The sequence below is a fragment of the Salvelinus namaycush genome, chromosome 24 (genome assembly GCF_016432855.1).
Source record: "Salvelinus namaycush isolate Seneca chromosome 24, SaNama_1.0, whole genome shotgun sequence".
Classification (NCBI taxonomy): domain Eukaryota; kingdom Metazoa; phylum Chordata; class Actinopteri; order Salmoniformes; family Salmonidae; genus Salvelinus; species Salvelinus namaycush.
In genome coordinates, this window is record NC_052330.1 from 27,408,902 (window position 1) to 27,480,990 (window position 72,089).

Genomic DNA, 72,089 nt, shown 5'->3' on the forward strand with positions numbered 1-72,089 from the left:
GTAATGTAAGTTCCTTAATGTGTTTGCACCCCAGGAAGAGTAGCTGCTCCCTTGGCAACAGCTAATGGGGATCCCTAATAAATACAAAAATACACTGTTCAAAGGCAGATCTTTTGTCTTGCCTATTCATCCTCTGAACGGCATACATACACAATCCATGTCTCAATTGTCTCAAGGCTTACAAATCCTTCTTTAACCTGTCTCCTCCCCTTCATCTACACTGATTTGAAGTGGATTTAGCAAGTGACATCAATAAGGGATCATAACTTTCACCTGGATTCACCTGGTCAGTCTATGTCATGGAAAGAGCAGGTGTTCTTAATGTTTTGTACACCCAGTGTACATGTACACAGGATCATTAGTTCAACATCCCATTGTTTTCAGTCCCTGAATAATTCATGCCAATAAAGTTAACCTCGTAATAATGCATTGTTGTGTCATTTTAGAGTTGGAGATTGACACATCTGCATGTTGCACTTTTCATTTTTCAATACACAATGCTATATTTTTCGAGGAGGTTTTTGGAGGCCTATGCATAATCTCGTCCACCAGCCGGATCTCTCTTGAGCCTGGGGATGAGGTTAGTCTATACATAAAAGTTTTAGATATTTTAAATGTATAACTCTACACACAGGCCTGCTATATAATTATTGAATAGTATCACATAATCAAATAGAAACCTCCAAAGGTGTTTGTTTGGTTAAGAGGGGGGATGTTGGAGATCTTGTTAATTGATCTTGTTAATTGATCTCATGTGGCAGATGTGTTTTGACAAACAACACTTAGTTGCCTGACAAACCAAATGGGACATTGTGTACTAACTCACAAGAGCTATAATCCTGGGTTACAGCTCAGGCTAATGCGGTCTGGATTTCTGAAGAAGACCCGGGTCCCTGCACCAGTCTGCTACATTAGTACCTGAGAGGTGGATAGGTGAAGAGACTTGGTAAACACACAGGCACACTTGCTAGAACCGTTTGAATCCAGAGAAAACAGATGTCAGAAGCGAGTAAGCCTGTGAATATGCTGACAGGGTCAAGTGGCCTAAGGAATAATTCAGTGAATGAAGACAGTGAATGTTCCTGAGTGGTGACATAAATCTACTTGAAAAAATATGGTAAGACTTGAAAATTGCTGTAGCCATGATCCCCAACATCTTGACAGCGTTTGAAGAATTTTGAATAGAATTATGGGCAAATATTGTACAATCCAGGTGTGCAAAGCTCTTATAGACTGACCCACGAAGACTCAGAGCTGTAATATCTGCTTATATACAACGATCAGGATGTGACGGCAGGCTCTGTCCATTATTCTTTATCATTAAGAGGAAGTCAAGGTAAACCAGCTAACTTTCTGTGTGTCTGTGTTCCTGGGTTCTGTGACTGTCACACTCTTCAACTCCTAACACGTCCAGTAGAGCCTCAAGTAGCCTTTCATCACCCCTTAGAGACCTAGTTTCAACACAAAAGAGACGTGTGTAAAGTAAACAACTTAAACTCTTAATCTCTCTCTCACACACACACACACACACACACACACACACACACACACACACACACACACACACACACACACACACACACACACACACACACACACACACACACACACACACACACACACACACACACACACACACACACACACACACACACACACACACACACACACACACACACAAGAATTCAATGGCCACAGTTGCTGTTTCACATTCTCAGAGATTTCTCTGGCTGAATACTAGGGCTTTTTGATATATGTGCCTGGCCTGACTCCTTTTTTTATTTTTTTATGTCTTGTGCCACTTTTTTATTTGCTGCTGTGGCTCGTCAGTGAATGTGTCACTACGAGCAGGGTGCACTTACACTGACCAGATGTACAGTATAGGCCTATAATAATCTATAGCCTATTTTCAATAGTGGGGAATCAGGATGTGTTTCAATTGATCTCCATTTTAACAGCTGTTTTCAATTCTAACCAGATTGAACATATCTTAACATAGGCTAATTTGTTCAACATGCCATTCTTTTCAGCCCCAGAAAATGCATTGTTGTGTCATTTTAGAGTCTAAAATGTATACATCTGCTCGTTGCGCTCTCTCTTCTCCGCTAATAGGAGGGTTTATATTTGTTTAGACTTTTTGGAAGCCTATGCATAGTCTTGTCCACCAGAGATTCTCTCTCTTGAGCCTGGGGATGAGGCTAGCCTATACCTAAAAGTTGTAGATATTTTTTACTTTGTGTACTAACTCACAAGAGTTATAATCCTGGGTTACAGCTAAGACTAAGGCGGTCTGGACTTCTGAAGAAGACCTGGGTCCCTGCACCAGTCTGCTACATTGGTTCCCCTGATCCAGATTATGGATTTGTTCTTAACTGACTTGCCTAGTTAAATAAAGGTTAAATAACAAATCTATTTAAAAAATGGCACAGATGCTAGGTTTACTGCTGAGAGAGGAGAGAGGTGTTTCCTTGAACTCCAGCGCCTTCAGAAAGTATTCATACCCCTTGACTTTCCACGTTTAGTTGTGTCACTGCCTGAATTCAAAATGGATTAAGTCTTTCTTTTTTTACTCATCTACACACAATACCCCATAATGACAAAGTTAAAACTTATGATACCACGTTGTACATACATATACAGTGCCTATGGAAGGTCTACACCCTCATTGGATTTCAACACACACACGCTTCCTAGAACCGTTTGAGTCCATGGAAAGCAGAGGTCAGTAGCAGGTCAGCCTGTGAACATGCCGGCAGGGTCAAATGGCCTAAGGGATGATCCTATAGTCTCTTAAGCTCTGCCAAGTCTACTAAATATTTTACACAGCAATTATAATTACCCACTCACCATGTTTACACCACAGCTTAAATGGCAGCTTAGTTTCAAAGTACATCCTATCTCTCTGGTCAAAGTACATCCTTTCTCTCTGGTCAGCGAACATCCTATCTCTCTGGTCAAAGTACATCCTTTCTCTCTGGTCAGCGAACATCCTATCTCTCTGGTCAAAGTACATCGTATCATTCATTCTGATTTAGTTTATTTATTATGATCAGCCCTGGTATCTAGATGTCAGTCAGGCTGCTTCACTTCACTGAGGGAATGGACGATGTCGCGATTCTGCTTATATACAACGATCAGGATGTGCCGGCAGGCTCTGTCCATTATTCTTTATCATTAAGAGGAAGTCAAGGTAAACCAGACATCTTTCTGTGTCTCTGTGTTCCTGGGTTCTGTGACTGTCACACTCTTCAACTCCTAACACGTCCAGTAGAGCCTCAAGTAGCCTTTCATCACCCTTTAGAGACCTAGTTTCAACACAAAAGAGACGTGTGTAAAGTAAACAACTTCCTTTCTGAAACTCCACCCACCCGCCCACCACAATAATTAAACATTCTCAGAGATCTATCTGGCTGACAACAACTAGGGATTTGTAAAATATGAGTGCCCGGCCTGACTCCTTGATCTTTTTTTTTCTCTTTCTTTTATGCTGCTCTGGCTGGTCAGTGGCCTCAGCTGTGAATGTGTCATTACGCACTTGGTGCGCTTACACTGACCAGACGAAAAGGCTTATAATAATCTATAGCTTTTATTAAATTGTGGGGAATCAGGACTTGTTTCAATTTGGTCTCCATTTCAAAACCTTTTTTCAATTCTAACCAAATTAGGGGTGGAAATATTTTAGGTGCCCCAATATTTCAGTCAGCACAACTAGGGATATTTAAGACTGACCAAAAGTCTTAGCAGAAATGCAGTTAAGATATCACATGCAGCAAAACAGACAGACATTCCCCTTTTTTAAAACTTTTATGGGACATTATTTTTGTCTAGCTTCTGTGAAAAGTTTGGTCATGATAGGTGGTCAGTGACTGTAGGAAGCCTGCTTAGGAACATTACCTTACAAATTTTTGTTCATAATTTTGTAAAAAATAAGGCTTCTTCCATTTTCCTCTATTGGACCTAACTGTCAAAGGCTTGTAGGCTTGTAAGCTTTATGGCTGTTTGTTTGTTTGCCTTTCACATGTGAAAGCCACTGCTGGCCATATCAACGGCGATGGTAGGCTAAAGCTACGGATATACATTTGGTAGCAATACAGTAAGTGGACATTCAGCACGGTTACTCAACATGTACGGCACTAACACAAATAACTGATGATTGGCTGAAAGAAATTGACAACAAGAAGATTGTGGGAGCTGTTTTGTTAGACTTCAGTGCAGCTTTCAACATTATCGATCATAGTCTGCAGCTGAAAAAATGTGCAATACCAGTCAACAGCTGACACACCTACTCATTTCAGGGTTTTTCTTTATTTTTACTATTTTCTACATTGTAGAATAATAGTGAAGACATCAACTATGAAATAACACATATGGAATCATGTAGTAACCAAAAAAGTGTTAAAGAAATCAAAATATATTTTAGGTTCTTCAAAGTAGCCACCCTTTGCCTTGATGTTAGCTTTGCACACTCTTGGCATTCTCTCAACCAGCTTCATGAGGTAGTCACCTGGAATGCATTTCTATTATCAGGTGTGATTGGCAAAAGTTCATTTGTGGAATTTCTTTCCTTCTTAATGCATTTGAGCCAATCAGTTGTGTTGTGACAAGGTAGGGTTAGTATACAGAAGATAGCCCTATTTGGTAAAATACCATATTATGGCAAGAACAGATCAAATAAGCAAAGAGAAACGACAGTCCATCATTACTTTCAGACAAAGTCTTTCAATCCGGAAAATTTCAAGAACTTTGAAAGTTTCTTCAAGTGCAGTCGCAAAAAACATCAAGCGCTTTGATGAAACTGGCTCTCATGAGGACCACCACAGGAATGGAAGACCCAGAGTTACCTCTGATGCAAAGGATAAGTTGATTAGAGTTAACTGCACCTCGGATTGCAGCCCAAATAAATGCTTCACAGAGTTCAAGTAACAGACACATTTCAACATCAACTGTTCAGAGGAGACTGTGTGAATCAGGCCTTCATTGTCAAATTGCTGCAAAGAAACCACAACTAAAGGACACCAATAAGAAGAAGAGACTTGCTTGGGCAAAGAAACATGAGCAATGGACATTAGATCGTTGGAAATCTGTCCTTTGGTCTGAGGAGTCAAAATGTTCGATTTTTGGTTCCAACCGTCGTGTATTTGTGAGGCGCAGAGTAGGTGAACGGATGATCTCCGCATGTGTGGTTCCCACCATGAAGCGTGGAGGAGGAGGTTTGATGGTGTGGGGGTGCTTTGCCGGTGACACTGTCTGTGATTTATTTAGAATTCAAGGGAAACTTAACCAGCATGGCTACCACAGCATTCTGCAGCGATGCGCCATCCCATCTGTTTTGCACTTAATGGGACTATCATTTGTTTTTCAATAGGACAATGATCCAACACACCTCCAGGCTGTGTAAGGGCTGTTTGACCAAGAAGGATAGTGCTGCATCAGATGACCTGGCCCCCACAATCCCCCGACCTCGACCTAAATGAGATGGTTTGGAATGAGTTGGACCGCAGAGTGAAGAAAAAGCAGCCAACAAGTGCACGGCATATGTTGGAACTCATTCAAGACTGTTGAACAAGCGTTCCAAGTGAAACTGATTGAGAGAATGCCAAGAGTGTGCAAAGCTGTCATCAAGGCAAAGGGTGGCTACTTTGAAGAATCTCAAATATAAAATATATTTAGATTTGTTTAAAACTTCTTAAGACTAGGGGGCGATATTTTCGCTTTTGGCTAAAAAGGCGTACCCATTTGAAACTGCCTATTTCTCAGCCCCCGAAACTAGAATATGCATATAATAGTCACATTAGGATAGAAAACACTCTGAAGTTTCCAAAACTGTAAACATTTTGTCTGTGAGTTAAACAGAACTGATATTGCAGGCTAAAACCTGAGGAAAATCCAACCAGGAAGTGCCCCTGTTCTTGAGACCTCTCTGTTCCTATGCATCCCTATTGCCCATATAAAGGGATATCAACCAGACTTCTTTTTCTATGGCTTCCCTAAGGTGTCAACAGCCTTTAGACATATTTTCAGGCTTTTATTTTGAAGAATGAGCGTGAACGACCACATTGCGTAAGTGGATAAGTGGGGGCTCTCAGAGTGACTTGTGCGCAAAAGAGAAAGGCAGCCATTGTTACTCTCGGTCCTAGTGAAAAGCCAACTGTCCCGGTTGATATATTATCGAATAGATATTTGAAAAACACTCTGAGGATGGATTATGAAAAACATTTGACATGTTTCTGTGGACATTATGGATATAATTTGGAATTTTTGTCGGCGTTGTCGCAACCGCTCTTTCCGGTGGATTCCTGGGCATAACGCATCAAACTAACGGAGGTATTTGGATATAAAAAATATCTTTATGGAACAAAAGGAACATTTGCTGTCTAACTTGGAGTCTCGTGAATGAAAACATCCGAAGATCATCAAAGGTAAACGATTAATTTGATTGCTTTTCTGATTTTCGTGACCAAGTTACCTGATGCTAGGTGTACTTATTGTTTTGTCGAGCGATCGATAAACTTACACAAACGCTTGTATTGCTTTCGCTGTAAAGCATAATTTCAAAATCTGAGACGACAGATGGATTAACAAAAGGCTAAGCTGTGTTTTGCAATATTGCACTTGTGATTTCATGAAATTATATTTTATTATATACATGTGGCGCTAGGCTAGGCTATGCTAGTCAGCGTTTCTGATGACAATTATCCCGGATCCGGGATGGGTGGTTCAGAAAGGTTAACACTTTTTTAGTTTACTACATTACTCCATATGTGTTATTTCATAGTTTTGATGTCTTCATTATTATTCTACAATGTAGAAAATAGAAAAAATAAAGAAAAACCCATGAATGGTGTCCAAACTTTTGACTGGTACTGCATATATAAAAAATTGAGGGCTAATATCAATAATATGCATGTCAGTCTCTCCTGGCTCAAAGTAGAGGAGAGATTGACTGCATCGCCGCATCGCTACTTGCAATCTTCTGTAGAGTTCTGTCATATTATCCAGGTCTGTGCCCAAACAATTTGATCTTCTACTTCTAAAAATCCACCTTTTCAGAAACAAGTCTCTCACCGTTGTCGCTTGCTATAGACCACCCTCTGCCCCCAGCTGTGCCCTGGACAACATATGTGAATTGATTGCCCCCCATCTATCTTCAGGGCTCGTGCTGTTAGGTGACCTAAGCTGGGACATGCTTAACACCCCAGACATCCTACAATCTAAGCTTGATGCTCTCAATCTCACACAAATTCTCAATGAACGTACCAGGTACAACCCCAAATCCGTAAACACGGGCACCCTCATAGATATCATCCTAACCAACATGCCCTCCAAATACACCTCTGCTGTCTTCAACCAGGATCTCAGCAATCACTGCCTCATTGCTTGCGTCCGTAATGGGTCTGTGGTCAAACGACCACCCCTCATCACTGTCAAACGCTCCCTAAAACACTTCAGAGAGCAGGCCTTTCTAATTGACCTGGCGCGGGTATCCTGGAAGGATATTGACCTCATTCCGTCAGTAGAAGATGCCTGGTTATTCTTTAAAATTGCTTTCCTCACAATCTTAAAAAATATTGCCCCATTCAAAAAAGGTAGAACCAGGAACAGATATAGCCCGTGGTGCACTCCAGACCTGACTGCCCTTGACCAGAACAAAAACATCCTGTGGTGTACTGCATTAGACTCCAATAGCTCCCGCGATATGCAACTTTTCAGGGAAGTTAGGAACAATATACACAGGAAGTTAGGAAAGCAAAGGCTAGCTTTTTCAAACAGAAATTTGCATCCTGCAGCACAAACTCCAAAAAGTTCTGGGACACTAAAGTCCATGGAGAATAAGAGCACCTCCTCCCAGCTGCCCACTGCACTAAGGCTAGGAAACACTGTCACCACCGATAAATCCACGATAATTGAGAATTTCAATAAGCATTTTTCTACGGCTGGCCATGCTTTCTACCTGACCACCACTACCCCGGTCAACAGCTTTGCACCCCCTACAGCAACTTGCCCAAGCCTCCCCATTTCTCCTTCACCCAAATCCAGATAGCTGATGTTCTGAAATAGCTGCAAAATCTGGACCCCTACAAATCAGCAGGACTAAACAATCTGGACCCTCTCTTTCTAAAATTATCAGCTGAAATTGTTGCAACCCCTATTACTAGCCTGTTCAACCTCTCTTTCATATCATCTGAGATCCCCAACGATTGGAAAGCTGCCGCGGTCATCCCCCTCTTCAAAGGGGGAGACACTCTAGACCCAAACTGCTACAGACCTATATCTATCCTACCCTGCCTTTCTAAGGTCTTCGAAAGCCAAGTTAACAATCAGATCACCAACCATTTCGAATCCCACCGTACCTTCTCCGCTATGCAATCTGGTTTCCGAGCTGGTCATGGGTGCACCTCAGCCACGCTCAAGGTCCTAAACGATATCATAACCTCCATCGATAAGAGACAATACTGTGCAGCCGTCTTCATCGACCTGGCCAAGGCTTTCGACTCTGTCAATCACCACATTCTTATTGGCAGACTCAAAAGCCTTGGTTTCTCATATGACTGCCTCGCCTGGTTCACCAACTACTTCTCAGACAGAGTTCAGTGTGTCAAATCGCAGGGCCTGTTGTCCGGACCTCTGGCAGTCTCTATGGGGGTGCCATAGGGTTCAATTCTCGGGCTGACTTTTTTCTCTGTATACATCAATGATGTTGCTCTTGCTGCTGGTGATTCTCTGATCCACCTCTACGCAGGCGATACCATTCTGTATACCTCTGGCCTTTCTTTGAACCCTGTGTTAACTAACCTCCAGACGAGCTTCAATGCCATACAACTCCCCTTCTGTGGCCTCCAACTGCTCTTAAATGGAAGCAAAACTAAATGCATGCTTTTTAACCGATCCTACCAACACCTGCCCGCCCGTCCAGCATCACTACTCTGGACGGTTCTGACTTAGAATATGTGGACATCTACAAATACCTAGGTGTCTGGTTAGACTGTAAACTCTCCTTCCAGACTCACATTATGCATCTCCAATCCAAAATTAAATCTAGAATCGGCTTCCTATTTCGCAACAAAGCAACCTTCACTCATGCTGCCAAACATACCCTCGTAAAACTGACTATCCTACCAATCCTTGACTTCGGCGATGTCATTTACAAAATAGGCTCCAACTCTCTGCTCAACAAATTGGATGCAGTCTATCACAGTGCCATCCGTTTTGTCACGAAAGCCCCATATACTACCCACCACTGCGACCTGTATGCTCTCGGTGCCTGGCCCTCGCTTCATATTCATCGCCAAACCCACAGGCTCCAGGTCATCTATAAGTCTTTGCTAGGTAAAGCCCCGCCTTATCTCAGCTCACTGGTCACCATAGCAGCACCCACCCGTAGCACGCGCTCTAGCAGGTATATTTCACTGGTCACCCCCAAAGCCCATTCCCCCTTTGGCCGCCTTTCCTTCCAGTTCTCTGCTGCCAATGACTGGAATGAATTGCAAAAATCACTGAAGCTGGAGACTCATATCTCCCTCACTAACTTTAAGCATCAGTTGTCAGAGCAGCTCACAGATCACTGTAGCTGTACATAGCCCATCTGTAAATAGCCCACCCAACTACAGCATCTCCATACTGTTATTTATTAATTTTTTCTCCTTTGCACCCCAGTATCTCTACTTGCACATTCATCTTGTGTACATCTATCACTCCAGTCTCTATCACTCCAGTGTTTAATTGCTAAATTGTAATTATTTCGCCACTATGGGCTATTTATTGCCTTACCTCCCTTATCTTACCTCATTTGCACACACTGTATATAGACTTTTTCTATTGTGTTATTTACTGTATGTTTTGTTTATTCCATGTGTAACTCTGTGTTGTTGTGAGAACTTGTTCTCAGCTAGCCTACCTGGTTAAATAAAGGTGAAATAAAAATAAAATAACAAGTAACTCAAGCGAGCAGTAGAATCAGATAAAATATAAAATAACACCTCACAGCACAAGAAGAGAGACACACGCACTCATTGTAATGTTGTGGTATTGTGGATTTTGGATTGTAAATGTGTAATATTACAGTAATAATGTATTGTATGATGTATTGTTTTATTGATGATGTAGGCTGTTGTTTTTTGTTGTAACAGTTTTAACCCTGTTTGGACCCCAGGGGATCCTAATAAATACTAAATACTAATAATACTCTTATGTTGCCTGTAGCTGTATTTAGACAATGATGTTGCCTGTAGTTGTATTTAGACAATGATGTTGCCTGTAGTTGTATTTAGACAATGATGTTGCCTGTAGCTGTATTTAGACAATGATGTTGCCTGTAGTTGTATTTAGACAATGATGTTGCCTGTAGCTGTATTTAGACAATGATGTTGCCTGTAGTTGTATTTAGACAATGATGTTGCCTGTAGCTGTATTTAGACAATGATGTTGCCTGTAGTTGTATTTAGACAATAATGTTGCCTGTAGTTGTATTTAGACAATGATGTTGTCTGTAGCTGTATTTAGACAATGATGTTGCCTGTAGCTGTATTTAGACAATGATGTTGCCTGTAGTTGTATTTAGACAATGATGTTGCCTGTAGCTGTATTTAGACAATGATGTTGCCTGTTGCTGTATTTAGACAATGATGTTGCCTGTAGCTGTATTTAGACAATGATGTTGCCTGTAGCTGTATTTAGACAATGATGTTGCCTGTAGTTGTATTTAGACAATGATGTTGCCTGTAGTTGTATTTAGACAATGATGTTGCCTGTAGTTGTATTTAGACAATGATGTTGCCTGTAGCTGTATTTAGACAATGATGTTGCCTGTAGCTGTATTTAGACAATGATGTTGCCTGTAGCTGTATTTAGACAATGATGTTGCCTGTAGCTGTATTTAGACAATGATGTTGCCTGTAGCTGTATTTAGACAATGATGTTGCCTGTAGCTGTATTTAGACAATGATGTTGCCTGTAGTTGTATTTAGACAATGATGTTGCCTGTAGTTGTATTTAGACAATGATGTTGCCTGTAGTTGTATTTAGACAATGATGTTGCCTGTAGTTGTATTTAGACAATGATGTTGCCTGTAGTTGTATTTAGACAATGATGTTGCCTGTTGCTGTATTTAGACAATGATGTTGCCTGTAGCTGTATTTAGACAATGATGTTGCCTGTTGCTGTATTTAGACAATGATGTTGCCTGTAGCTGTATTTAGACAATGATGTTGCCTGTAGCTGTATTTAGACAATGATGTTGCCTGTAGTTGTATTTAGACAATGATGTTGCCTGTAGTTGTATTTAGACAATGATGTTGCCTGTAGTTGTATTTAGACAATGATGTTGTCTGTAGCTGTATTTAGACAATGATGTTGCCTGTTGCTGTATTTAGACAATGATGTTGCCTGTAGCTGTATTTAGACAATGATGTTGCCTGTAGCTGTATTTAGACAATGATGTTGCCTGTAGTTGTATTTAGACAATGATGTTGCCTGTAGTTGTATTTAGACAATGATGTTGCCTGTAGTTGTATTTAGACAATGATGTTGCCTGTTGCTGTATTTAGACAATGATGTTGCCTGTAGCTGTATTTAGACAATGATGTTGCCTGTTGCTGTATTTAGACAATGATGTTGCCTGTAGCTGTATTTAGACAATGATGTTGCCTGTAGTTATATTTAGACGAGGATGTTGCCTGTAGTTGTATTTAGACAATGATGTTGCCTGTAGTTGTATTTAGACAATGATGTTGCCTGTTGCTGTATTTATTTGTATTTTAAACCTTCTAGATTTTTTTTAAAATGTTTTGCTTATAATTATTCACTGTCTTTTTAGGTCTTATCATCATCAATTTCTTCTTGCTTATTGGCAATGTTTGGCATGTCAAGACCATGGCTCAGACAAGGGCCTAAAGCATTTTACAGTAGGCATATAGGCTATTGGTGCAAATGCTATGTTTAAGTTACAAAATATTTCCATGTTGAAGCCAATTACTTAGAACAATGTGGACTGCAAGCATGTTCAACATAACAGAATATAGACCAATCCCATATTTGCTATTTTGTTTCTGTAGGCTATTTAAAGGCCCAGTGCTATAAAAACAATGAGAATGTTTTATTTCCACACTGAAGTTGGAAATATATTGTGAAAATGATGATAATGCCATTTTAGTGTAAGAGTTGTTTGAAAAGACCACCTGACATTTCAGCCTGTTTTGGTAGGATGGAGTTTTGGCCTGCCTGGTGACATCACCAGGTGGTAATTTAGAACACCCAAAAAAGAGAATTTCAAACCTCTCTGCCAATAACAGCTAGTTTAGATTTTCCCCCTCTCCACTCAGACCACTCCCAGACAGTCCTAGCAAAATTCTTGCTTGAGAAATTGCTCTTTGCTAAGAAGCTATTTTTGTTTCTTTTTGACCATTTGAATGTAAAACAATCACAGTAAAGTACTTCATTGTTACCCAGAAATGATTTGATATTGAAATAAAAACGGCTACACTGGACCTTTAACAAACTAGGCTACACCAATTTCCATGACAACACAATACGTAAAAAACACAACTTGCAGCAACCACATCTTTAGCCATGGATCACGTTCTGATTAGCCAGTAATGGGTCAAGACTCAATACCTAGAACTTGCTTAATAATCAAAATCCAGCTCCCAGAGCTATCTATAGGTCTGCTTCCTAGAATAGTTTGAATCCAGAGAAAGGTCAGAAGCGGGTAAGCCTGTGAATGAAGACAGTGAATGTTTCTGAGTGGTGAAGTAACCGTTTTGACATAAATCTGCTTGAAAGTCTATGGCAAGACTGGAAAATTGCTGAAGCCATGACCCTCAACACCTTGACAGCGTTTGAAGAATTTAGAAAAGAATAATGGGGAAATATTGCACAATCCAGGTGTCCAAAGCTCTTAGAGACTGACCCAAGAAGACTCAGAGCTGTAAAATCTGCCAAAGGTTTTTCTATCATGTATTGACTGAAGGGGGTGAATACTTATTTAATCAAGGTATATTAGTCTTTCATTTTTCATTACTTTTGTAATAAATGTTAGAATTGTTTTTCCACTTTGACATTATTGTGTATTTTGTGTAGATCATGGACCAAAAAATTACAATTAAATCCATTTCAATCCCACTTTGTAACATAATAAAATATGAAAAAATCCAAGGGGGTTGAATAATTATGATACCCAGTGTACATATACATACTGTATACAGTGCCTATGGAAGGTCTACACCCCCCTTGCGTTTCTTCTCACACACACGCTTCCTAGAACCGTTTGAGTCCTTAGAAAGCAGAGGTCAAACGCGGATAAGCCTGTGTATATGCCGACAGGGTCCAGTGGCCTAAGGAATGCTCACATAGTCTCTTAAGCTTTGTGAAGTCAACAAAATATTTTAAACAGCAATTATAATCACCCACTCACCATTTTTACACCAGACTTTACATGTCAGATTATTTTCAAAGAACATCCTATTTCCCTAGTCAAAGAACATCGTATCATTCATTCTGATTTCGTTTATTTTTTATGATCAGCCCTGGTATCTAGATGTCAGTCAGGCTGCTTCACTTGAACTGAGGGAATGGACGATGTCGCGATTCTGCTTATATACAACGATCAGGATGTGCCGGCAGGCTCTGTCCATTATTCTTTATCATTAAGAGGAAGTCAAGCTAAACCAGCTATCTTTCTGTGTGTCTGTGTTCCTGGGTTCTGTGACTGTCACACTCTTCAACTCCTAACACGTCCAGTAGAGCCTCAAGTAGCCTTTCATCACCCCTTATAGACCTAGTTTCAACACAAAAGAGACGTGTGTAAGTTAACAACTTTCTCGTCTGTCTTTCTCTACCCCCCCCCTCCCTCGCCAGACCATAATAGGCCTAATTCAATGGCCACAGTTGTTGTTGTTAGACATTCTCAAAGATGACAACAACTAGGGCCTTTGAAATATGATTTTTTTTATACCTTGTGTCACTTTTTTTTATTTGCCAGGGAATGTGGTTGCTGAAATACAATGCTGGCTCCTCAGCCAGTTACCTTCATTAGGCCCCGCTTGGCATGGGAACCCAGGTCACACAAGGACAGCCCAGAATAAGATAAACAGCCCTGCCTGCAGCCAAGCTCTAACAGTTGCAGAAATCCAGCATCAGTGAGAACTATCCGAAGGCCATTTAACAAGGAACCACTGGGCAGTGAAATACACACATATATATGATAAGCACCATATACGGTACAGTTATATATTTTTGATGTAGCCTGAAGTATGTGTATATTTTTCCCTATGGGCCAAATGATAAAATGCTTCAATTCCCTCCCCTCAGCCACAGTCAAAATGCTACTCTGTCCCTCTGCTTCCATAAGCAGTTGAGTAGGCTTGTGGTTACTAAGCAACCATCATCAAGTCCCACTCAGGCTAATCCAGCTATCAAGGCCAGGGTCTCGTCGTGACTGGAGCCTCGCAGAAGGCTGATAGGCTACATAACACCTCCCTCACTCCATCCTTCTATCTTTTGTCCATGAGTACAGTGCTGCCGATAGATACTGTCTGACTTCTTCTTCTGAAGGCCGGACAAAACTGAATAAAACATGAGTTTTAAAAACGTGACAGGCTACGGCGGGTGCAGTAATTCACCAAACTGAGCTCCAAGAACCTGATTTTATTTAGGAATGGCATAGGTCGGTTAAAAAACCTCTATAGACCCTTTTCCAGTACACGTCACACTGACGTCACGCAAAGATGCCGCGACTCTTTGCGGATGTAACAAAGCCATCGCCGTCTGCACCCATTCAACATAGCCTAGATTTAAGTTTTTATTACTTCTCAACAAAATCACTTTTTGGCGTTCTCATATGCTCACACTGATGTTTTGATTCTTGCTTGAACAGTCTAAGATTACATTTGGTTGTGATCTTTGCAAAATAACTCTTTTGGATGCAGCAGTTGTTAGGTAGAATGTTAACACTCATTGATATAGGCTGTAGCAAAAACTAACCAAAGAACCATTTTACTGGTTGAAGTTTAACTGTTTTTTAAGTAGAATGCAGTTGATTTGCGATGATGACAAAAAACATTAGATTGATTCAGACATTCATACGAGCCTTAAAATCCAATTAAAATCCCAGTATTGTGAAATGCACTCATAAACAACTTGTTTTGCTGGCGTTCTATTAGAACTCCCCCGTGTTCTGCCACCAACTTGCACGCATCGCCCTCGTGCGGCAATGTTTGTAAACACAGAAAGGGGTGTATTAAGTGATTGAATAACTGCCATCCTTTTTGACGGAGACCAGAGGGTCTTAGTCTACTCACTGGACTAGTTTCCCACTGGGCACATACATCAGTTCAACGTCTAGTTTTGATTTACATTTGATTTACAGTTATCAACTAACATGAATTCAACGTAAAATCAACCAAAAATATAGGCTAAAAGTTTGGTGAATTTTCAAAATTTCAAAATTACCTTTTTGCAAATCCAATCAGTTTTCTACGTTGATTCCATATCACATTGAATTTTTTGGTTGAAATTATGTGGGAAAATCCTTGATTCAAGCGGTTTTGCCCAGTGGGTTCTGACTTCTTGGAAAGGGCATTTGGACCTGACCAGAGTACAACATTGATAACCTCTAACAGTGGTACAGTGAAGGCTATTGAGACATTGGCAATGTAGTGCCCTAGATAGCCATACGTTCTTAGAATTTTTTCTTCCCTAAAAGGTTATTTGGCTGTCCCCCTAGGATAACCCTTTTTGGCTCCAGGTAGAACCCTTTTGGGTTCCATGTAGAACCCTCTGTGGAAAGATTTCTATATGGTAACCGAAAGAGTTCTACCTGGAACCAAAAGAGTTTTACCTGAAACCAAAAAGGATTCTTCAAAGGGTTCTCCTATGGGGACAGTCAAAGCACCCTTTTAGGTTTTAGATAATCTACACTCTTAGAAAACAAAGTGCTGTCTTACATCAGGTATGTGATAGTATTTGCTGAATCTGATCAAATTAGTGTGCAATAAAAAATGAGTGTATAGTAAGGCTAATGAGATATTAGCATTTTAAGGCACTAACGTTAGATAGCAGTAGACTACAGTACAGGTAGGTGACCAGAGTTCTAAATATAACTCATTCTAAGTCGCTTTGGATAAGAGCATCTGCTAAATGACTAGAGTGTAAAAAATTTATATATAACCTCAAACACTAACCTCAATGTACTGTAAAAGCTATTGAGATTGGCTTTTAGAAAGGGCACTAGATAGCAGTACAGTAGACTACAGTAGGGCTATAGGTGATACTATTTAGTCAAGTAATGCCACTGAGTAGGTTATGATAACAGTGCAGTTTCAATAGTTTCAAGTTTTAATATCACATGCAAAAGTACAGTGAAATGCCTTTCTTGCAAACTCAAAACCCAACAATGCAATAATAAAGAACAATGTAATACAAAAAAAACCACATGAGAAATAAGAGTCGCAAATCTGAAATACACAATAAAGTAAGTAAGCATACTATATACAGAATGATGATCCAGATATAGTTCAGGTGATGTCGAGCCCTGCATGGTGTTGGTTCTCTTCAGGACTTTGCTCACAGCCTCTCTCCTCTTGTATCATCTTCACTTTCAAACACTCCTCTGGCCAACTCAAAGTTTTCTATTGATCTCTGCAGAGAGCACCTACTATATACACACACACACACACACACAGTGGCTGGCTGCCATGTTATCTATACACTCATATAGAGACAGTAACATGCCCATTAGTATGCAGGAGATGTGGTTTTGAGTGGAGAGACAGAGAACACCCTCAGAAGCCTGGAGCTTGGAAAGTCAATTTGCTATTACTTTTAAGAGTGGAGTTGAGCAATGTTTTTTTGAATTATTCACAATCCACATCCTGCTTGACCTGCCTTCACCTCACAGCACTCCTGTAGCAATAGTGACTTGGAATGGCATATGGAACAATGTTCACTGTGAACCCATGTAATATGTATCATTGGTGTGAACTTATGAATACCCTCAAAGGTCTGGGATAATATAATTTTAAAGAAGGAAGTTCTCAAAGAACTTTCAAGCCCCTTTACTTCTCATGTTTTATTAAGTCAAAGTCAAGAAGAACTCACAGATAGAAATGTGGACATGAAATGAATTATAAATGGGCCAGGTATATGTTTAGTAGTGGATTTGTGTATACAGTACCTTGTGGTCACACACATGCATCATTTGTTCGGTTACTCACTAGCCTACATCATGCTTTTATCAAAGCCACCTGAAAAATGCTTAAGTATTTTATCTTTACAGTAACAAAGCAAAGCAGAACTTACAGTATGTCCTACAGGTACTTATTTTCAGTTTGGGGGGGGGGGGGGGGTGAAGTACAGATATAGGATCTTCATTTGACCTATATTGTCACAGTAAAATAATACTTCAGCAACAGGATTTGAAGGTTTAGTTCATAATGTTGCTTGATTAGCTATTAGCTTAGGCTGTTAGCTGGCCAAAAGCAGACTACGCGAAAAGTGCTATACCGTTAACATAACCGTGTGTTAGTGCGGGATTTCAGTGAATTTATGTAATTCACAAAGCTCATCTGCATTTCTTGTGGTGCAGGAAAAATCTTTAAAAAGTGATAAAATTAACATCCTACACATATGTATATTCTTAAATTACAATATATGATATGCTAAACCGTGTAATTAACCTTTAATTAATGACCGCAGGCATTTGGATTTAATTTATTTTTAATTGTCTGCTAGATGCCCTCGCTTTGTAACACATTATGTTACGTTACAGCCTTATTGTAAAATGGATTAAATAAAAAATAAAAAAATGCAATTGTATTAGAAATGAAAAACAGAACCCGATAGTCACTCTGACAGAGCTCCAGAGTCCCTCTGTGGAGATGGGAGAACCTTCCAGAAGGACAACCATCTCTGCAGCATTCCACCAATCGGGCCTTTACGGGAGAGTGGCCAGATGGAAGCCACTCCTCAATAAAAGGCACACGACAGCCTACTTGGAGTTTGCCAAAAGGCACCTAAAGGACTCAGACCATGATAAACAAGATTCTCTTGTCTGATGAAACCAAGATTGAACTCTATGGCCTGAATGCCAAGTGCCATGTCTGGAGGAAACCTGGCACCATCCCTACAGTGGAGTTATGGTGGTGGCAGCATCATGCTGTGGGGATGTTTTTCAGTGGCAGGGACTGGGAGATTAGTCAGGATCGAGGGAAAGGTAAACGGAGCAAAGTACAGATAGATCCTTGATGAAAACATGCTCCAGAGCGCTCAGGACCTCAGACTGGGGCGAAGGTTCACCTTCCAACAGAAAAACGACCTAGCACACAGCTAAGACAATGCAGGAGTGGCTTCAGGACAAGTCTCTGAATGCCCGGACTTGAACCCGATCGAAAGTCTCTGGAGAGACCTGAAAATAGCTGTGCAGCGGCACTCCCCATCCAACCTGACGGAGCTTGAGAGGATCTGCAGAGAAGTTATCCCAAAATACAGGTGTGCCAAAGTAGTAGCGACAAACCCAAGAAGACTTGAGGCTGTAATCGCTGCCAAACTTTACATACACTCAATTAGTATTTGGTAGCATTGCCTTTAAATTGTTTAACTTGGGTCAAACGTTTTGGGTAACCTTCCACAAGCTTCTAAAAATAAGTTGGGTCAATTTTGGCCCATTCCCCCTGACAGAGCTGGTGTAACTGAGTCAGGTTTGTAGGCCTCCTCGCTCACACACGCTTTTTCAGTTCTGGCCACAAATTGTCTACAGGATCGAGGTCAGGACTTTGTGATGGCCGCTCCAATACCTTGACTTTGTTGTTCTTAAGCAATTTCGCCACAACTTTGGAAGTATGCTTGGGGTCATTGACCATTTGCAAGACCCATTTGTGACCAAGCATCCTGACTGATGTCTTGAGATGTTGCTTCAATATATCCACATAATTTTCCTACCTCATGATGCCATCTATTTTGTGAAGTGCACCAGTCCCTCCTGCAGCAAAGCACCCACACAACATGGTGCTGCCAACCCGTGCATCACAATTGGGATGTTCTTTGGCTTGCAAGCCTCCCCCTTTTTCCTCCAAACATAACGATGGTCATTATAGCCAAACAGTTCTATTTTTGTTTCATCAGACCAGAGGACATTTCTCCAAAAAGTATGATCTTTGTCCCCATGTGCAGTTGCAAACCGTAGTGGCTTTTTTATGGCAGTTTTGGAGCAGAGGCTTCTTCCTTGCTGAGCGGCCTTTCAGGTTATGTCGATATAGGACTCGTTTTACTGTGGATAAAAATACTTTGTACCTATTTCCTCCAGCATCTTCACAAGGTCCTTTGCTGTTGTTCTGGGATTGATTTGCACTTTTTGCACCAAAGTACGTTAATCTCTAGGAGACAGAATGCGTCTCCTTCCTGAGCGGTATGACGGCTGCGTGGTCCCATTCTGTTTATACTTGCGTATTATTGTTTGTACAGATGAACGTGGTACGTTCAGGCGTTTGGAAATTGCTTCCAAGGATGAACCAGACTTGTGGAGGTCTACAATGTTCTTGGCTGATTTCTTTTGATTTTCCCATGATGTCAATCAAAGAGGCACTGAGTTTGAAGGTAGGCCTTGAAATACATCCACAGGTACACCTCCATTTGACTCAAATGATGTCAATTAGCATATCAGACGCTTCTAAAGCCATCACGTAATTTTCTGGAATTTTCCAAGCTGTTTAAAGGCACAGTCAATTTAGTGTATGTAAACTTCTGACCCACTGGAATTGTGATACAGTGAATTATAAGTGAAATAATCTGTCTGTAAACAATTGTTGGAAAACTTACTTGTGTCATGCACAAAGTAGATGTCCTAACCGACTTGCCAAAACTATAGTTTGTTAACAAGACATTTGTGGAGTGTATGTAAACTTCCGACTTCAACTGTATGTCCGTAATAAAGCCCTTTTATGGGGGTAAAACTCAGTCTGGTTGGCTGGGCCTGGCTCTGCAGTGGGTGGGCCTGTCTCCCAAGTGGGTGGACCTATGCCCACCCATGGCTGCTCCCCTGCCCAGTCATGTGAAATCCATAGATTAGGGCCTAATGCAGTTATTTCAATTGACTGATTCCCTTATATGAACTGTAACTCAGTAAAACCGTTGAAATTGTTGCTTATTTTTTTGTTCATCATAGATCTGTGTCTATGATCAATTTTGCATGGAGTGGGCGATGGAAAGGTATCAAAGGTCATATGACAAAGCTATTTCAGTCACATGGTCTGATGACAGCACGGTAGCTGGGGTCAAAGTGTCACCTCTAGACATGTGACTTCTGCCTACATGTTACTGAGTTATCTTTCATTGATAACGTGAAAATGTGCGCTGATCATAGTGTCCGTGCTTATCAAAAGACACAGTGTCCACAGTGTATCTGTGGAGGAACGGAGCAGTCTGGACTGGGTCAGTTACAGCAACAGCCCACTGGGCTCACACTGGTTGAATCAACATTGTTTCCACGTCATTTCAATGAAATTACATTGAACCAACTTAGAATAGATGAGGCTCCTGTATTTATTTTTGTATTTTATTTTTCCTTTATTTAAAGGAAGTCAGTTAAGAACAAATTCTTATTTTCAATGACGGCCTAGGAACAGTGGGTTAACTGCCTGTTCAGGGGCAGAACCACAGATTTGTACCTTGTCAGCTCAGGGATTTGAACTTGCAACCTTTCTAACCACTAGGCTACCCTGCCGCCCCTGTATGGGCTGTTGAGTGGAGAATGGATAGCGACAGGCCATCCATTCGACGCAGCTAGCAGCTGCACTGCTGTTTACTGAACTCTTAAAATAAGGAGCCATTTAAGGTAATAAAATAATGAGGCCGAAATCAGCTTTTCACTTTTAGGGCACTTCGAGGTTGTTTAAATCTCTCCCTAAATCTCCCTCCTTTCTGCTGTCAGGATCTCTCTCTTTCTCTCTCTCAACTCAATTCAATTCAAGGGGCTTTATTGGCATGGGAAACAAATGTTTACATTGTCAAAGCAAGTGAAATGGATTAACAAAAGTGAAATAAACAATAAAAATTTAACAGTAAATATTACACTCACACAAGTTCCAAAAGAGTAAAGACTGTCACATTATGTCTATGTATTTGGTGTTTTGCGTTGTACACAAAGGACATTCTTTGCAGAATTCTGCATGCAGAGTCTCAATTTGGTGTTTGTCCCATTTTTGTGAATTATTGGTTGGTGAGCGGACCCCTGACCTCACAACCATAAAGTGCAATGGCTTCTATAACTGATTCAAGTATTTTTTGCCAGATCCTAATTGGTATGTCAAATGTTGTGTTCCTTTTGATGGCATAGACGGCCCTTCCTGTCTTGTCTCTAAGATCGTTCACAGCTTTGTGGAAGTTACCTGTGGCGCTGATGTTGAGGCCGAGGTTTGTATCGTTTTTCGTGTCTTCTAGTGAAACAGTGTTTGTATATTGTTATAGAGCTTAAAATATTTGAGAAGTGTTTTTTCCACACATCTCTGTTTTGGATAGAGAACTCTTCGTGTTGTTGTTTGTTTAGTGTGCTCCAATTTTCCTAGAAGTGGTTACATGGATTCTTCAATTACATTGAGCTGATTTCTGACGTGCTGTTCCTTCTTTTTCTGCATTGTATTTCTGTATTCTTTTAGTGATTCACCATAGTGAAGGTGTAGATCCAGGTTTTCTGGGTCTCTATGTTTTTGATTGGACAGTTTTCTCAATTTCTTTCTTTGGTTTTTGCATTCTTCATCAAACCATTTGTCATTGTTGTTCATTTTCTTAGGTTGTCTGCTTGACATTTTATGATTTGATAGGGAAGCTGAAAGGTCAAATATACTGTCAAATATACTGTACAGTGCAACTCCTTTGACTTTGATGCCTCATGATCTGTTCAGGTAGACTGTGATTTTGCTGTGATCTGATAGGGCTGTTAGTGGGCTGACAGTGAAAGCTCCTTCACCCTTACAGGGCACTCTGGGAATTCTGGAATGTGGTTCCACCACAATTGCTGCGCCTTGCTTCCGAAGACTCTTCACCAACGACATACGGTATGTATTCCTTCTGCAAACACTTACCACGTGTCCACACTCCTGACATGTTCTCCCTAAACCACGAAGCCTCTATGTCCAACAACACGCCAGAGATGACACCTTTGTCCTATTCAAAAAATCCTAGTTTTCCACTTCATACGTCAATAGCTTGTAGAGCCACAGAGCTTTCACATTTTGTTCTTTTGACACACGAAATCAACATCATAACGCTCCTGGTCACTCTAACCCATTCCACTTTTCCCAATTCGTCCTACACCATCTTCGAGACCGCAAACGGTTCATCCAAAAAACATCCTTGCTCCTGAGTCGTACTCCGACAAACTGCTGTTCATTTCCAACTTCAGCCCTTTTAGCTCCATTCCTCTTGACCGTCGTCATTCTTACTAACTTTACTTGTGCCAACAGAAGCGCACAATGCTTCCACGTCCGCCATTGCTCTCTCACCTGGCCGCTCGAGGACCTCTCCGTGATCAAAGTTCTCTCTAAACTATGTATCTCTCTCTCTCTATCTCTCTCACACACACACTCACATTTTGTGGTAAACATGTTGATGTGACTGACTGGAATGTTTCACAGAGAAACGCAGCACAAACAAGCCGGGCAGTAGCCCATAGTTGGGGCCTGAAGCCTGGGACCCGTCCCCTCCATAGTATAAAGGTGCTTGTTCACTGCCTGTGTCTCAAATGACAGCCTATATAGTACACTTTCTGAATTGACTTTGAGTTGAAGTAGGATTGAACACAATCTTGTTGGCCAGAGACCTGTTTATTTTGTGCTTGGTAGGTCACAATGAAACTGATAAATCTCTAGGTTGGTCACAGCGCAAAACAGTTTGGTGTAGTGAGGAAATAGAAATATGTTGTTTTGGCTGGAGAGATGTTTTAATGCTGGAAGATCGATCTGGTTGCTACTGATAAGTGGAGCCAAAGTAAATGTTTTGTCAAGGTGTTGCCAAATTAAGGCTTTACCTTCTATTGCCCAACATATTCAACCTGACCTGGGAAGAACCCGGTCCTAACATGGACTAAACTTAATTCTGTTTGTTAGTGACATGGGGAGCTGTTTGATATCTGAGAGGTCATTATGTTTGCCAATATCAATCGTAGTGCATCGGGAAACTTACCACCATCAGCGGTCAGTTTGTCTCAAGAGGCTTGCAGTTCCTTCATGGGCCAGTGGATGGGGATTAAAACCTCTTGAAGCTAGGGGGCAGAATTTTTATGTTTGGAAAAATAACGTTCCCAATGTAAGCTGCCTATTTCTCAGGTCCAGATGCTAGAATATGCATATAATTGACAGAGTAGGATAGAAAACACTCTAAAGTTTCCAAAACGGTCAGAATATTGTCTGTGAGTATAACAGAACTGATTTTGCAGGCGAAAACCTGAGGAAATCCAACCCGGAAGTGCCTCTTATTTTGAAAAATCACTGTTCCATTGCCTGTCTTTCATCCATTTAAAGGGATATCAACCAGATTCCTTTTCCCATGGCTTCCTCAGGGTGTGAACAGTCTTTAGACATAGTTTCAAGCTTTTATTCTGAAAAATGAGCGAGATTTATCAAATCGCGTCAGTAGATAGCTGAATGTCTATCCATTAGTTCATGCGCGCGAAAGTTGTAGCTCGACATTGTCTTTATCTCTGTTATTGAATAGTTTACCGTCTGGTTGAAATATTATCGATTATTTATGTTAAAAACAACCTGAGGATTGATTATTAAAAACGTTTGACATGTTTCTACGAACTTTACGGATACTATTTGGAATTTTCGTCAACCCTTGATGACTTGCCTAAGGCTGTGGAATACTGAACATAACGCGCCAAACAAATGGAGGTTTTTTGATATAAAAATAATCTTTATCGAACAAAAGGGACATTTATTGTGTAACTGGGAGTCTCGTGAGTGCAAACATCCGAAGATCATCAAAGGTAAGCGATTAATTTTATTGCTTTTCTGACTTTCGTGACCAATCTACATTGCTGCTTTGTGTTTGTAATGTTTTGTCTAATGATCGATAAACTCACACAAACGCTTGGATTGCTTTCGCTGTAAAGCATATTTTCAAAATCTGACACGACAGGTGGATTAACAACAAGCTAAACTGTGTTTTGCTATATTGCGCTTGTGATTTCATGAATATAAATATTTTTAGCAATTTTATTTGAATTTGTCGCTCTGCAATTCAGCGGGTGTTGATGAAAATGATCCTGCTAAAGGGATCCGTGCGTCAAGAAGGACAGTAGTGTCACAGTGAAAAACCCTTTAACTTCTCTGGGATAGTTGGGACGCTAGCGTCCCAACTGACAAGCACCCCCAACCCCCCCCTCACTGATTAGCATCGCGTCACAATTAAATATTAGCATCTAAATATGTAAATATCATTAAATCACAAGTCCAAGACACCAAATGAAAGATACAGATCTTGTGAATAAAGCCACCATTTCAGATTTTTAAAATGTTTTACAGGGAAGACAAAATATGTAAATCTATTAGCTAACCACGTTAGCAAAAGACACCATTTTTCTTTGTCCACCATTTTTTCTCTCCACCAGTAGCTATCACCAATTCGGCCAAATAAAGATATTGATAGCCACTAACCAAGAAAAAACCTCATCAGATGACAGTCTGATAACATATTTATTGTATAGGATAGGTTTTGTTAGAAAAATGTGCATATTTCAGGTAGAAATCATAGTTTACAATTGCACCCACCATCACAACTCGACTAGAATAAATACAGAGAGCAACGTGTATTACCTAATTACTAATCATAAAACATTTCTTAAAAATACACAGCTCACAGCAATGGAAAGACACAGATCTTGTGAATTCAGACAATATTTCAGATGTTCTAAGTGTTTTACAGCGAAAACACAATAAATCGTTATATTAGCATACCACATGTGCAAACGTTACCCGAGCATTGATTCAAGCCAAAGAGAGCGATAACGTAATCATCGCCAAAATATATTAATTTTTTCACTAACCTTCTCAGAATTCTTCCGATGACACTCCTGTAACATCATATTACAACATACATATAGAGTTTGTTCGAAAATGTGCATATTTAGCCACAAAAAAACGTGGTTATACAATGACAATACTAGCAAAACTAGCCTGAAAATGTCGGGCGCCATTTTGGACAGTGATCTGGCGTAATGAATAACTAATCGTAAACTTTACAAAAAAATATAGGGTGGACAGCAATCGAAAGACAAATTAGTTCTTAATGCAATCGCTGAATTACATTTCTAAAATTATCCTTACTGTGCAATACAGGGTTCGCCAAGCGAAGCTACACAAAACAAAATGGCGGCTTATGCGTTTGACATTTTTCAACAGAATAACGATTTATCATCAAAAATAGTTCTTACTATGAGCTGATCTTCAATCAGAATCTTGGGCAATGTATCCTTTCTCCGGTCTAATCGTCTTTTGGTCGAAAGATGTCCTCGTCCTGTCGAAATGGCCACTAACGTTCGGCATGTACTGGAAACGTGACCAGCTCTTCAAAGTACGTCACAAAGAAATGCCTCAAAATCGCACTAAACGGATATAAATTGCTATAAAACGGTTTAAATTAACTACCTTATGATGTCTTTAACACCTATAACGAATAAAAACATGACCGGCGATATATAAGTGGCTAAACCAAAGCTTGGAAGGAGGCCAGTCCGACGACCACTCTGCGTCGAGCGCACTGTTGAAAAGGACGTTCTTTCCGCTCCAGGGTCTATTTATAGAGCCCGGATTGCGCAATCCACTCCATTCAAAATCTCCCCGCTTACTGACATCTAGAGGAAGGCGTAGGCAGTGTTTGTAGCATCATAGCATTCACAGGGACTTATGAACTGACCTGGGAGCAGGGGCCAAGATTTCTGAAATCTCACTCCCTGGCAGGAAAAGTGCTGTAGAATGAGTTCTGTTTCACTCAGAGACATAATTCCAACGGTTATAGAAACTAGAGAGTGTTTTCTATCCAATAATAACAATAATATGCATATTGTACGAGCAAGAATTGAGTACTAGGCAGTTTAATTTGGAGATCAATTTTCGCAAAGTCGAAACAGCACCCCCTATATCCCAGAGAGGTTAAATGGCCTCAGTCTAGAGTGTCTTTCCATCAATGATTTGAACACGTTTTAACCACAGGAGGTTGGTGGCACCTTAATTGGGGAGGACAGGCTCGTGGTAATGGCTGGAGCGGAATTGGTGGAATGGTATCAACCACATAGTTTCTATGTGTTTGATTCCATTCTATTAGATTCCATTCCATTTGCTCCGTTCCAGCCATTATTATGAGCCGTGCTCGCCTAAGCAGCCTCCACTGGTTTTAACCCTTTTCTCAGACTATGAGCTGCTGTGGGTCTCGTTAAAATGTTTTCATTCTTATTCTCCCAGGTGCTGAATATTTCATTGGAGCTGTGTTTTGTGTTTTCTCTCTCACACTTGATGATTCCCACAGCCTTACTTCTGGTTGGCATTCTTTGTATTGCTGCACATTGCAAGGTAGCTGGCAGACACATCTACATATCAGTCATGTAGGGATATTTACAAATTGCTGTCTTTCATCAAATCATTAACTTTCTCCTGCTGTCACACTTGTTAAAGATAATCTATCCTCTTCATGCTATAATGGTTCTGTTTAATGGTAGAGTGTTGGGCCAGTAACCGAAAGGTTTCTAGATTGAATCCCTGAGCTGACAAGGTACAAATCTGTCATTCTGCCCATGAACAAAGTTGTTAACCCACTGTTCCTAAGCTGTTGTTGTAAATGAATTTGTTCTTAACTGACTTGCCTAGTAAAATAAAAAAAATTGCCACAAGCCATCTTTGTTGTTCACGACAGATTTAGCCTTTCTCATAGAATAAACATCTAAAGCAGTTGGGTTTTAATGCTGGCTTCCTGTCAATAATGTTTATTTGCGTTGAGCAGTTTTGGGGGTATTCTCCTTCATCACAGCAATGTTCTGCTAGAGCAAATAAACATCACAGAGGCAAAGACGGCATCTACAACTCTCTCTGTATTTTACAAAACGTGTGTTCAAACCCAGAGCTAAAAAGAGTGAAAGAGAGACTAAAATAGAGAGAAAGAATGAGAGATAGAGGGAGAGTGACTAAAAGAAAGAGAAAGAGAGGAGGGTGGTTGAAACAAACCTGACAGCCTGGCTCCCCACGACCCTGGCTCTTAGTGTGTTTATATCGCTGTTACCATGGAGACATGCCTCTCCGTTCTCCGTTATGTAATAAAGTCTTGTGAGGATGAGAGAGCGATACGGACAACCTTGAAGACTCGATCCTTCCAGGACCTCAGAGTCTGTTTTAAATAAGGATCTGTTGATATCTGTTAACAGATCTGTTTGATTCATCAATGTGTTGTTTCAGTGCAGACAGACAGTGTGTTGATGTTCCCATCATCACAGCACTAGAGAGACCTGGCTTGGTTAAGATGTCTGACTGTACAGTCAGCAGGGAATGGGTTAAGAGAAATTACTCATCAATGTTTTAATGAACGGAAGATTGATTCATGTTCCCGGCGCTGAAAAAAAGAAAATAACTGAAAGAGATTAAATAAAGACGAGTCTCATACCGCAGGCAGCAGAACAGCAGTATTCTCTCTCTCCTGCCTCCATTACTCCCTCTCTCACCTCTCTCCCTATTCTGTCTCCCTCCCTCTCCTGCCTCCATTACGCCCTCTCTCACCTCTCTCTCTCCATATTCTGTCTCCCTCCCTCTCCTGCCTCCATTACACCCTCTCTCACCTCTCTCTTTCCCTATTCTGTCTCCCTCCCTCTCCTGCCTCCATTACACCCTCTCTCACCTCTCTCTCTCCCTATTCTGTCTCCCTCCCTCTCCTGCCTCCATTACGCCCTCTCTCACCTCTCTCTCTCCCTATTCTGTCTCCCTCCCTCTCCTGCCTCCATTACACCCTCTCTCACCTCTCTCTCTCCCTATTCTGTCTCCCTCCCTCTCCTGCCTCCATTACACCCTCTCTCACCTCTCTCTCTCCCTATTCTGTCTCCCTCCCTCTCCTGCCTCCATTACTCCCTCTCTCTCTATTCTGTTTCTATCTCCATTACTCTCTCTCGCCCTATCATGCCTCCTTCCCTCCCTCCCTCTCTCACCTCCTCCCTCCCTCTCTCTCTCACCCTCACTCTCTCTCTCCCGCACCCTATCCTGCCTCCCTCCTTCTCTCTCTCTCTCTCTCTCTTGCTCTCTCTCTCTCTCTCCACCCTGCCTCTCTCCTTCTCTCGCTCTCTCTCTCTCTCTCTATATCCCCAACCCCCTCACTGTCTCAGTGGGCCCTGGCTGCATGGAGCAGTCGAGGGGAAAATGTGTTACACAGAGTAAAGCAGGAGTCACATGGAAAGAGCCTTTTAATCTGACAGCAGGCCCTCTGGCTGATACCCATGAGGAGGAGGAGAGGAGGAGCAGAGGAGGTGGAGAGGAGGAGATGAGCAGGGAGGAGGATAGGAGCAGAGAGGAGGAGCATGGAGGAGAGGCAGAGAGGAGGAGCGGGGGGAGAAGAGCAGCGAGGGGATGCAGAGAGGAGGAGGAGCAGTGAGGAGGAGAGGAGCAGGGAGGGGAGGCAGAGAGGAGGCGGAGCAGTGAGGAGGAGAGGAGCAGGGAGGAGAGGCAGATGGGAGGAGAGGAGCAGGGATGAGCAGAGAAGCAGGGAGGAGGAGAGGACCGGGGAAAGGAGCATGGAGCAGCGGAAGAGAGGAGCAGGGAGGAGATGCAGGGAGGAGAGGAGCAGGGACGATTAGGAAGGAGAGAGGCAGAGAGGAGCAGGAAGGAGAGAGGAAGAGAGTTTCAGGGGAGAGAGGAGCAGGGAGTAGAGGCAGAGAGGAGCAGGAAGGATTAGGAAGGGGAGAGGCAGAGAGGAGTAGGGAGGAGAGAGGAAGAGAGTTTCAGGGGAGAGAGGAGCAGGGAGTAGAGGTAGAGAGGAGCAGGAAGGATTAGGAAGGGGAGAGGCAGAGAGGAGTAGGGAGGAGAGGAGGAGGTAGAGAGGCATAGAGGATTGGCTGTTGGGTCTGGATGGAAGGAGGAGGTCTACATGTTACTAATTCATTCTACACGTCCACAGAGCCTCCTGGGTCCTCCAGTCTGTTATGACTTCTTAAGAACCGGCAGATGGCTGCCGTCCATCGGGGTCTTATGGACTGATCGTTGTTTTGATCTTCCATAAAATGTCTGTGTGAATGCAGCTTCAGCTGTGTGAATGCAGATCCGGATGTAAATATTCCAATTCATTTCAAGTAGACAGCCGTGGGAGAACGAGAGAAATATTCACTTGGGAGAACGATTGAGAGACATTATATTCTTATTTTATTCTACAGACAATCTATTGTTATTATATCAACTTAATAATAAACAGTGATGTACGTACATTGCAAACAATAGATTTGAACGTTAAGAGACAATCCCACACACCTGTTGTCCAAGGAGAGAGAGAGTTCTGTACACCACTCGCTCAGTCTGATGTTTACTCTGTTTCATCTAAAATGGGTCAACTTTTTTAACTGCTCAGCAGCAATGTTTTCCCCATTGTGTATTGTTTTGGCATTTATTTCTTTTTTAGACTAGTTTACTTCTTAAGGACTTTGCATCAGAGGGTATGCATCCCAAATGGCACCCTATTCCATATGTAGTGCACTACTTTTGACCAGAGCCTTACAGGACATGATCAAAAGTAATGCACTAAATAGGGAATAGGGTGCGATTTAGGATTTAGCCGAAGCTACGAGACCAAAGAGAAGGAAGTGTTTCGCTGCCAGACAAGGCTCCGCTGATAGCCAGGTGTAGAGGTGGTAAGGATTCACTCCATGGTGCTGGATAGAAAGCTCTGCTGTTGGGACAGATTTATGTGTAGGCCCTAACAGTTTGTGGGCACCATTTGTCATCGTTATAGTGCAATTCATATATTGTTTAGTGTTGTGTTGTGACTTTGCTGGCATGTATCGAAAACATTATTGTTGAGTTTGCCACCAAGATTTACATGCTAAAATCGCCATATACGGTACAACCCCATTTACTATTCTGTGTTGTAAGAGAAATTATCATATTACTCATGCAAATTCGCATTTGCTAATAGCTGCACTTAGGACTCATATAGCCTGATAATCAATCAATATAATTATGTGTGTGGAAAGACAGCAAACAGACAGCAAAGATTTAGTTGTGCAAGTGTATTTAGGATAATTAGGGTCATAAAGTCAGTCTTGTCTAAAACAGAGTTTGGAACATCTGTTTGTCACAACAGGTAAATGAAGATTGGGTTTTGATTTGACGATGTCCACTAACATGGTGGACATGCAGCGATTGTTCTCTATCCAATTTTTTTATTTTTTTATATATATTTTTTTTATTTCACCTTTATTTAACCAGGTAGGCTAGTTGAGAACAAGTTCTCATTTGCAACTGCGACCTGGCCAAGATAAAGCATAGCAGTGTGAACAGACAACAACACAGAGTTACACATGGAGTAAACAATAAACAAGTCAATAACATGGTAGAAAAAAGAGAATCTATATACAATGTGTGCAAAAGGCATGAGGAGGTAGGCAATAAATCGAATAATTATAATTTAGCAGATTAACACTGGAGTGATAAATCATCAGATGATCATGTGTAAGTAGAGATACTGGTGTGCAAAAGAGCAGAAAAGTAAATAAATAAAAGCAGTATGGGGGGTGAGGTAGGTAAATTGGGTGGGCTATATACCGATGGACTATGTACAGCTGCAGCGATCGGTTAGCTGCTCGGATAGCAGATGTTTAAAGTTGTTGAGGGAGATAAAAGTCTCCAACTTCAGAGATTTTTGCAATTCGTTCCAGTCGCAGGCAGCAGAGAACTGGAAGGAAAGGCGTCCAAATGAGGTTTTGGCTTTAGGGATGATCAGTGAGATACACCTGCTGGAGCGCGTGCTACAGAGACAGTGAGACAGATTCTGCCCATCAGTTCCGACGTTATTTACATAAGACAACAAGTCACGCATTTTTTTTAGTTGAGAAATACGGCACAGACACCTTAGTTTGATGTAAAATTGCTCATTTAAAAATGTATTACAGATTTCTTGAGTTATCTAAGATTCATTCCGAGGATTTTGAGGAAGTGAAATAGGCTCATGGGGGACAAACATCATTAATCAAACGGGGAATCGGTCAGAAAACACACCTCGAAGGCTGAAATCTCGTTTTTCTAATGAGCAACTGAAGAACACAGGTGCCAATCAGCATGTTCAGTGGCTCTTTAGATTGACTACGTACCCAGCTAGCACATAACGTTCTGAGAACCATATGTTAGTTAGAGCTTGGTGAGAGCGTGGTTGTCCTGTGGTTATTTGGTCTCACAGGAGTTTGGTGGCACCTTAATTGGGGCAAACGGGCTTGTGTTAATGACTGGAGCAGAATGAGTGGAATGGTATCACATGGTTTCCAGGTGTTTGATGCCATTCCATTTGCTCCGTTTTGGCCATTATTATGAGCCGTCCTCCCCTCAGCAGTCTCCTGTGTTATGTATACAACCTTCCCACAACTTTCTGGGGATGGTGCAGGATAGTTTCTTGGCTTTGGAACATTCACAGCACATTTAAGGAACTTGACAAAAAAACGTACATTTTTGTGTTATTTCATTACTTTAGCAGAATGTTTCCTAAAAGTTTAAACATGGTTACGTTTCATTTAAATGTTGGTAATGTTCAAGGAACGTTCTCTTACTGGTTTGACATTGAGAATGTTCTCAAATTTCAGTACAGCATAACAATTCCTACAGGTTTCCTCATGGTTCTATTTAAAGTCATGTTCTCAAATTGTTCCAAGAATGTTAAAAAAACATTCCTTAAAAACCCCAATAGAACTTTAGTAACATTCAGAGAACGTTCTAAGAATGTTATTTTAAAACATATACATTCAGTTTTCAGCATCTACCAAATTCTCTCTCTCCTTTATCATGTTAAGTGTGGTGAGGTGTATATTGGCCACACCTGATCTTAATGAGTGCTTGTTTCCTTTGAAATGGGGTATTTTTGAATAGACTAAAATGAACAGCTTTGTATGAGTTAAAAAACATGGCATGCTAGCTCCAACCTGGTTGTGAATTGGACTAATTCCATGGATAGAGAACAGAAGATTTTAGGTTTGAATCTCACTGATGCTGTGTCACAATAAAAAATAAATGTGGTTGCATGATAAATGTCTAAGGAAATGAATTTCCATGTGTCCTATCTGTGCTTTGAGTTCAAGGCGGCAGATAGCCTAGAACTTTGGGCCAGTAATCAAAGGTCTCTGGTTCAAATCCCAGAGCATACTAGGTGGAAAATCTGTCAATGTGCCCTTTAGCAAGACATTTAACCCTAATTGCTCCTGTAAATTGCTCTGGATAAAAGCATCTGTAAATGACAAAACATTTCAAAATAGTTAACCCAAAATCAGTTAGCAGTGTTACTAAAAGTCTTAATGAAACATTTTAATAAGGAAGATATTCAATAACCTCCAAATAACCTGTACTTTCTGTTCTCAGAGCATGAATAAAACCTCCTAGGAAAACTTTAAAGCAACCAGAGTAAAACGTTCTCAGAACTTCCTTGCAACCTAAAAATAGTGTGTCCAAGAACAGGTGAAATGTTCACTTCTGTTTACATGTTGTTTAATTAACAAATGTTCAGTTTTACCGGTCAGGAAACTTCCTTCTGCAACCAATGTGAAACCAAAAACACACATTTCCACAACTTCCAGGGAACCAAATCTGCTAACTGGGTTTTAATTAGTATTAGTTACTGTTACTCCAAATAGTAGCACGTGAGATTATTGCTTTAACTGAGAGTTAAATCCGTATAGGAAGTTAGATGCTCAAGCTACCCAACGAGAGAGGAACCAAGTCCCAGGCTCTAGCTGTATATACTGTAAAACTCCCTGGCTGCATAATTTTAATCCGGTCTGGGAAAACATTACATTTTACATTTACATTTAAGTCATTTAGCAGACGCTCTTATCCAGAGCGACTTACAAGTTGGTGCATTCACCTTATGATATCCAGTGGAACAACCACTTTACAATAGTGCATCTAACTCTTTTAAGGGGGGGGGGGGGGTTAGAAGGATTGCTTTATCCTATCCTAGGTATTCCTTAAAGAGGTGGTGTTTCAGTTGTTTCCGGAAGGTGGTGATTGACTCCGCTGACCTGGCGTCGTGGGGGAAACCTAGACAAACGCTCCTACTATAAATATTCCAGGCTGAGAAACGGTGTGGGATTATCCCACCGCCTGCGGCCCAGGAATAGAGCTCAGGCAGCCAATTTAGGAGCTTTTCCTGGAAGTCTGGCTCCCAGGTAGGGGTCTATAATTGCTGAGTGATAATTGGCAGTTAAAACTGTATCATGCCTTAAGGCCCCATGTAAGCGCTTTAGGAAAGCAGTGTGACAGAGGCCTCGCTGACCCACTTTTCAGACCACTGTACGGAGCAGCAATGTAAGGCACGTGCTATACGTCTGGAGCAGCATGTCTAGCTGTGGCTGGCTGACTGGGTGTTTGTCTAAGATGAATTTACAAAGAAAATGTATCAGGTCACATTACTCAAAAACCAAATATTGTTGGGAAGTTAGTTATTCAAGTGTGAAGTGTATGAATATCAGATGATTGTACAATATAAATAGGTTCATCACAGTGATTTGGAGAGATAGAGCACATGGAAGAAGGTAGGTCAACAATGTGCCATTCAGTGTATCACCTACAGTATATCATTCAGTGTGTCTCACCTAGTGTGTCTCACCTACAGTATATCATTCAGTGTGTCTCACCTACAGTATATCATTCAGTGTGTCTCACCTAGTGTGTCTCACCTACAGTATATCATTCAATGTGTCTCACCTACAGTATATCATTCAGTGTGTCTCACCTACAGTATATCATTCAGTGTGTCTCACCTACAGTGTGTCTCACCTACAGTATATCATTCAATGTGTCTCACCTACAGTATACCATTCAGTCAGTCTCATCTACAGTATAACATTCAGTGTCTCACCTACAGTATATCATTCAGTGTGTCTCACCTAGTGTGTCTCACCTACAGTATATCATTCAGTGTGTCTCACCTAGTGTGTCTCACCTACAGTATATCATTCAGTGTGTCTCACCTACAGTATATCATTCAGTGTGTCTCACCTAGTGTGTCTCACCTACAGTATATCATTCAGTGTGTCTCACCTAGTGTGTCTCACCTACAGTATATCATTCAGTGTGTCTCACCTAGTGTGTCTCACCTACAGTATATCATTCAATGTGTCTCACCTACAGTATATCATTCAGTGTGTCTCACCTACAGTGTGTCTCACCTACAGTATATCATTCAATGTGTCTCACCTACAGTATACCATTCAGTCAGTCTCATCTACAGTATAACATTCAGTGTCTCACCTACAGTATATCATTCAGTGTGTCTCAACAACAGTAAATAATTCAGTGGGTCTCACATACATTATTCCATTCAGTGTGTCTCACCTACCGTCCACCATTCAATCAATCTCACGTAGAGTATATCAATCAGTGAATCTCACCTGCAGTATATCATTCAGTGTGTATCACCTTCAGTATATCATTCAGTGTGTCTCACCTACAGAATGTACTTCATTGGGTCTCACCTACAGTAAACCATTCAGTGTGTCTTACCTACAGTGAATCGTTCAGTGTATATTAACTACAGTATATAATTGAGTCATTATCACATACAGATTATCATTCAGTGTAGCTCACCTACAGTATACCTTTCAGTCAGCCTCACATACAGAATATAATTCAGTGTGTCTCACCTACAGAATATCATTCAGTGTGTCTCACCTACAGAATATCATTCAGTGTGTCTCACCTAAAGTACATCATTCAGTGTGTCTCACCTACATTATTCCATTCAGTGTGTCTCAACAACAGTATATAATTAAGTCATTATCACATACAGAATATAATTCAGTATGTCTCACCTACAGTATATCATTCAGTGTGTCTCACCTACAGAAAATCACACAGCGTGTCTCACCTACAGAAAATAAATCAGTGTGTCTCACCTAATGATTATCATTCAGTGTGTCTCACCTACATTATTTCATTCAGTATGTCTCACCTACAGTATATCATTCAGTGTGTCTCACCTACAGTATATCATTCAGTGTGTCTCACATACAGTATATCATTCAGTGTGTCTCACCTACAGTATATCATTCAGTGTGTCTCACATACAGTATATCATTCAGTGTGTCTCACCTACAGTATATCATTCAGTGTGTCTCACCTACAGTATATCATTCAGTGTGTCTCACATACAGTATATCATTCAGCGTGTCTCACCTACAGTATATCATTCAGTGTGTCTCACCTAAATGATTTCATTCAGTGTGTCTCACCTACATTATTTCATTCAGTATGTCTCACCTACAGTATATCATTCAGTGTGTCTCACCTACAGTATATCATTCAGTGTGTCTCACATACAGTATATCATTCAGTGTGTCTCACCTACAGTATATCATTCAGTGTGTCTCACCTACAGTATATCATTCAGTGTGTCTCACCTACAGTATATCATTCAGTGTGTCTCACATACAGTATATCATTCAGTGTATATCACATACAGAATATCATTCAGTGTGTCTCACCTACAGTATATCAGTCAGTGTGTCTCACCTACAGTATATCATTCAGTGTGTCTCACCTACAGTATATCATTCAGTGTGTCTCACCTACAGTATATCATTCAGTGTATCTCACCTACAGTAAATCATTCAGTGTGTCTCACCTACAGTAAATCATTCAGTGTGTCTCACCTACAGAATGTACTTCATTGGGTCTCACATACAGTATATCATTCAGTGTGTCTCACATACAGTATATCATTCAGTGTGTCTCACGTACAGTATATCATTCAGTGTGTCTCACATACAGTATATCATTCAGTGTGTCTCACCTACAGTATATCATTCAGTGTGTCTCACATACAGTATATCATTCAGTGTGTCTCACCTACAGTATATCATTCAGTGTGTCTCACCTACAGTATATCATTCAATGTGTCTCACATACAGTACATCATTCCGTTTGTCTCACCTACAGTATTTCATTCAGTGTGTCTCACCTACAGTATATCATTCAGTATGTCTCACCACAGTATTTCATTCAGTGTGTCTCACCTACATTATTTCATTCAGTATGTCTCACCTACAGTATATCATTCAGTGTGTCTCACCTACAGTATATCATTCAGTGTGTCTCACATACAGTATATCATTCAGTGTGTCTCACCTACAGTACATCATTCAGTGTGTCTCAACTACAGTATATCATTCAGTGTGTCTCAACAACAGTAAATAATTCAGTGGGTCTCACATACATTATTCCATTCAGTGTGTCTCACCTACCGTCCACCATTCAATCATTCTCACGCAGAGTATATCAATCAGTGAATCTCACCTGCAGTATATCAGTCAGTGTGTATCACCTTCAGTATATCATTCAGTGTGTCTCACCTACAGAATGTACTTCATTGGGTCTCACATACAGTAAACCATTCAGTGTGTCTTACCTACAGAATAGTACCCAGCGTGTCGCACCGACAGAAAATAAATCAGTGTATCTCACCTACAGTATATCATTCAGTGTGTCTCACCTACAGTATATCATTCAGTGTGTCTCACCTACAGTATATCATTCAGTGTGTCTCACCTACAGTATATCATTCAGTGTGTCTCACCTACAGTATATCATTCAGTGTGTCTCACCTACAGTATATCATTCAGTGTGTCTCACCTACAGTATATCATTCAGTGTATCTCACCTACAGTATATCATTCAGTGTGTCTCACCTACAGTATATCATTCAGTGTGTCTCACCTACAGTATATCATTCAGTGTGTCTCACCTACAGTATATCATTCAGTGTGTCTCACCTACAGTATATCATTCAGTGTGTCTCACCTACAGTATATCATTCAGTGTATCTCACCTACAGTATATCATTCAGTGTGTCTCACATACAGTATATCATTCAGTGTGTCTCACCTACAGTATATCATTCAGTGTGTCTCACCTACAGTATATCATTCAGTGTGTCTCACCTACAGTATATCATTCAGTGTCTCTCACCTACAGTATATCATTCAGTGTGTCTCACCTACAGTATATCATTCAGTGTGTCTCACCTACAGTATAACATTCAGTGTGTCTCACCTACAGTATATCATTCAGTGTGTCTCACCTACAGTATATCATTCAGTGTGTCTCACCTACAGTATATCATTCAGTGTGTCTCACCTACAGCACATCATTCAGTGTGTCTCACCTACAGTATATCATTCAGTGTGTCTCACCTACAGTATATCATTCAGTGTGTCTCACCTACAGTATATCATTCAGTGTGTCTCACCTACAGTATATCATTCAGTGTCTCACCTACAGTATATCATTCAGTGTCTCACCTACAGTATATCATTCAGTGTGTCTCACCTACAGTATATCATTCAGTGTGTCTCACCTACAGTATATCACTCAGTATGTCTCACCTACAGTATATCATTCAGTGTGTCTCACCTACAGTATATCATTCAGTGTATCACCTACAGTATATCATTCAGTGTGTCTCACCTACAGTATATCATTCAGTGTGTCTCACCTACAGCACATCATTCAGTGTGTCTCACCTACAGTATATCATTCAGTGTGTCTCACCTACAGTATATCATTCAGTGTGTCTCACCTACAGTATATCATTCAGTGTGTCTCACCTACAGTACATCATTCAGTGTGTCTCACCTACAGTATATCATTCAGTGTGTCTCACCAACATTATACATTAATGTCATTCAGCGTACACTCTCATACAGAGCGACTGGGGCTAAGGTCCTAGCTCAAGTGCACATCAACAGATATTTTTTTTAACCCTTACAAATGAATGAAGGTACGGAGGTCATTTTGTGCCAACAAAAAAAGGGGTTAAATATGTCCAAAAAACCAACATATTCCTGAGCTTTCTTATGTCTACTAGATATTGTACAGACACTTCAAAACCTTATTCCTTATTTATTTATTATTTTGCTCTCTTTTTTGCCTTTTTTTATGTTATTCAGTGCATTTCTATGGGCTATAGTAGTAAATGTCAAATTCTACATTTTATCCAATACGTTTCTGATTTATTTTTCTACATACAGTGCAGGGTCCTAAAATGTTAAATCAATGATCCATGACATGACCTTTAAACAATTCCATATGTTAGCTTAGTAGAACAATTCGGCTACAAATTCCAAGAAGTGGTGAAGGCTGTTTTTCCACTCAATGCACACCCAAAGCCATATTGTGTGGGCCTACTGTATATTCAGTGCATTCGGAAAGTATTCAGACTCCTCGACTTTTTCCACATTTTGTTACGTTACAGCCCTATTCTACAATCTATTACGTTTTGTTTTTTTTGCTCGTCAATTTACACATAATACCCCATAATGGAGTCGCCAATGACTAGGGTTTTGGTGGGAGGCTTCGGCAGCTCAGACCCTGTAACAGGTGGGGGAGAGACCAGAGAAGGCTCGGCATCTGACTCCGACTCGTTGCTTAATGGGGAGAACCGGTTGAATGTTTCTGACGGCTGAATGAGCGACACCGGTTGAGTATTCCGACAGCACTTCCTTCCAGAAGCCATGAGAAAATTGTCCGGCTGTGGGGACTGTGAGAGGGGATTTATGCTACTATCTGTACTTACTGGTGGCACAGATGCTGTTTCATCCTTTCCTACACTTAAATTACCCTTGCCTAACGATTGCGTCTGAAACTGGGCTTGCAGCACGGCAATCCTTACCATAAGGCGATAGTTCTAGGTCTCCTGAACAGAGTTCTCAAAGTACAGAGATCCTTGATGAAAACCTGCTCCAGAGTGCTCAGTACCTCAGACTGGGGCGAAGGTTCACCTTCCAACAGTACAACGACCCTAAGCACACAGCCAGGACAATGCAGGAGAGGCTTCAGGACAAGTCTCTGAATGTCCTGGAGTGGCTCAGCCGGAGCCCAGACTTGAACCTGATCGAACATCTTTGGAGAGACCTGAAAATAGCTGTGCATCCAACCTGACAGAGCTTGAGAGAATCTGCAGAGAAGAATGGGAGAAATTCCCCAAATACAGGTGTGCCAAGCTTGTAGCTTCCTACCCAAGAAGACTCGAGGTTGTAATCGCTGTCAAAGGTGCTTCAACAAGTACAGAGTAAAGGGTCTTATGTAAATGAATACTTATGTAAATGTTTTTTGCTTTGTCATTATGGAGTATTGTGTGTAGTAGATTGATGTTCTTTTTTATAGACATTTTAGAATAAGGCCGTAATGTAACAATGTGAAAAAAGTCAAGGGGTCTGAAAACTTTCCGAAGACACTGTATGGATTCATACATTTGAGTAACAGTAGCACCGGTCCATAAATGTGTGTGTCTGATGAAAACCCTGCACGGTTCATCTGAGGTGTGTTTATGTAACAAATCGAGCGGTGGTTTGACAGTGAGATTAGAGCAGGCAGCTTGCCCAACGATGCCCCCGCAGTTTCCTTCTCAATCGCTGCCAAAATGTCAGCCTTTACAGTGTGAGCCGTGATACTCCACTGGACTCTCTGTAATGTGTGTGTGTGGTTTGGTTTTACTATCTTTGTGGGGACCAGAAGTCCTTACAAGGATAGTAAAACAAGGAAAAATCATACAAGTGGGGGCATTTCACCAGTCCCCTCAAGGAAAAAGGCTATTTTAGGCTTAGGGGTTGGGGTTAAGGTTAGGAGTTGGGTTACGGTTAGGGGTTAGGGAAAATAGGATTTTGAGTTGTGAATAAATGTTTTGGTCCCCACAAGGATGGTAAAACAAACGTGTGTGTGTGTGTTTTTCGTCTTTATGTCTGTACGTGTCTGAGTGTGTAAGGGTGTCTCTCGTTTCAGGCGGTGTGTATGAGTATGTGTTTATCTCAGATTAAGTTTAGAATTGTCCTAGTAAAATGTCACAGTCCATGCTAATTTGCTTGTGTGAGTGGTTGGGTGGGTTGGTGGGTTAGTTTAGACGACGTGAGTTTATAACGAGTCCAACAGTACAGTATGGGTGTGTGTGTGTGTTTTAGTGTATTTGTGCCATTGCGTGTGCCTGTGTTAGTGTGTGTGCTTACTTTGTTTGAACAGTTGCCATGCTTCAACTACCTCGGAGAGAGAGCACATCTTGTATTTGTGTACAAACGTTGAGCAAGCACTATCAAGCAGCAATACAAACCCACTGTTCGATATACTGTAACCTCGTCTGGCACCACTACGACAATGCTGTGACCAAAACACTTTGGCTCAATCTGTTGACAAATCTGTGACGATATCCCAATGGGCTGTTCTTGTTTGCTGTGCTACTAGTTTATCATGTCACAATAGTGTGATACTGTAGCTTTGTTTGTTGTTTTCGGGAATCATTGAGTCATAGAATAAACAACTAATATCCAAACTTATGGGACATTCGATCATGAAAGTAATATGGGAAACCCTTTAAAACGTATTTGTTTGTAGTCTCCAAAAATGTTTTGGGGGACATTGAGTAACTTCCTCTGAGGGCAATGTTCCCTCAAATGTATTTTACAGCACTGAGTAAATTTCAGACCTGCTGAGCCCAAACTTGAACATTGAAAATTCAGTGTAACTTCCAGCGCTCGTTTACTGTGAACACTGAGGCTGTACCCACTTTAAGTTACAGTTATAATAGTGGCCATGTTGGCTACTGTGGCTATTTGATCACAATGTAGGCCTACCAGAGTGGCCTACCATCAAAAACAATGGAGAAAATGAATCCCATAACATTTTAACATGGAAATAGCTGTTCTGTCATTTGGCCTACAGTAGCAGCCGATGTGTGGTGTTCAATGTAGTCCTACATTCCATGAGGAGATGACTGAACATGTTGTTGGGTTGTTTGATGTAAGAAACCCCTTTATTATTCCTATACCGTTATTACAGAGAATCAGACAAATTATGCTACCCTCTGCCTATTGGCTACTTAGCTTATTCAAGCCGGTCTAAATATAAAACACTGCCCTTTAACCTCTCTGGGGTAGGTGGGATGCAACATTAACCAATTAAAAACAGTACTGTAGTAATGAGGTTTGTGCAGTAAGCTTTAGGCTCAATACATTATCACCACATACTGGCTTTAATGAATTGCCCTGCCAATGCATTATTTCAAAATTTGAGGTAAGCTATATGATCACGCTAGTAGTAGATCCAATGTTGTATTACTTGTGAAGCACAGCTGAGTGAGCGTACATTTAAATAATTTACTGTTTATTTTACTGGTGCCTGCATCTGATGGTCAGTCTCAGCGGAGGGAGAGAGCAGCAGACAGAGGGTCCACCTTTGAACATCCCTCCGCTCTCCCTTTCCTGGCTGACACTGAGCAAAAAGTCCAGCTGATGGCAAAACTTGAGTTGCACCGCATTATTTCGGCCTCATGGACAAATTCATGTTGTTACTCCTATGAACAGAGAAAGTGAAATAATCCTCGTTATTAAAAAAGACTCAAGCCGCTAATAATAACAACAACACAAGCCTATAGGTCCACTTTCCTCCTCATTCATTACTGCTGCACTGCTTGTTGAGCGCTGAGTAGAAATAGGAAGAAAACACATTTTATGGCTTATAAAAGTGTTGAATACAAAGTGTTGACAGTGTTGAACTTAAACATGAACTCACTCATAAAAACAGCATCTCTTTGTTGTATTCATGGACAGTCTCTCTCTAGTCATGGTTTTAAAAGTTTTGACATCTCACAGTATCAACTTTGCTGTAGCTTCCTTTTGTTCCTGCTACGTTACTGCAGACACGGTCATCTGAGCCATCCGATTGGTCAGCGGTAGACCTATAGTGCACTTGATTTTCTCTCCAGGCCCGCAGAGAAGGCATATTTTCTACCTTCAGACACATGAAATGGTTTAAAATGGCAAACTACCCCGCGCTCAGGGCAGCTGAATTGGGTGAACCTACCCTGAGACGAATAAAAAAAAAATAGGAACATAAGGCTTTTGGCGATCGACTTGGAATGCCTTGGAGATTGACCAGTCGATCGTGATTGTAGGCCACATTGGCTGCTACTGTAGGCCACATGCTGGCATGTGCGCCAGCAGTGGCATTGGTTAGGGGACATTGGTTAGGGGACATTGGTTAGGGGACATTGGTTAGGGGACATTGGTTAGGGGACATTGGTTAGGGGACATTGAGAATGAGGGGCATTCCGGGGCATCAGACAAGCTTCTACATGATTATCACACACACGCGCACACACACAAACACACACGCGCTTGTCCTGCACTCCCGCCTCTACAGAGTGAATCCATGCAGTTTGCTGCACTCGGCTCTGCTGCGCTCCCAGAGGAACGTTTCCCAATGGGTTCACCCACACAGGGAACATACTGTATTATCTATGGGTTAATCCCTACACCTCAGGTATGGCGTGGTGTGCATGTGTAATCTAGGCTTAACCTCACAACACCTTGCCCTCCTCAGCTGTTACTGTTTATCTGAAGTTATACGGCACCTCGTTCTCTAACCATACCTGACCTTAATACAGCACAGTATGTGACCCGCTACGGAAAACTGAGACCCACGTCACAAGGACACCAACATTGCGAAACGTGTAATCTTTCATGCCACCAATGAAACCTGTAGCAATACAAATATCTCATAACAAGGGGATTTCCAGTTTGACAAGGTGAGTAAATAGGCCTACATAGAAAAGGGAAGACACGTACAATACGAAACAAAGGCAGGTAGCAGGTTTTTCAGGGGCTGGATGATGGTTGTTATCTATAGGCTTAACCTTACAACACCTTTCACTCTTGTCGCTGTTTAACAGAAACACACTATCTGGTGATTAACACTACCAGCTTGTTGCTGTAAATAAGTCAAATGCCACACTTTACAGGCTACAGACGAGACCTTCATCCCACTTGTACACAGATGTCAGTTCAACACCTGTAGTTTTGATTTAGATTTGATTGAGTTGTCAACTAAAGTGAATTCAAAGTGAAATTAATAAAAATTTAACCAAGTCATTGGATTTAGATTAAAATGGTTTGGTGAAAAATATTCCAGAAATGTCTTTACGTTGATGACTTTTTTCAAATCCAATCAGTTTTCCAAGTCGATTCACCGTCACCATTTTTTTGTTTTGTTGAAATGACGTGGAAACAACATTATTCAATGAATTTGTGCCAAGTGGGATATGTTAACATACAGTAGTAATACCTTTCACTCACATGTCACTGTTTAACAGAAACCCACTAACTGGTGAGTAACCTTATCTGGCTCATTTAAATTGGGAAAAGCACAACACTCCTAACCTTTATATATTTTATGTACACAACAAGTTTTTTTGCTGATTAAACTTTAACCTTACAATACCTTTCAATATCTTTCTCTGAGTTGTCATTCCTGGGGACAGCTCTTATCAGTTGGGGACTTATTGTATGTCACGGCCGTGAAAAGAGAGGACCAAGGTGCAGCGTGGTGAGCGTACATTTTCTTTATCTAATCAAAATGACGCCGAACAAAAACAATAAACACTACAAAAACAAACCGTGATGCTCAAAGGCTATGTGCCCTAAACAAAGTCAACTTCCCACAAAGACAGGTGGGAAAAAAGGCTACCTAAGTATGGTTCCCAATCAGAGACAACGATAGACAGCTGTCCCTGATTGAGAACCATACCCGGCCAAAACATAGAAATAGAAAATCATAGAAACACAAAACATAGAATGCTCACCCAACTCACGCCCTGACCAAACCAAAATAGAGACATAAAAAGGATCTCTAAGGTCAGGGCGTGACATTGTATCTACTATATGACTTATCTCTGGATGTTACATGTGTGATGCAACATGTACAGTACACAGCCCACACCTGTTGAATTAGCCCAATGTCAGGAGGTGAATTGAGGACTTCTGCAGATATTGACTCAATGTTTTGCACATGTAGGTTAAGTATGAAACGCTTGACCTTAAACACAGATCTAGGACCAGATTTCACAACCCTCAACTTCTATTTACTCCATATTATTAATTATAAACCGTGTGATTCAAGCCCTGATTGCTGATTGGCTGAAAGCTGTGGTATTTCGGACCGTATACCACGGGTATGACAAAAAAATACTATTTACTGGTGTAATTAGGTTGGTAACCAGTTTAGCAATAAGGCACCTCGGGGTTTGTGGTATATGGCAATATACCACGGCTAAGGGATTTATCCAGTCAGTCCACGTTGAGTCGTGCATAAGAACAGTCCTTAGCCGTGGTATATTGGCTATATACCACCTCCGCTCGTTCCTTATTGCTTAATTATAAAGCTGGTGGTTTGGATCTTGGATGCTGATTGGATGAGCACCGTTCCAAGCCGTGCTGTATTGGCTGTCACAGACACACCTATGCCTGCTAACAGTTCTGTATAAAAATGATCACTGCGCCTCCTGAAGAATATCATGTTCATGTTGCTGTCCAAATCATCTCTTGTATTTATCTCAATGCACATTATTTCCCCTTGTGTCACGCCCTGACCTTAGCGATCCTTTTAAATCTCTATTTTGGTTAGATCAGGGTGGGACTAGGGTGGGCAATCTAGTTTTCCTATTTCTTTGTTTGGCCTGGTATGGTTCCCAATCAGAGGCAGCTGTCTATCGTTGTCTCTGATTAGGGATCATACTTAGGCAGCCTTATTCCCACCTTAGTTTGTGGGATCTTGATTTTGTATAGTTGCTGTGTAGCCTGCAGAACTTTATGTTCGTTTTGTGTGTTGTTGTTTTTCGGTGTTCATTTTAATAAAAGTAAGATGTTCGCCTACCATGCTGCACCTTGGTCTCCTCATTCAAACAACGAGCTTATTAACACCTCGCTTCCAGCCTAGCATTTAGTTTGGTACAGCGGGGGTTAATATAAGCCTAGCATTTAGTTTGGTACAGCGGGGGTTAATATAAGCCTAGCATTTAGTTTGGTACAGCGGGGGTTAATATAAGCCTAGCATTTAGTTTGGTACAGCGGGGGTTAATATAAGTCTAGCATTTAGTTTGGTACAGCGGGGGTTAATATAAGCCTAGCATTTAGTTTGGTACAGCGGGGGTTAATATAAGCCTAGCATTTAGTTTGGTACAGCGGGGGTTAATATAAGCCTAGCATTTAGTTTGGTACAGCGGGGGTTAATATAAGCCTAGCATTTAGTTTGGTACAGCGGGGGTTAATATAAGCCTAGCATTTAGTTTGGTACAGCGGGGGTTAATATAAGCCTAGCATTTAGTTTGGTACAGCGGGGGTTAATATAAGCCTAGCATTTAGTTTGGTACAGCGGGGGTTAATATAAGCCTAGCATTTAGTTTGGTACAGCGGGGGTTAATATAAGCCTAGCATTTAGTTTGGTACAGCGGGGGTTAATATAAGCCTAGCATTTAGTTTGGTACAGCGGGGGTTAATATAAGCCTAGCATTTAGTTTGGTACAGCGGGGGTTAATATAAGCCTAGCATTTAGTTTGGTACAGCGGGGGTTAATATAAGCCTAGCATTTAGTTTGGTACAGCGGGGGTTAATATAAGCCTAGCATTTAGTTTGGTACAGCGGGGGTTAATATAAGCCTAGCATTTAGTTTGGTACAGCGGGGGTTAATATAAGTCTAGCATTTAGTTTGGTACAGCGGGGGTTAATATAAGCCTAGCATTTAGTTTGGTACAGCGGGGGTTAATATAAGCCTAGCATTTAGTTTGGTACAGCGGGGGTTAATATAAGCCTAGCATTTAGTTTGGTACAGCGGGGGTTAATATAAGCCTAGCATTTAGTTTGGTACAGCGGGGGTTAATATAAGCCTAGCATTTAGTTTGGTACAGCGGGGGTTAATATAAGCCTAGCATTTAGTTTGGTACAGCGGGGGTTAATATAAGCCTAGCATTTAGTTTGGTACAGCGGGGGTTAATATAAGCCTAGCATTTAGTTTGGTACAGCGGGGGTTAATATAAGCCTAGCATTTAGTTTGGTACAGCGGGGGTTAATATAAGCCTAGCATTTAGTTTGGTACAGCGGGGGTTAATATAAGCCTAGCATTTAGTTTGGTACAGCGGGGGTTAATATAAGCCTCGCTGTCTGCCTGTCCAACCTCAGAAACGATGTTCCACTTTTACATTTTGATCTCTGTAGTACCATACAGTGAACTGTGACGAAACGAGACAACATTTTCTGAGCCTGTCTGAGCCTTTTTCTGAGCAAGTAATTGCCAATAGAAAAAAGCTCAAGCAAACTAAAATGCAGCTAGTCTACGGTCATTCCAGGTTCAATGTTTGACTTGACTGAGTTAGCTGACGTTGGCTAACTACCTAGCAGGTGACAAGAACGTTAGCTATCCCAAAGATTTTTATAACTAACCCAAGATAGACCAGAGCCTGTCGTTTCCAACTGGAGTAAATTAATCATAGTGGGCAGAGCCAAGCACGAGCTAGTGAGATCCTATTGGCGCATTCTAGCATTTATTTGCATATTTCCGTTAGGGAATGCCTACTCTGTGAAGTGCTTTTGTGCAATAACTGATTTCGCCCTTGCACTCATAAACAAATAAAAAAAATGACTTTGGCAAAAGGTAAAGTCTATAAAACGCAGTGCACTCTGTTTGTTACAGATTGTAGTTTGGGAAACAGAAAACTGTATGGAGATCAAATGTTTAATCGATGAGAAAATTAGCAGAATGTCGGAACAAAATCCATCCTACTCCATCTTCTCCCATTTGCCGGCCACTGGGCTTCCTTTCATCACAATGTTTGGTAGCGAGTGGAAACGCCAACCGGATGCTTCACATTTATACATCCGGTGAAATACCTGTCTCATTGTTCTGTTGTGGCTATCCAGTCTGCATTGCAACCATTTTGATTAGAACAGACCACCAGCTCTTTTGCATAGCAACTACGCAAAAATAATTAACAACTGGGTCGTGTCTGTAGCAACAAACCAAAATATCTAACAACCAGATTTTTGTCCGGACTATATCGTCTGGTGGAAGAATGAAATTGTATTAATTGACTTATCAAAATAAAGTTTGAATTAAAATATGTTATTCATTGTTATTTTAAATATGTTGGTAACAGTTTTTTAAAAGCAGTAAGGCATGTGAGGCAGTGCTGTATCATGAATACAGTCACAGGTAAATGAGTTGACAAAACTACGCCATTTACATGTGACTGTATTCATGATACAGCACTGCCTCTTGTGCCATATTGCTTAAACATTCTATGGCTAATGTACCATTGCCCCAGATTGCCTTTGTGACATTGCTGTTTCTCCACAGCCATGCTTCAAGATCCGCTCCTCCTTACCTGAGTGGTTAAGAGACTAGAAACACTCCTCTGCTTAGCCTATGAGGTGTAGAGAGCTCCAGGTTAAGGCGTGCTATATTGTAGAGCAGGGTCTGTTTTTACAGGAATAGAAGACTACCTCTTCAGCTATTTGTTACTCTTGAGACACAGGAAGCCGGAGCATGGCTGTATTGTCCAGTGGTCTAATAAGTGTGTGTGTGTGTGTGTGTGTGTGTGTGTGTGTGTGTGTGTGTGTGTGTGTGTGTGTGTGTGTGTGTGTGTGTGTGTGTGTGTGTGTGTGTGTGTGTGTGATAGATAGATAGATAGATAGATAGATAGATAGATAGATAGATAGATAGATAGATAGATAGATAGATAGATAGATAGATAGATAGATAGATAGATAGATAGATAGATAGATAGATAGATAGATAGTTTAGACTTTATGGTCTTCAAGATGTCTGGCCCACATTCAGAAACCCTGCAGAGAAACCTCAGTCAAACCTCTCTCTCTCAGCCAGACCCTGACACCCACTGTGTTGTGTTACGGTACAGCATGTCCCTGTACCTCTAATAAATACCCTGGCACCTACAACAATCTAAAACAAAATAGACACCTTTTTACGAGCCTTAAAAAAGTATCTTAGTGCTAATCACAAAGCCTGCCTGGTGGATTGAGGTGTTTTGAGTTGTGTCAAAATAACAGCGCTGTTTTGGATGCAATTGTCATCTCCTTGATATTATGTAATCATCCTAGAGAGAGAGGATGTTAAAGCCAGACCTCTGCCAATTCGCTGGAAAACAACTAACTGTGGTGGCTGGAGCAAGGGAAGGAGGGAAGGAGGGAGAGAAGGAGGTTGCGAAAGAGTCCAGGAGGAGGCTGCAGTGGTTTATGGGCCAGCGGGGCCCCTTCCTCTCTTCCTCTGGGAGTTTACTCTCTCCTCTCCTCTCTTTTGTCCCAGCACCACTGGCTCTGCCAGACTCTTGCACATGTAAACAGCACCATTAAGCCACACTCTTCTGGTAACCTGGTACCACCCGTTACGTCTTGTGCCCCCCATCCTCTCTCTATCTGGATTCCCACATTTTCCCACAGGTCGAATTGGTGGAACCCTACTGGCCCTACCCTGGGCCTCACTGCCACACACATGTGCTCACGTGACACTGCATGTGACCCTGGGCCTCTATTTGTTTGGTGGGCCATACTGACCCTAAGGTCAACACTAAGTCACCTAACGTACACACACCAGCCCGGTGGCTTACTGCCACACGCACGCACGCACGCACGCACGCACGCACGCACGCACGCACGCACGCACGCACGCACGCACGCACGCACGCACGCACACACAGTCATTGCGAGAGTTCTCCTCAGTCAATGCGAGACTGCTAGAACTCCCAGTGACAGGGAGAATGAGAGTTGTTCCCTCACTTCATGGCATTCTACAGACCCAAATCCCATAGCCTAATGGTGGAGCGCCTCGTGCTCCCTAATCTTGAGGTGGCATGATATGATGGTTTTGGTTTCTAATAGCACAGTCTATGAGGTCAAACCTAACAATCAAGCAAAGTAGGACAAGCCAGCTTACATTACAGTTTTTCCCAATTGTTAAAACACAATTTTGCAAACTAGGCTGGTTTTATCAAAATACTTAACACAATTCACAAAACCACACACCCAAACTGCAAAATACCTCATATATCCTGCAAAATGAAGCACTGCAACCAAAACTACATATAACATTATCAAAATCAAACGTTTGCACGAAATGGCACATACTTCATTCATATTACCAGATTTTTGTCTAACCAACTACACACTGTTGGGCATAATGAAAAGCACTCATCTTTAGTATGCTTTGCCATAACACTAAAATAGTTCAAATTGTAGAAAATTCTTCAGATGCACAGAAATATTTGCAGATACACACACATGCTGTTGAAACATTACATGTTTTATGTTTCACCAAACAAGTCAGTGTTATATGCACAGCAGATATATTTACATTGGACTGAACAAAAATATGCTCACAAAAAAAACAGTAAACTGAAAAAGAAAATTGCAGAAAAAATGTGCAGAAAAAATATATAGAAAAAAAGAGGCAAGAAAAATAATTAGGCAGCATCTTGCCGCACAGCTGGGTCTGGCCACAACGCCTCGTCCACATCACAGGCCACAGCTGGGTCTGGCCACAACGCCTCGTCCACATCACAGGCCACAGCTGGGTCTGGCCACAACGCCTCGTCCACATCACAGGCCACAGCTGGGTCTGGCCACAACGCCTCGTCCACATCACAGGCCACAGCTGGGTCTGGCCACAACGCCTCGTCCACATCACAGGCAATATCTTCCCTTGCCAGACATCGAGGGAAGAAGCGCCTTGAGTGCCTTATCCATCCCTGAATCGCACCCACATCAATCTCATCACATGCCTCTTCCATAGCCTGCACAAGAGGCATGCGCACAAAGGGCTGCCGGTCGTATACCTTCCACCGCCATGCCGAAAAGAACTCTTCTATGGGGTTCAGAAATGGTGAGTATGGTGGGAGGTATTGCACGAGAAATGGTGGGTGGTCAGCAAACCAGTTTTGGACTGGGGCTGCACGATGAAAGCTCACGTTGTCCCATACTACAACGTACCGGGTTCTTTGATGGTCTGCATCATTCATACGCTCTGGTGGTATGAGAATGTTGTGGAGTCTGTCCAGAAATGTGAGAATATGGGCTGTGTTGTATGGTCCAAGGTTGGCATGACGGTGGAGGACACCATGCGTATTGGAGATGGCAGCGCACATTGTGATGTTCCCACCACGTTGGCCAGGAACATCTATAATGGCTCTGTGGCCAATGACGTTTCTCCCCCTTCTTCTGGTCTTTGCTATGTTGAACCCAGCCTCATCTATAAAGATGAACTCATGTGGGATTGCATGAGCATCCATTTCCAGTACTCCCTGAAAACAAAGAACAAAAGCAGTTAATATGGTGTTATCCAGTACACTGGGAAACAATGCTGCGTGTAGTGTACTGCAGTCAATATTGTACTTACATCCACATATGCTCGTCTGACCTCTTTGTTTCTTTGTGAGTTTCTCTCAAACGGCACCTTATAAAGTAGTGTGAATTACTTGAATTGCAAAATGTGTGTAAAGCAGAAAATGTGTTTAGACTTGTCACGATCGTCAAAGGGACTGAGAGAGGACCAAGGCGCAGCGCGTGGAAAGTACATCTTCTTTTTTTATTTAAAGAAGGAACAAACAAAACAAAACAACCAACAGACGACCGTGAAGCTATAAATACAAAATGGTGCTGACACTGACCATTACACACTGACATAGACAATTCCCCACAAACATCTAAAGCCTATGGTTGCCTTAAATATGGCTCCCAATCAGAGACAACAATAACCAGCTGTCTCTAATTGAGACCCAATTCAGGCAACCATAGACTTTCCTAGAAACCTACACTCAACCATAGACACAGCTAGACTACTATACTAAACATAAACCCAACTACTCTAATAAACCCCCTAAACCTTACAACCACCCTAGACACTACAAAAAACACATACATTCCCCATGTCACACCCTGACCTAACTAAAATAATTACGAAAACAAAGAATACTAAGGCCAGGGCGTGACATAACCCCCCCCTTAAGGTGCGAACTCCGGGCGCACCAGCACATAGTCTAGGGGAGGGTCTGGGTGGGCGTCCTTCCACGGCGGCGGCTCCGGCACTGGTCGTGGTCCCCACCCCACCATAGTCACTACCCGCTTACGTAGCCTCCTCCAAATGGTCACCCTCCACATTAACCCCACTGGATTAAGGGGCAGCACCGGACTAAGGAGCAGCACCGGACTAAGGGGCAGCACCGGACTAAGGGGCAGCACCGGACTAAGGGGCAGCACCGGACTAAGGGGCAGCACCAGGATAAGGTAGCTCAGGACAGAGAGATAGCTCAGGACAGAGAGGTAGGTCAGGATAGAGAGATAGCTCAGGATAGAGGGGCAACTCCGGACTGAAGGGCAGCTCCGGACAGAGAGACAGCTCTGGACTGAGGGGCAGTTCAGGATTAATGGCAGCTCTGGGCTGAGGGGTAGCTCATGGCTGGCTGACGGCTCTGGACGCTCATGGCTGGCTGACGGCTCTGGACGCTCATGGCTGGCTGACGGCTCTGGACGCTCATGGCTCGCTGACGGCTCTGGCAGATCCTGTCTGGTTGGCGGCTCTGGCAGATCCTGTCTGGTTGGCGGCTCTGGCAGATCCTGTCTGGTTGGCGGCTCTGGCAGATCCTGTCTGGTTGGCGGCTCTGGCAGATCCTGTCTGGTTGGCGGCTCTGGCAGATCCTGACTGACGAATGGCTCTAGCGGCTCCTGACTGACTAACGGCTCTGACGGCTCGGGACAGACGGGCGGCTCTAATGGCTCGGGACAGACGGATGGCTCAGACGGCGCTGGGGAGACGAATGGCTCAGACGGCGCTGGGGAGACGGATGGCTCAGATGGCGCTGGGGAGACGGATGGCTCAGACGGCGCTGCGGAGACGGATGGCTCAGATGGCGCTGCGGAGACGGATGGCTCAGATGGCGCTGGGGAGACGGATGGCTCAGATGGCGCTGCGGAGACGGATGGCTCAGATGGCGCTGCGGAGACGGATGGCTCTGGCTGATCCTGTCTGGCGGAAGGCTTTGGCTGCTCCTGTCTGGCGGAAGGCTCTAGCGGCTCCTGTCTGGCGGAAGGCTCTAGCGGCTCCTGTCTGGCGGAAGGCTCTGTAGGCTCATGGCAGACGGGCGGCTTTGCAGGCTCATGGCAGACGGGCGGCTTTGAAGGCTCAATACAGACGGGCAGTTCATGCGGCGCTTGGCAGACGGACAGTTCAGGCGCCGTTGGGCAGACGGCAGACTCTGGCCGGCTGAGACGCACTGTAGGCCTGGTGCGTGGTACCGGAACTGGAGGTACCGGGCTAAGGACACGCACCTTCAGGCTAGTGCGGGGAACAACAACAGGGCACACTGGACTCTCGATGCGCACTATAGGCCTGGTGCGTGGTACCGGAACTGGAGGTACCGGGCTGAGGGCACGCACCTCAGGGCGAGTGCGGGGAGAAGGAACAGTGCGCACAGGGCTCTGGAGACGCACAGGAGGCTTGGTGCGTGGTGCCGGAACTGGAGGCACTGGGCTGGATACACACACCACAGGGAGAGTGCGTGGAGGAGGAACAGGGCTCTGGAGACGCACTGGAAACCTGGTGCGTGGTGTAAACACTGGTGGTAATGGGCTGGAGACACGCACCACAGGGTTAGTGCGTGGAGGAGGAACAGGGCTCTGTTGACACACAGGAAGCTTGATGCGTGGTGTCAGCACTGGTGGTACTGGGCTGGGAACACGCACCACAGGGCTAGTGCGAGGAGCAGTAACAGTACGCACAGGACTCTGGAGACGCACAGGAGGCTTTGTGCGTGCTGTAGGCACTGTCTTAACCAGACGGCTAGCACGCTCTTCAGGACGAGTCTGGAGAACTGTTCCCGGTGACATTAAGTCACCAACATGTTCATTCGGACGGATGCCGTGCCTCATGCACCAAACCAATACATCCCTCATAACTCTCTCCTCCAATTTCTCCATTAACTCCTTTACTGTCTCTGCGTCACTCTCCTCCAAATCCGCCCTCACCGGCTCCTTACGGTAAACAGGAGGAGTTGGCTCACGTCTCCCGACTGACCCAACTAAACTACCCGAGAGCCCCCCCCCAAGAAATTTTTGGGTTTGACTTACGGGCTTCCAGCCTTGTTTCCGTGCTGCCTCCTCATATCTCCGCCTCTCTGCTTTCGCTGCCTCCAGCTCAGCTTTGGGGCGGTTATATTCTCCTGGTACTTCGCGGTCCAGAATTTCCTCCCAATTCCAATAGTCCTGTGTAGGTGGGTCCTGTTGTTGTTTCACACGCTGCTTGATCCGATTCTGGTGGGGAATTCTGTCACGATCGTCAAAGGGACTGAGAGAGGACCAAGGCGCAGCGCGTGGAAAGTACATCTTCTTTTTTTATTTAAAGAAGGAACAAACAAAACAAAACAACCAACAGACGACCGTGAAGCTATAAATACAAAATGGTGCTGACACTGACCATTACACACTGACATAGACAATTCCCCACAAACATCTAAAGCCTATGGTTGCCTTAAATATGGCTCCCAATCAGAGACAACAATAACCAGCTGTCTCTAATTGAGACCCAATTCAGGCAACCATAGACTTTCCTAGAAACCTACACTCAACCATAGACACAGCTAGACTACTATACTAAACATAAACCCAACTACTCTAATAAACCCCCTAAACCTTACAACCACCCTAGACACTACAAAAAACACATACATTCCCCATGTCACACCCTGACCTAACTAAAATAATTACGAAAACAAAGAATACTAAGGCCAGGGCGTGACAAGACTTTTGGAGACCTGAGAAGAGGTTTTGCTCTCTGTGTGTCAGTTGAAATAATTGTGCTGTGCATGTCATTTTAGTGTGTTAGCAATTGGAAAAAACTGTAAATACAGTGCATAATACAATCCAGTTCAACCGTATAACTTTTAGAATAAAACTATTACTTTCAGCCCATTTCCACAGTCTGACCCCGACTATGATTCTACATGGTTGGAATGTATATATTTGGCCCAGGAACCAAGGTCTATAGATGAATTGACGATATGGATGGAAAACACGTGTCCAACTACAACGGTCTCACAGCAAGAAATCCCAGCTTCAATGTAAAGCATCTCTCCTCTGGATCCTGGAAACTGTCATGCATCATGAGTTCTATAAAGTCTGACGGAATGGATGTTTGTCTGGCGACTGTGAAAGGAGCGAGAGCAGTCCATTTTAAGGAAATTTCACAAGTGCCAAAGTGCCAGCTCAGTTCCACGATGGATATTACTCTCTCTACTTGAACTTAGAGAGATTGTGTGTGTGTGTGTGTGTGTGTGTGTGTGTGTGTGTGTGTGTGTGTGTGTGTGTGTGTGTGTGTGTGTGTGTGTGTGTGTGTGTGTGTGTGTGTGTGTGTGTGTGTGTGTGTGTGTGTGTGTGTGTGTGTGTGTGTGTGTGTGAGTGATACCTAGAGTGTGAGTGTGAGAGAGAGCGAAAGAGCACCTGCACCTTCCCCAAGCCTAGACTGCAGCTGCACTTAGTGGAGCGATCGTGTCTCTTTCTTAAAAAGTTGATCTTCACAACATGAAGTAAAGATACTCAAGTTGGTCATCTGAGAACTGACAAACTGGTTTGAAAGCATATTCAAGGACAAGGGCATCCAAGGATTCTCAGGAGCACAGTTACCAGACATAAAAAGGAAATGGTCTTTGATGATTTTCTTAAACCATTATTTCCTCTACTTTAAAGGGGCAATCTGAGATTGCTACATACTTTTTTGGACTTTTGAATAGTGACAGCCATTGCTTCTTTAGAATATAACCTTTAAATGTCTCAGGAGCTTAATTCAACTGACGTACACCATCACAACCCACAATATAACCCATTTTACCTCATGTAATTGTTAACAAACACTGAAATTGTCAATCTCATGGACTGTCAGTGCTTGCATCCAAAGCTCCATCTATGCATTTGAGAGTGGTTAAGTTTCTCTAGCCCCATTTCTCAGGTGTTTACAAAAAAGTGGTGTGGTGGAGGCTTTGTTTTATGTTTGCATACCGGGTTGCCACTTTAAAAAGCCATTACCAACCTCTGTATTTCAGCATACCGAAGGATACGAGGACAACGGCTTATTTCTAAGTAGCAGCCGGTAGCGTTTGCATCATTCTCTCAGTTTACACATGAAAAGGCTATCCTTCCATTGGCTTAACCTAAATTCAAAAGGCATGTTGGGATTTCCAATTAGATGAGAATGCATAAGAAAAAACAGTGTACCTCATAATCTAAGTGGTAACAAACAAGTGTAATCCTCTCCATGCACTCTGTGCCGAGTACTAAGCTGTCTGACCACGACGCTGTCCATTATTCCACTGTGTTTACTGATTGTTTCTCTCCAGGAAGTGGCATACTCAGCTCTACTGCGATGGAGGAACATGACGGGGCACTCATCTCGCTTCACACAACTTCCCACACATCCTCCCACAGTTGTTTTACTTAATTATCTATTTATTTTTACTCTCTTTCTTTCTTTCTTGAAAGTAAGTGGAAACAATGTTGATTCAACCAGTTGGGTGCCCAGGAGGTTATGTTTTCCTCTCTTTCCAGGATTTCAATGATTTCAAGGATACTTGGCCCAGGGAGCCAAGGCCTATAGATGATTCCACTGCATAGATGGAAAACATGTGTCTGACTAGAGCGGCCAGAAACCACGGCTTCCATGTCAACCCTGTTTTATCCATTCTTTCCATTCTTTATCTTTAGAACATTTTGACTGTTTCGTGGTTTTTGAGGATTCCATTCCATAAAACCAGAATCTCCTTGAAATCCTTGTTTACTGTTGTTGTTTTCAGGACTTTTTCTAATCTGTTATAACCCGGTGGTTGGGGATCAAGGCAGTAGTGGTGGAGAAGAGAAGCGGTCAGCCAAAGAGGGAAAAGGACATTTAATGTTAACAATATGCATGGAAACACTGATTGGCGTGGTCTGAATACTGTCTTGCCTACTACTTACTAAAACTACATACTGTGTACTAATCAAACTACATCATATTAAGAACATACTGTTTAGAGAAATCATTAAGCAGTAAACAACAAATATCAACATACAACATACATCCATACTGAGAAGGCAACATCTAATGTGCAATCGCGCTTGCTCCCTTCCATTCGTTCATTTTTGTAGAGCGTGTCCCATTTTCTAATTATCAGCTACTGACAAACACACTTGAAGAAAATCCTAAATTAGTATGACATCCTGGCATTTAAAGGACCCCTCAGAGGAAGTTGTCGCCACTATTTAGACGTAATTGCCTGTCCTAGAGAGGAAATGCACGTTTAGGTTCAACTTCCAGGGAATGACAGAAGCTACTTAAGCATATTTACGAATTGGGTTTTGGGAATTTCCATGTGGAGTTGATAAACATGAACAAATAGGGCACTGACAGCTGTCAGTGTAGCTAGCTAGCATGCTATCCTTATCTAGATAGTTAGCTATCTTGCTAACCTTAGCTTTGACTTTGCCATCTATTGTTATCGCCAAAATTTGGCATCTTCCGTAAATTTCCATAGAAATTGTTCGAAAGAATAAGATGAAGCTCTGGTAATATGGATAACCATTAAAATATGTAATTCTTCTACATTGTAATGGACAAGGTGCAACCTTTGGTAGGTAGGCTGCAGACAGGCTACGGCTGCAGTACAGGGTTTAGGGTTAGGACTAGGGTTAGGGTTAAGGAGTCAATAGTAGAAGAGTGTCTTTCAAAGGACATTATTGTTGATCAGATGTTTTTCATGAGGCTTTTTTTCTCCTGAACCATATGGTCTATCCACTAGAAAGTCATGGACAATATGGACACAGATAGGGGGCGGAAGGTTGCTGGTTCAAGCCCAGTGCCAGGCGACACACAAATGGGAATGGAACTGGCAGCTGGAAGGCTGCTAGTCTCTGATTCCATGTAACATCTCCTGCCGTTGTGCCCTAGAGTAAGACAGTTAACACTCCACAATCCAATTGCGCTGCACTGTGCCTCTTAACGTGTTTGTGTGTGTATCCGGAGGTGTTGGGAAAGGCCATAGACAAATTTCCGTTCTAACCAATGGACAATGAATTATAATTAAAGTACACATTCTCAACGTTTACATAGATTTGCATCTGTTACTTACCATAGTTTCAGAAAACTGCCATAACTTTGGTAAATTACAGGGAGTTTTGCAATCTTAGCAACTGCTGTTTCCTGAGGAAAAGTCCAACACAGGGACCCCGGTTCTCAGGTACCCTAACCCTTGTTCCAGGCCCATGCATTCTCTTTCAGCATGTTCCTATAATTTAAACAGATCATAGCAGCTTGATGTCTTGGCAATGATGGCTAGAAAATACATGATATATTTTGGATCAGGAAATATTCACATTTCATATAGTAACTCCACAGATCCAGAGTACTGTATAGCCTAAGACAGAGGAGGCTGACACACATCGTTGATGGATTGTGGTTCAGGGTGAGTTCTATACTGATACACATCTGAGCGATCTGATACATCCTCATTAGGGATTTGTCCTTTACACAAGTGTTTGTAATTTTCCTGACCTGTTTTCTCCGGCTGATTTATGGAGGTATGTAGTCTCTCTGAGGTTTCTTGAGTTCAGACACAGCTCACCGGCGGTACGATACTGGCCTCTGGTCTCGGCTCTGCTCCGGGGAACTCTTGGCTTATTACAAGAGCATAAGTCTGACAAACTAACATAAATTGTTCAATGTGAAGCCTTAGCCTGGCGATCGGATGAAGTCTGGGCCCTTAATGCTCCAAAGACTGGTCTCTGCCAAAAAAAGTGTTGACAGTGAGGACGAGGAATGAATTGTGGAATAGGTTCAATACAGTAATACCCTAAACTGTTATGACCAGCTTTATGTTCTTGATTACACATGTTAGAACTAATTACATTATCATGTTCAAATGATCATAATTTATAAGGATCACAATTTCCATATTATTTTATATTTCTCAAAGACCATTTAAAGGGGCAGTGCCGTCAACAATGTGAATTTCCCCTTTTTTTGTATGATATTTCCACACTATGAGCTTGAAATAACACTCTGGAATTGTGAAAATTATGATATCATACCATTTTAGTGTAAGAGCTTTAGGAGAGAAGAAAATGTCTGGTAATAAAGCCTTTTCAGGTTGGATGGAGTTTTTGTCCCACAGCATGACATCACTGTAGCGATGTGCGCTGAGAGTCAGGAAGCAAGTTCAGGGAGTGAGTGTTTTAATAAATAAACAACATAATACAAAGTAAGAAACACGAACAACACACAGAACTGGAACAGAAACAATAATGCCTGGGGAAGGAACCAAAGGGAGTGAAACGCAACTGCGCGTAACAATGGTGACAGGTGTGCGCCATAACGAGCAGCCTGGTGACCTAGAGGCCGGAGAGGGAGCACACCTGTCACCAATGTTAATCGCAACCGGGTGTCATCAGACTCACCTGGCCTCCATCACCTCCCTTATTACCTTCCCTATATACAGTATGTCACTCCCTTTAGTTCCTTCCCCAGGCTTTATTGTTTCTGTGTGTTGTTCGTGTTTCTTATTTTTGTATTATGTTGTTTATTTAATTAAACACTCACTCCCTGAACTTGCTTCCCGACTCTCAGCGCACATCATTACAGAATAACACCTCACCTAAAGGAAGCATCAGGGAGTTTTTCTTTTCTTTTCTTTTTTAAATTATTTTTGTGTCGGTGTAAATGACATCATGTGTCTGACTAGAGCGGCCAGAAACCACGGCTTCCATGTAAACCCTGCTACAGGCTCTCATGCCTCAGCCAGATCGCCAGGCTCCCATGCCTCAGCCGGTCTGTCAGGTTCTTGCGCCCCAGCCGGCTCGGCAGGTTCCCACGCCTCAGCCGGCGTGACAGGATCCCGCACTTCAGCAGGGTGACCGGTCCACTCCTGATCCCCGGGTTCGTCCCCTTTGTCGGCGTCTTGCGGCCGGAGCCGTGCGTCGGGGAGGAGGTACTGTGACGTATACTCCCTCTCCGGCCTCTAGGTCATCAGGCTGCTGATTATCCCACACACCTGTCCCCATCATCAAGCGCAACAGCGCCTCATGACACTCACCTGGACTCCATCACCTCCTTCATTATTTTCCCTACATATGTCAGTCCCCTTGGTTCTTTCCTCAGGTGTTACTGACTCTGTTTCATGATGGTGCGTTATTTGTGTTTTGTGTTTATTGTTTTGTTTATTTATTAAATACACTCACTCCCTGTACTTGCTTCCCGACTCTCAGCGCACTCATTACAATCACAATCTGAGGGGTAAGCGGGGAAGTTTCTAGAGCAGTGATAGGCAACTGGCAGCCAGTACCAGTCAAAACGTAACCATGCTGGTTAAGTGTGCCTTGAATTCTAAATAAGTCACTGACAATGTAACCAGCAAAGCACCATCACACCTCCTCCTCCCTGCTTGTGTGGGAACCACACATGTGGAGATAATCTTTTCACCTACTCTGCGCATTTCAAAGACACGGCTGTTGGAACCAAAAATCTCAAATTGTTACTCAAGACCAAAGGACAGATTTCCACCGGTCTAATGTCCATTGCCCGTGTTTCTTGGCCCAAGAAATTATCTTCTTATTGGTGTCCTTTAGCAGTGGTTTCTTTGCAGCAATTCGACCAGGAAGGCCTGATTCACACAGTCTCCTCTGAACACTTAATATTGAGATATGTCTGTTACTTGAACTCTGTGAAGCATTTATTTGGACTGCAATTTCTGAGGCTGGTAACTCTAATGAACTTATCCTCTGCAGCAGAGATAAGTCTGGATCCTCCTTTCCTGTGGCGGTCCTCATGAGAGCCAGTTTCATCATAGCTCTTGATGGTTTTTGTCATTTCTCTTTGCTTATTTGAGCTGTTCTTGCCATAATATGGACTTGGTCTTTTACAAAATAGGGCTATTTTCTGTATACCACCCCTACCTTGTCACAACACAACTGATTAACTCAAACGTATTAAGAAGGAAAGAAATTCCACAAATTCACTTTTAACAAGGCACAGTTATTAATTAAAATGCTTTCCAGGTGACTACCTCATAAAGCTGGTTGAGAGAATGCCAAGAGTGTGCAAAGCTGTCATCAAGGCAAATGGTGGCTATTTGAAGAATCTCAAATATAAAATATATTTAGATTTCTTTAGCACTTTTTGTGTTACTACATGATTCCATATGTGTTATTTCATAGTTTTGATGTCTTCACTATTATTCTACATTGTAAAACATTGTAAAAAGAAGGAAAAAAACCTTGAACGAGTGGGTGTTCTAAAATTTTGGACCGGTAGTGTCAGTATTCAGACCCTTTACTCAGTATTTTGTTGAAGCACCTTTGGCAGCGATTACAGCATCAAGTCTTCTTGGGAATGACGCTACAAGTTTGGCACACCTGTATATGTGGAGCTTCTCCCATTCTTCTCTGCAGATTCCCTCAATCTCTTTCAGGTTGGATGGGGAGCGTCTCTGCACAGCTATTTTTAGGACTTTCCAGAGATGTTCAATTGGGTTCAAATCCGTGCTCTGGCTGGGCCACTCAAGGACATTCAGAGACTTATCCCGAAGCCACTCCTGCTTTGTCTTGTCTGTGTGCTTAGGGTCGTTCTCCTGTTTGAAGGTGAACCTTCGCCTCACTCTGAGGTCCTGAGCGCGCTGGAACAGGTTTTCATCAAGGATCTGTCTGTACTTTGCTACGTTCATCTTTCCTTTGATTCTGACTAGTCTCCCAGTCCCTGTTGCTGAACAACATCCACACAACATGATGCTGCAGCCACCATACTTCACTTTAGGGATGGATCGGGTGGTTGTTGTCCTTGAAGATCTTTTTGGCCTTCCTGTGACATCGGGTGCTGTAGGTGTCCTGGAGGGCACTCTTGCGCCTTCTTCACCACACTGTATGTGTGGGTGGGCCATTTCAGTTTGTCAGTGATGTGTATGCCTGTCACACCCTGACCATAGAGATCCTTTTTATTCTCTATTTTGGTTAGGTCTGGGTGTGACTAGGGTGGGTAATCTAGGGTGTTTATTTCTATGTTGGCCTGGTATGGTTCCCAATCAGAGGCAGCTGTTTATCGTTGTCTCTGATTGGGGATCATATTTAGGCAGCCATTTCCCCACTGTGTTTTGTGGGATCTTGTTTTTGTGTAGTTGCCTGTGAGCACTTCATTGACATCACATTTAGTTTGTTCTTTATTGTTTTGTGCGTTTCACTTCAATAAATATTTGCAACCCATATCACTCTGCGCTTTGGTTTGAATGTTCCTACGGCGATCATGACAATGCCGAGGAACTTGAAGCTTTCGATCTTCTCCGATGCGGTCCAGTCGATGTGGACAGGGGGGTGCTCCCTCTGCTTTTTCCTGAAGTCCACGATTAGCTCCTTTGTTTTTCTGATGTTTCATGAGAGGTTATTTTTCTGGCACCACACTGCCAGAGCCCTCACCTCCTCCCTGTCGGCTGCCTCATCATTGTTGGTAATCAAGCCTACTACTGTTGTGTTGTCTGCAAACTTGATGATTGAATTGGAGGCGTGCGTGGCCATGCAGTCATGGAGTACAGGAGGGGGGTTAGCACGCACCCTTGAAGGGCCCCAGTGTTGAGGATCAGCGAAGTAGAGGTGTTGTTTCCTACCTTCACCACCTGGGGGCGGCCCATCAGGAAGTCCAGGACCCAGTTGCACAGGGCGGGGTTCAGACCCAAGGCCTCAAGGTTAATGATGAGCTTGGAGGGTACTATGGTGTTGAATGCTGAGCTATAGTCAATGAACAGCATTTTTACATAGGTATTCCTCTTGTCCAGATGGGATAGGGCAGTGTGCAGTGCGATGGCGATTGCATCATCTGCTGATCTATTGGGGCGGTAAGGAAATTGAAGTAGGTCTAGGGTGTCAGGTAAGGTAGAGGTGATATGATCCTTGACTGGTCTCTCAAAGCGCTTCATGATGACAGAAGTGAGTGCTACGGGGCAATAGTCATTTAGTTCAGTTACCTTAGCTTTCTTGAGAACAGGAACAATGGTGGCCATCTTGAAGCATGTGGGGACAGTAGACTGGGATAGGGCGATATTGAAAATGTCCGTAAACACTCCAGCCAGCTGGTCTGCGCATGCTCTGAGGACGCAGCTAGGGATGATGTCTGGGGCGGCAGCCTTGCAAGGGTTAACAATATCTTACTCACCACGTCGGTGGCACTGTGTTATACTCAAAGCAGGCGACGAAGGTGTTTAGCATGTCTGCAAGCAAGACGTTGGTGTCCGCGACGTTTCTGGTTTTCCTTTTGTAGTCCGTGATTGTCTTTAGACCCTGCCACATACGTCTCGTGTCTGAGCCGTTGAATTGTGACTCCACTTTGTCTCTATACTGATGTTTTGCCAGTTTGATTGCCTTACGGAGGGAATAAGTACACTATTTGGATTTGGCCATATTCTCAGTAACCTTGCCATGGTTAAATGCGATGGTTCGCGCTTTCAGTTTTGCACGATTTTATTGTGAGTTACTGTATTCTAGGTCAGGTGAACAAAAGGACTTGAGTTCCTGTATGTTATCACAATCACACCATGAGTAGTTAATCATAAAACACACACACATGCCCTTCTTCTTCCTGGAGAGATATTTATTCCTGTCTGCGTGATTAACTGAGAACCCAACTGGCTGTACGGACTCAGACGGTATATCTTGAGAGAGCCATGTTTCCATGAAACATAGTATGTTCCAATCCCTGACGTCTCTCTGGAAGGAAATCCTCGCCCTCAGTTCGTCAACTTTATTATCCAGAGACTGAACATTACTGAGTAATATACTCAGAAGCGGTGGGTGGTGTGCGTGCCTTTTGAGTCGGACTAGAAGGCAACTCCAACTACATCTTCTCCGCTGTCAATGTTTTGATCAGCCTCTGGAATCAATTCAATTGCCCTGGGGGGTACGAAAAAAGGATCCGATTCGGGAAAGTTGTATTCCTGGTCGTAATGCTGGTAATGCTGCTGAGTTACCGCCGCTCTGATATCCAAAAGTTCTTCCCGGCTGTATGTAATAACACCAAAACATTTCTGGCCTAATAATGTAAGTAATAACACATGAAAAAACAAAATACTGCAAAGTTGCCTCGGGGCTAGAAGCAAGGCTGCCTACTCTATCGGCGCCATTAACGTCTGAACTTGACCCAGCTTCAAATGGTTGAAACGAAATTAGCACTCATGTACTGTATAATGGGATTTATGCAACATGCATTACATATTTATTTTGCAGTGTGTCGTGTCTTTGGCTATGCCGGATTAATTGATGTGACATGCTATTCTATAAAATCCTTTCCCTGTAATTAATATTACCTGATTGAGCTAATCATGTAAATGTAATTAACTAGAGAGGCGGGGCACCACGAAATAATATTTATAGAGCTGTTATCTTCCGAATAAACTCTTAAAGACCTAGTAATATTTTACATCAATAGCAGTCAATATTAATCATCACCTTAGTTCAGTCTCATCTGAAAGTTGTACATTTTTGGTTATCTTCACGAACCCTGGCTAACAAGTTGAATCAGCAATACAAAATTGGGTTTAATTATTTATTTACTAAATACCTAACTAATCACACAGAATTACATATACACAGAATGAATCATACCTTGATTACAAATTATGTCATGAAGGAAAACGTCCCTAGCTGGTTACACAAAAGAAAAGGGGTCTGGGTTTGAGTGAAAGAGCGGGAAGACTTTGAGGAACCAAGGGAGAAGCCATGCTATCGTAAATACAGTATCTTATGCATTCTAAATTACCGCCCATCTGGAAAAGGAAGATGCAAGAAATATTTACTCTGAGCTGCGCTTCGGTAGGTTGGTGATAGATGGAAGGCCGTGTTGCCCAACCGAGTCCTTTGTCCTTTGAAGAATGTCTCTGCTGGTCAATTGGATACGTTGTAGTAACATCGTTGTGTGGTAGACAGAATACTCTGTCTGTCCTATCCTAATTTACGTTTGCAGCTGCGTTTGCTAACTCAACGTCTAGGAGGTATCACTTCTATAGTGAATAAGAGTTCAAAGTTCATACCATTCGCGACCAAAGCTCACGCTGATGTTGGCTTAGTTCTGTAGATGACATGTTAGTTCCTTTTAACGCAGAGGCTGCAGACCTCAGGTACTTGGAACAGGAGGTTACATTTTCGTCAATGGCTTATATAGTGGAGGGAGAAAAGGGGTGTGTTTCATAATTTACAACCTAGGTCTCTTCACGTGGGCGGGCCACTGAGTCGGGCCTAATTCACTCAGGAAAACCCAATTCTCACATTTTAGAAGCTAAAATCACATTTCATCCCATCACGAATAATTTAATATTCAAACATTTAAATTGAACAACAATTCCATGTGAATCTGATAACTCTGATGTGTAGACTTTCCACTGTAGAGTTTATGTCAGTCTATCATTGATGAGAATGTGCCAGATGACAACCGAACTGACATAATATGCATTAAGTACCACCGCATATGTTCAATTGGTCGGATTACCAGAATATAGTTCATTTCCCCCCACCTTTCTGATGTTCCCAGAATCTCTATGTTAACAAAGGGGTTTTCAAATTTCACATCAGTAGGGTAGAGAGAGGGAAAAAGGGGGGAAGAGGTATTTATGACTGTCATAAACCTACGGCCAACGCCATGACAAGTGGATGCGTCTCAATCCACCGCATCCACCAGTGTTGCACTTCCACATCTGCGGTGAAAGATGGCAGAGCTAGAGCGGTGTTTGTCAGACCTTGAGACACCGTGAAAATCGGTCTTCTCATGAAAACATATGTATGGTCCAAACGGTTTGACCTATATTAATTATTATTACCCCTCTATGTAAAGATTAGATGCTGTTTGTGAGAGTCTTTGCTCTATGACCCCCACAAGTGCCACGGGACACGTATGAAGGTAACCGGTATTGGATCAAAAAACAAATGGACGTATGAATATAGTTTTGTGCCTACCCCCAAAAAGGGTTAAATAGGTGTAAAAAAGAAAAGTTATATTTCCTGATCCACAGTATGACCATCTTAAAATACTTCCATATGTCAGTTTAGCACCCCCCACCCTTTGGGGGTTATTCACAATGCATTCATGTGCTTTGAATAAAAACTCCAACAATTTATAGATCATTTAAAGATGAACTGGAGCCAGAGACCCTGAGGAGAGTGGTGATATTAAGATATGGTTTTATGTAAGGCATGATTTCATTTTATGGAGCATATCAGATGAAAATGGATAGGCCTCCACCACTACTTCTGAGACTCCCACTGGAGGTTCACATTCACTATACAGTGTAATATATCATATATTGTGTTACACTACAACACGGACTTTATGAAACTTAAACAAAGGTGCAAAGAGATGCTTTAGGAGAACCCTGACTATAAACTATACTCAGCAAAAAAAGAAACGTCCTCCCACTGTCAACTGCGTTTATTTTCAGAAAACTTAACATGTCTAAATATTTGTATGAACATAACCAGATTTAACAACTGAGACATGAACTGAATAAGTTCCACAGACATGTGACTAACAGAAATGGAATAATGTGTCCCTGAACAAAGGGGGGGGGGGGGTCAAAATCAAAAGTAACAGTCAGTATCTGGTGTGGCCACCAGCTGCATTATGTACTCCAGTGCATCTCCTCATCAGATTTGCCAGTTCTTGCTGTGAGATGTTACCCCACTCTTCCACCAAGGCATCTGCAAGTCCCCGGACATTTCTGGGGGGAATGGCCCTAGCCCTCACCCTCCGATCCAACAGGTCCCAGACGTGCTCAATGGGATTGAGATCCGAGCTCTTCGCTGGCCATGGCAGAACACTGACATTCCTGACATTCCTGTTGTAATGTAGTTGTCGAGGGTGCAACAAGTCAGAACCTCAGGAGTAAATGTCAGTTGGCTTTTCATAGCCGATCATTGAGAGTATCTCTACTGCTCCTGCTGTCTCTAGAGAGTTGAAAAAAGCAGGTCTGGGACAGGTAGCACGTCCGGTGAACAGGTCAGGGTTCCATAGCCACAGGCAGAACAGTTGAAACCGGAGCAGCAGCACGGCCAGGTGGACTGGGGACAGCAAGGAGTCATCATGCCAGGTAGTCCTGAGGCATGGTCCTAGGGCTCAGGTCCTCCGAGAGAGAGAGAGAGAGAGAAAGAAAGAAAGAAAGAAAGAAAGAAAGAAAGAAAGAAAGAAAGAAAGAAAGAAAGAAAGAAAGAAAGAAAGAAAGAAAGAAAGAATTAGAGAGAGCATACTTAAATTCACACAGGACACCGGATAAGACAGGAGAAGTACTCCAGATATAACTGTCACGGCTCCTCCTCTGCAGTGCAGGGGGCGGTTCCTCCTGCAGGCAGAGGAGAGTCGTTAGTGATTGGAGCCACCTGGGCTCAGGGTATAAAACTGCTTACTAATCACCTCTTTCTTTCTTTCTCTCTCTGCTCCTCCAGGTATGCTCATGATTTGTTTGTTCCTTTGTAGTTTTGCATAGTTTTCACTCAGTCATGTTCACACACACATATTCACGCATCCATGCACTTTACATACACCTTACATCATGATACTTCCACACCTCATTCCTTTTTCTTAGTTTAAGTTAATAGTTTGTTTATAATAAAGAACACTTTTAAATTGGCCTATACCTGTTCGTGTCCCCTCATTTTTGTCACAGGCTATGAGCCGGCTTGTGACATAACAGACTGACCCTAGTCCCCCGACACATAAACTACTGCAGCATAAATACTGGAGGCTGAGACAGGAGGGGTCAGGAGACACTGTGGCCCCATCCGATGATACCCCCGGACAGGGCCAAACAGTCAGGATATAACCCCACCCACTTTGCCAAAGCACAGCCGCCACACCACTAGAGGGAAAACTTCAACCACCAACTTACCATCCTGAGACAAGGCCGAGTATAGCCCACAAAGATCTCCGCCACGACACAACCCAAGTGGGGGCGCCAACCCAAAATGATAAGTGTCCCTTTTTCTCTCTCTCCTCCCCACCCCTCTTAATTCATTGTGTATAAGTCGTTATATTTTGTCAGTCCACTAGGGACCTTTGTCTCATGTCAAGCTCATGTAAAGGGTGTATGTTTATCCTGTGTTATTGTTTAGTTAGCTACTAAATAAATAAGTAAACCAATTTTGTGTAGTACTGAATCATTGTGTAGTACTGAGGCTGGGGTTTTTGCAGATCCAAGAAGGTTACGATTGTTCAGAATTAATATTTGATAAGAGGCAATGATTAATGAGATGACTGTTTATCGATGTAATAGGTAAAGACCTTATTGGGTTTAATTCAGGAGAAGGTAACTCTTTAAACAACCTCTTCTGTGGTGCCCCAAATCCTAATGAGTTAATTGTTACATGATTAATTTAATTGGGTAACAATTAAGCATAGTTAGTATATTAAATAAATAACAGTCATCAGATTAATGAAAGTAAAGTCACGACAGCTGTATTGGTTGGGTATCGTTTGGCTGATTAGCCAAGTTACTGACTAGCCTTATTGTTATAAATGTTTTTGTTGTTTTTGCATTTCAGGCTTAGAGGGAGTAAGATCACTAGAAAACAGCATGTGTTCAGACCACCACAGGACCCTAGAGGTATTAGTCAATGCTTATGAACTGGATATTGTATGTGAATTTCCCATTTATATCAATGACACTAACAAAATGGTTGGATTGTTCAGTAACGTGCAGTAAATGCTTACACGGCTTTGGTGATGAAAGGTACATCATGTATTTATTGTCATGCTGTGACAACGGCCTGTTGGTGACACAGATCTGCTTCAAGCTGCCTGCCATTCTTCGGTTTTGTCTGGGATATATACTGTAAGAATATTTCAAAGATAAATACACAACACAGAGACAGAGGACGAGAGGTCAATACAGTACTAACAATCAAGGGAATAGTGTTTTTTCTGTAATAGGGGATTAATGCAGAGACATGGGAGGAATTTAACTATATAAAGAGTCTGAAATAGGATACTTGTTATTTGGCAACTATCCCAGTTTTATTGCAATATCTTCTAATTCGTCAACCACAGGCTAAGGCTGGGATATAAAACTACATGCTGTCCCTTTGTTCTGTGGAAAGAATCACAGGAGAGAATCACTGGAGAGCATCACTGAGGACAGGGGAGAATGACCATCTACTTCCAAACATGAGTTGTCCTATTTGAATAAACCTATTTTCCTCCCCCTGATTTGCTTTGGGGTCTGTGTTATTAAAGAATAACATCAACTGCTAACAATACTGAACAGAAATATAAATGCAACATGCAACCATTTCAACGATGTTACTGAGTTACAGTTCATACAAGGAAATCAGTCATTTGAAATAAATTCATTAGGCCCTCATCTATGGATTTCATATGACTAGGCAGGAGTGCAGGGGTGCAGCCAGGCAGGAGTGCAGCCCACTTGGGAGCCACTTATTTCCCCCAGCACATTTCTGAGATATTTTATTTCAGCTCATGAAACATGGGACCAACACTTTACATGTTGCATTTATATTTTAGTCTTATATACATGAATAAAAACATATTCACCCTGAATATGAGACTTGCATTGATTTTAAACCTTTTTGAATCATAAGCTCTAAGTGTTGTCTTGATGGAGAAAGTATGCATGTTGTCATAGGTTTAAGTTAACACAGTATTTAGCAAAAATGAGAACAGGCTAATAAAAAAAAAGTAAAGTAATTTTTTGTAACCTACAAAAAAAATGAACATGGGTAGTTCATACCAAACTTTATTGCATTTGGTGGTCATCCCCAAATTTGACAATGTCAAGCCTTGATAGTTGCATCCTTTCTCAGGGAACTGTCTGCTGGTAGCTGACAACATGGTGGCAGGTTTTCTGATGTGCTGCTCTAGAGTTCCATGGCCCAGCAGACTCACCTGAGTAGGGGGATGGACAAGTTCGTTTTTATAAAAGTCTGGGTGACTTTTAGAGGGAGGAGAGCACATGAGTTTGAGTGAGTACAGTAAATCCAATCCAACCAGTGCCCCTAGATAATATGCCACATATCCTCACACAGATATAGTAAAGGAAGTTTACATAGTGCATAAAGTATATTCTCTGTGCTCTGGAGAGGTTGCAGGTAGTTGGTCTAAAGGCTCTGGAGGTCCTTGGAAAAGTATGCCTCTGTAGCACCTGTAGAGAGATGGATAGAGGTACTGAATGTTCTTAAAAGAGAGAGCAAGAGAGTTAACATTTACATTGTTGATTGACGACTATAAGGGTCCAATTAGACACATGGATACTTAAAAGACGCAGCAACTCAATGGTTTTCAATGAGAGTAGTGTGTTGGGTGGAGGGGCCTAGGCTTGTGTTGTGCTGTCCATCAGAAAAGTTGCAAAAACTATACAACAACCAAATAAAAACGTAAAGCAGCATTACAAAGCCGTCACCCCTGACCTCCCATTGGTCGAGGGACTCCTGCAAAACCCTCTAATCAGTCTATCTGACAGGGAGTTACTCTAGGAGTAGACAGGTTTATGGTGCATAGGGCTTCTCCTCTCCTCATTTGAGTGGAATATTAGCTATATATATTTTAAAATGCATGACTAACTGACACTGACATGGAGTGCTCCATGTTCCTGCTGGTAGCAGGCCTCAACCTTGATGCAGGGAAATGTCCTGCTTTGAGTATTGTGGTATTCATCTCCACCAGGCTCCTTGAAATATGACAAACCTGCATAGATTAACAAAAGAAAATAGTAACTGTATTTAGTCAGTTGAAGTCATGACAGCCATAGGTTCTTTACACAGGAGTGTACAGGTTGTCACTAACACGTCATTCAACTAATTGTGGTCTAAATTTTACAAGAACATGCACACAGTTCAGTCCCCTGGGACGGAAATCACCCACGTCTGTATTATTGAATAATAGAAATACATCCACACATGTTATTCTCTGTCTAACCTTGTGAATGAACTCCAAGTACAAGAGGATTTTCCTGGTGGCTGGGAGGTTCCCAAGTTTTTTCCATCCGTCTGGGTGTCAGTAATGTGCTTCAACCTGAGGAAAAGAGTAGAGAAACCTAGCTAACATTAGCAACACCGCAGTGATGACGGTGGGCGTTAGCTAGCTACCTTTCCCTTCAGCTAGCCATCTAGCTAACATTAGCTACACCACAGTGATGATGACGAGCATTAGCTAGCTATCTTTCCCTCCAGCAGTTTCAATTTAGCTAGCTATCTAGCTAATGTTAATGGCATTTATGTCAACTTCAACTACCAATCAGATGGTTAACTAGCAAATATATTTGTTTTCCCTTTGCATCTAAAGCTGCCTGATAAAGCTAGCCAGTGGATAGTAAATCTAGGATGAATGTCAGAGGCCAGCTAGCTAACGCAATAGCGGCTGTCAATGCAATGGCTGGTCTGGAGTTTGTCTGAAATGTACCATTACATTTCACATGATAAGTAAACTACTGTCTTGCCTTTTTCACAACAAAAGAAAATCAATGTACACAGATGAAAGAGACGATTACCTTCAAGTAGATCGTTTTGGTTTTATTTACCTCATCCTCTCTTGCGCATGTGGATAGCTACTTCCTGATATTTGATTGATGGAACAATCCAGCCAATGGTTAGGCAGCTGTGGTTTTGGCAGAGGGAACTGATGGGTCATGATTAAAAGGTCCTACCCTCTAATTTTTACTTGTGAATCACTTTCTACAACCGTATTTTTTTTATACAATGTGACAACAGAGACAGAACTCAGAGCAGGCACAGATTCAAAATCTGTAAGTGTATTTTTGATTCACGGCAAAATATTCATAGTCGTAATTCTGAAAATAAATTATTCAAATGTCAAGTTTGCCACCGTTGTTAAATCTTACACACATCGTGATACAAGCTTGCAAAATTACCAATTTGTGAATCATACTTGCAACCACAAAACTCAGTTTTTTAATTTAACTAGGCAAGTCAGTCAAGAACACATTCTTATTTACAATGTCAGCCTAGGAACAACATATGTTTTACCTTGTCAGCTCAGGGATTCAAACTAGCAACCTTCTGGTTACTGGCCCAATGCTCTAACCACTAAGCTACCTGCCACCACAAAATTCTGAATACCAATTCAAGTAGTTCTGTCATCATTATAATCCCATAGCAGTGTTGCAGTAAAATCATCTGAAGTAAATTTGGTGATACACAAAGCAACTCAAACATTGACATTGCATCAATTATATATATATTTTTGACATCTCCCGTTCAGCATTTCTCCTCTGATGCAGTTCACAGCAGAACTGACGGATGTTTTGACTCGGAGTATTGAACGACCCTTCCCCCCCTTTTGTTCAAAGCTGGCTGAAGACCTAGCTAGCCAGTAACTAGCTAACACCAGACACATATGAAATGGGAAAGATATAAGTATCTTTGCCATAGATTAATAGGGTCAACCTTTAATTATATTTGCTGATATCCTATAGTCACATTTTGGCACCAGTAGAGTAGCTATCGAGCTATATAAACCACGTCCCTCTACAAACATGCCTTCTCCGATGTTGGTTACAAGGCGGTACTTATTTAAATTAGGTAAGAGAATATTATGTTACCATTGGTGTATTAAAATGAGAATTAAGGTGATGTCACCTTGTCCCCTTAATAATGAATCCAATTGTTTGACATGGGGGAGGAGACCAGTAACTTTATGATCAAACTTGATCAATGTAGAAGCAACAATCATTCTTCGTACTTCGGTCATCCTACTTCGATCTGGTTTCCTTCAAATATAATCAAATTTCATGAAAAACAATGATTTTGACTGTTCATTAACCATTAAGGAAATGTCCTTTTTGAGTTATGAAGTGAACAACATTGTCAGTCAGCCAGACCAGAACTAGTAAATGCTCCACAGCAGCATAAACAACAAACACTGCTCCCACTGTAATGTGTTACCTTTTAACTGTTGAAATGCTCAGTACAGTACAGTACATGTGTAACAACACTACAGTATGAGTTTTAGCCAAAGGTGACGGTGGATTCTGAAATTCCGGTAGCATTCACAAA